At 35.5% G+C, this 71,394-nt stretch overlaps 4 protein-coding genes across 9 annotated transcripts; 3 read left to right on the top strand and 1 right to left on the bottom strand.

The window, feature by feature from the left end:
• The first annotated feature begins 16,259 nt into the window (after nucleotides 1-16,259).
• Nucleotides 16,260-20,029, top strand: LOC110624581 (synaptotagmin-3). Of its 3 annotated transcripts, XM_021769779.2 has the most exons (12): nucleotides 16,260-16,605; nucleotides 17,404-17,502; nucleotides 17,644-17,694; nucleotides 17,771-17,894; nucleotides 17,977-18,095; nucleotides 18,204-18,305; nucleotides 18,394-18,468; nucleotides 18,577-18,653; nucleotides 18,750-18,999; nucleotides 19,091-19,444; nucleotides 19,532-19,660; nucleotides 19,737-20,029. In XM_021769779.2, exons 1-12 carry the CDS (start codon nucleotides 16,495-16,497, stop codon nucleotides 19,863-19,865), a joined length of 1,620 nt encoding a protein of 539 aa, XP_021625471.1. In that variant the 5' UTR covers nucleotides 16,260-16,494; the 3' UTR covers nucleotides 19,866-20,029. The 3 variants fall into 3 exon arrangements, with proteins under 3 accessions (XP_021625471.1, XP_043816721.1, XP_043816722.1); XM_043960786.1 differs by lacking the exons at nucleotides 16,260-16,605; nucleotides 17,404-17,502; nucleotides 17,644-17,694 and having other exon boundaries at nucleotides 17,874-17,894; nucleotides 18,394-18,479; nucleotides 19,737-20,026; XM_043960787.1 differs by lacking the exons at nucleotides 16,260-16,605; nucleotides 17,404-17,502; nucleotides 17,644-17,694; nucleotides 17,771-17,894; nucleotides 17,977-18,095 and having other exon boundaries at nucleotides 18,128-18,305; nucleotides 18,394-18,479; nucleotides 19,737-20,027.
• Nucleotides 20,030-26,296: 6,267 nt separating this feature from the next.
• On the top strand, nucleotides 26,297-31,634 carry LOC110624727 (E3 ubiquitin-protein ligase WAV3). 2 transcript variants are annotated; one of them, XM_021769996.2, is made up of 2 exons: nucleotides 26,297-26,993; nucleotides 29,336-31,634. In XM_021769996.2, the coding sequence occupies exons 1-2, from the start codon at nucleotides 26,781-26,783 to the stop codon at nucleotides 31,277-31,279; spliced, it is 2,157 nt and encodes a 718-aa protein (XP_021625688.1). In that variant the 5' UTR covers nucleotides 26,297-26,780; the 3' UTR covers nucleotides 31,280-31,634. The 2 variants fall into 2 exon arrangements, with proteins under 2 accessions (XP_021625688.1, XP_043816872.1); XM_043960937.1 differs by lacking the exon at nucleotides 26,297-26,993 and adding an exon at nucleotides 27,014-28,932.
• Nucleotides 31,635-34,113: 2,479 nt separating this feature from the next.
• On the bottom strand, nucleotides 34,114-51,335 carry LOC110624728. Of its 3 annotated transcripts, none has more exons than XM_043960938.1 (4): nucleotides 50,913-51,335; nucleotides 49,482-49,715; nucleotides 34,523-34,649; nucleotides 34,114-34,436 (listed from the first exon to the last, which is right to left on the bottom strand). In XM_043960938.1, the coding sequence occupies exons 2-4, from the start codon at nucleotides 49,670-49,672 to the stop codon at nucleotides 34,359-34,361; spliced, it is 396 nt and encodes a 131-aa protein (XP_043816873.1). In that variant the 5' UTR covers nucleotides 49,673-49,715; nucleotides 50,913-51,335; the 3' UTR covers nucleotides 34,114-34,358. The 3 variants fall into 3 exon arrangements, with proteins under 3 accessions (XP_043816873.1, XP_021625689.1, XP_043816874.1); XM_021769997.2 differs by having other exon boundaries at nucleotides 49,482-49,676; nucleotides 50,913-51,334; XM_043960939.1 differs by lacking the exon at nucleotides 50,913-51,335 and having other exon boundaries at nucleotides 49,486-49,619.
• An 8,314-nt stretch (nucleotides 51,336-59,649) lies between these two features.
• On the top strand, nucleotides 59,650-66,837 carry LOC110625199 (protein ENHANCED DISEASE RESISTANCE 2). The gene is made up of 21 exons (XM_021770775.2): nucleotides 59,650-59,828; nucleotides 60,915-60,989; nucleotides 61,100-61,153; nucleotides 61,236-61,301; nucleotides 61,386-61,447; nucleotides 62,114-62,238; nucleotides 62,309-62,355; nucleotides 62,435-62,535; nucleotides 63,219-63,314; nucleotides 63,389-63,453; nucleotides 63,558-63,629; nucleotides 64,029-64,175; nucleotides 64,285-64,589; nucleotides 64,714-64,780; nucleotides 64,875-65,050; nucleotides 65,182-65,283; nucleotides 65,392-65,442; nucleotides 65,643-65,786; nucleotides 65,905-66,000; nucleotides 66,247-66,348; nucleotides 66,454-66,837. Exons 1-21 carry the CDS (start codon nucleotides 59,676-59,678, stop codon nucleotides 66,538-66,540), a joined length of 2,193 nt encoding a protein of 730 aa, XP_021626467.1. The 5' UTR covers nucleotides 59,650-59,675; the 3' UTR covers nucleotides 66,541-66,837.
• The last annotated feature ends 4,557 nt before the right edge of the window (nucleotides 66,838-71,394 follow it).

Below are 71,394 nucleotides of genomic sequence, written 5' to 3'. Positions count from 1 at the left end.
CGGGAATACAATCAGGGAGATGCTTTTGATGGTAAGTTAGTTTTTTCTCTCTTTTGGTCTTCTTTATTTCTTTCTTTTGATGGTTGTCCTCTCTTATTAGGTGACGGGTCTTTTTATGGAGGTGGACGCTCGCGACCACTCCCTCCGGGAGTCCATGGATCGCCGGATTGAAGAGGCGCGCCTGGAGGAGAATATATCTGCCACCAATGATGCCAGAGGAAATCTTCTAGCTGCCCGGGAACATTCCCAGTCCCTCTAGGTGGAGTTGCACTCTGCGTTGAAGGCCCTTAAAAGAGCTGAAGGCAGAGCGGCTGAGGCAGCAGAGCACACTAAATCCCTGGAAGCAGAGTTGTCTCGTACTCGCAGGGTTCTCCAGGAGTCTGATGAGAGGACAGCTGAGGTGGAAGTTCGTTGTGTGGAGGTTTTAAAGCAGCTGTCCTCTATGACAGCAGCTCTTCAGGAAAGAGATGAGGCTGTAAGTCGAAGGGATGAAGTCCAGTGCCAATATGAAGCCTTAAAGGCTGATTCTGAAGGACTTCAAGTTCGCCTGAATGAGGTGAATGCTCAGAAGGAGAGGGCCTTAGCTCGGGTGGAAGTCCTTGAGCAGGAGCTGAGCAGGAGCTCTGAACGTATCAGAGTCCTGGCTTCATCGGCGGAGGGGTCCCAACTTCGCCATCAACAGCTTAACCATGAAGTCAGGACTTTGGAACGTAAATGTTCAGCCCTGCTCGAGGTGGTGAAACATGCTGAAGGCAAGGTCCTGCTAGAACGCGAGAGGTGTCTAGCAGAATATCAGGAGTAGGAGGAGCTGAAAAGAAAGATTGAGCAGGCCTATGAAGCTCACCTTCAGGACTACAAGGATTCTCCTGAGTTGAAGGCATTTGTAGCTGAGGCCTGTGAAACACATCTTGACGAATATCTAGCCTCTGCAGACATGAAAGCTACTGTTCTTCGGAAAGCCTTCCGCATGTATGTAACTGGTTACAATCGCGGTATAAGAGAGGCTAGGCATGCTCCTGATACTCCTCTGGCAAAGCTTCGTATGGCTGAAGTGGACTCTGATGGTGAGCCGGTGTTGTATGGAGAAGATGATTTTCCTATGCCTAGAGGGGACTGTCGTGTTGGAGGTCCGTCTGCTGTATCTTCTGAAGAAGAATCCGAGTCGGATGGGGAGGATCTGGGAGCCCTTGAGCCTGAAGGAGGCGACCCCAAATCTGGAGGGGAGGACCTCAATCCAGGGTTGGAGATTGCCCCTGTTGTTGATACTAAGACATCTGACCCAAAGGGTGCCGGGCTTCCTCCAGAGACAGTTGTAAATAAACATAATGTAGGTGAGGATGTTCTTACTGATGTAAGTCTCTTAAGGACTATCTTTCCTTCAACCTCGTCCGATAAGTAGATTGTAACAGCCCTGTATTCTTAATGAAATTTTAATTTCTGTTTACTTGAGCTGTTTTTCGCTTTATAATTTATCTCTCCTTCTCGTAACTGTAATGCTTACATTGTATATTTTTATTCATAAGCTTTTTCTGAACTAGATTAGCCTTTAGTCATGAGCCCGATTCTTAGCCAACTGTCTGAACTTATAAGTCAGATCACATACCTTCTAATGGTGATTAGCAGGGCTGCCTTTTTGCTTTTAGTTCTATCTTGCCAGGAAATGAAGCTGAGGTCCTTTCTTCCCAAATTGCCCCCTTTACCTCCTCAACCTTTCATTACATGAGTGTTGAGGGGGTAAACGATTGTTTTCTGTTTCCTTGGTTATGAGCTCGGATGTCTATGTATGGCGAACTGACTCGAGTTTTTGAGCTAAGAGCTCGGCTCTTCACTCTTTACGTAGGCTTTTACACCTATGGCTTGTGATGCTTCGTATATCCCTGGGTATCTTCCAGGTTATTTGCTGTCTAGACCTCGTTGTAAGCTGAGCTTAGCGTCAGCGATCACTTTTTAAGTACCTTTTGGCCATAGTGCTCCGAACTCCTTCGGGAGGTCGGAGTTTGGCCTTGCTTTGATGCCTTTGGACGCATCTTTTTGTGAGGTCGGAACTGTATTTTTATGAATTGTCCCTGCATATGAGATGGGGATTTTTTGCTTAGAGATGGTCTTAAGGCCTTTTCCAGCTGTTTTTTACTTTGTTTTCTCGGGAGTTCTTAGGGGATCCCGGTCTTCTTTGTGTTTCCGGGACGACCTCAGGGCCTCGCCGGCTGTTTTTGCTCCAGGAGATCTTACGGGATCCTGGCCGTTTTTGTATTTCCAGGACGACCTCGGGGCCTCGCCGGCTGTTTTTGCTCCAGGAGATCTTATGGGATCCTAGTCATTTTTGTATTTCCGGAATGACCTCGGGGCCTCGCCGGTTGCTTTTGCTCCAGGAGATCTTATGGGATCCTGGTCATTTTTGTATTTCCGGGATGACCTCGGGGCCTCGCCGGTTGCTTTTGCTCCAGGAGATCTTATGGGATCCTGGTCATTTTTGTATTTCCGGGATGACCTCGGGGCCTCGCCGGTTGCTTTTATTCCAGGAGATCTTATGGGATCCTGGTCATTTTTGTATTTCCGGGATGACCTCGGGGCCTCGCCGGTTGCTTTTGTTCCAGGAGATCTTATGGGATCCTGGTCATTTTTGTATTTTCGGGATGACCTCGGGGCCTCGCCGGTTGTTCTTGCTCCAGGAGATCTTACGGGATCCTGGTCATTTTTGTATTTCCGGGATGACCTCGGGGCCTCGCCGGTTGCTTTTGTTCCAGGAGATCTTACGGGATCCTGGTCATTTTTGTATTTCCGGGATGACCTCGGGGCCTCGCCGGTTGCTTTTGTTCCAGGAGATCTTATGGGATCCTGGTCATTTTTGTATTTCCGGGATGACCTCGGGGCCTCGCCGGTTGCTTTTGTTCCAGGAGATCTTATGGGATCCTGGTCATTTTTGTATTTCCGGGATGACCTCGGGGCCTCGCTGGTTGTTCTTGCTCCAGGAGATCTTACGGGATCCTGGTCATTTTTGTATTTCCGGGATGACCTCGGGGCCTCGCCGGTTGCTTTTGTTCCAGGAGATCTTACGGGATCCTGGTCATTTTTGTAACTCCGGGATGACCTCGGGGCCTCGCCGGTTGTTTTTATTCCAGGAGATCTTACGGGATCCTGGTCATTTTTGTTCCGGGGTGACCTCGGGGCCCCGCCGGTTGTTTGTGCTCTCAATTTGGTTTGCGGTGTCAGGAAATCTAGGGGATCCTGTACACCTACCTTTCTTTTTCATGGAGGAATATTATTCATGATAATAAAGATAATCTCATTGTGTAAATAACTTGTTTCTTCCATATTTATCAGAATACAATGTTTTTCTTTACAACTATATCAAGGGAAATACCTCTTGAGGTGTTGAATATTCCAAGCGTGGGGCTCCTGGTTCCCTTGCATATCTTCAATCCGGTATACTCCTGGCCGGACTACTTTTGTTATCTTGAATGGGCCCTCCCAGGTCGGTGCTAGCTTACCAGCTGCAGCCCTTTTTCCTGTGGCTTCCAGGTTTCTTAAAGCCAGGTCTCCCACTTTCAAGCTTCTTTCTCTGACCTTTTGGTTGTAGTATCGTGCTGCCCGTTGTTGATAGGCGGCAGTTCGGATTTGAGCTTTTTCCCTGATTTCCTCAAGGGCATCCAGGTTGCTTCTTAGCTTGTCATCGTTAGTGCTCTCGCTAGCAAATTGGACTCGATGAGTAGGAATCTGCAATTCAACTGGGACTACGGCCTCTGTACCATAGGCAAGTGCAAAGGGCATTTCTTTAGTGGGTGCTCTAGGAGTGGTTCGGAGTGCCCACAGGATGCTGTTGAGTTCTTCTGCCCAATTTGTCTTTGCCCCATCTAGTCGCTTTTTTAATCCTTGTAGGATGGCTCTGTTGGTGACCTCTGTTTGGCCGTTAGTTTGAGGATGAACCACAGAGGAGAATTTATGCCAGATACCCATGTTCGTGGTGAAAGCTCTAAAGGTGCTGCAATCAAACTGTCTGCCATTATCTGAAATAAGCACTCTAGGTACACCAAATCTGCAAATGATATGCCCCCACACAAAATCTATCATCTTTCGAGCTGTGATTGTGGCTATTGCTTCTGCCTCTGGCCATTTTGAGAAGTATTCTACAGCCACCACTACGAATTTTCTCTACCCAGTGGTTTTGGGGAAGGGTCACAGGATGTCAATTCCCCATTGCGAGAAAGGCCATGGACTGGATATGCTAGCTTGAGGAGTGGCTGGAGTTTTGATGGCATTAGCAAATCTCTGGCATACGTCGCATCTTCGGACGAACTCTTCTACTTCTTTTTTAACAGTGGGCCAATAATACCCTTGCCTGAATACTTTATTAGCTAATGTCCCTCCTCCCTCGTGGGCTCCACACAAGCCTCTGTGTATTTCTTCCATCACCTTCGTAGCCTCTTCCGGATTCACGCATCGGAGCCATGGACTGGACTTTCCTTTTCTGTATAAGGTCCCCCTTATCGCTTGGTAGTTAGCGGCACGAGCTGCTATCTTTTTGGCTTCATCTTTATCCTCAGGGAGTTTACCTTTTTCCAGGTACTCTAAGTAAGGGGTCATCCAAGTCGGGTTCTGTTCCACCTGCAATATCGTGTTAGTTTTATTAAAAGCAGGTGTATGGACCTGTTGTATGTACACTTCATCAGGAAGCTGTTCCAGTTCTTCTTTGGATAATCGGCTAAGCAGATCTGCTTCCTCATTTTCCTCTCGGGGTATTCTTTGAAACCTGATGGTTACTCCTCGACTTGTGAGCTCGGCTTCTAAAGTTTTTACTTTAGCCAGGTAACTTTGCATAAGGGGATCTCTAGCCTGATACATCCCTGTTACTTGGTTGATCACCAGCTGAGAGTCGCTGTTTACCTCGAGATCGGTTACTCCCACTTCTAGTGCCACCAACATCCCATTTATCAGGGCTTCATATTCTACCACATTATTCGAGGCTTTGAACTCTAGACGTAGGGCGTAACACACCTTAAAATCCTCTGGCCCCTTAAGCATTATTCCGGCACCACTGCCCTCAGTGCTTGATGCTCCGTCTACATACAACTTCCAGTTAAATTCTGGATGAGGCTCCCCCTCACGTTCCCGTCCTGCTATCCCTGAGGATGATCCTCCCTGCTCCTCGTTGAATGAGCATTCTGCTATGAAGTCAGCCAAAGCTTGAGATTTTATAGCTGTCCTGGGTCGATATTCTAGACAGTAAGGGCTGATCTCTACGGACCAAGCCAACATCCGACCTGAAGTTTCCGGCCTGCGTAGAATCTTCTTTAAGGGTTGGTCTGTTATCACAACTCCTTGGTGGCCTTCCAAGTAAACTTTGAATTTTCGGACTGCTAGCAATAGGGCGTAAGCCATTTTTTCAATGTTCGAATATCTGACCTCGGTATCTCTGAGTACCTTGCTGACGTAAAAAATGGGTTTCTGTTCCCCTTCTTCCACCCTTACTAACACTACGCTGACTGCTTGTTCTGAGGCTGCCAAGTATATCAAGAGTTCTTCTCCTTTCATAGGACTACTGAGGACGTGGGGCGAGCTGAGATATCTTTTAAGCTCTGCGAAGGCCTTCTGGCAGTCTTCTGTCCATTCAAAGTTTGGCACCTTCCTCAATTTTTTGAAAAATGGTAAGCATTTTTCTGCTGACCTTGACATGAATCTGTTGAGTGCTACTACTCTTCCGGTTAGTCTTTGGACGTCCCTTACATAGGTCGGCTCTGGCATTTTCAATATGGCTTCTACCTTCTCCGGGTTAGGCTCGATGCCTTTTCCGCTCACCATGAATCCCAAGAATTTTCCTCCTCTAATAAAGAAAGCACACTTTGCTGGGTTCAACTTCATTCTGTACTGGTTTAATACCCCGAATACCTCCCTCAAGTCTGCTATGTGCTGCTGGAAATTTGGGCTTTTGACCACCATATCATCTACATAAACTTCTACATTCCTGCCAATCTGATTTTTGAAGATTTTATTCATCAATCTTTGGTACGTTGCCCCAGCATTCCTCAATCCGAATGGCATAGCTCTGTAGCAATAAGTCCCATCTTTAGTTATAAACGAGGTCTTTTCCTCATCCGACCTTTCCATTGGGATTTGATGATAACCAGACATAGCATCCAAAGAAGACATATAATCAAAACCGGCCGTAGAGTCGACCATTTTATTAATATCAGGAAGTGGATAACAATCTTTAGGGCAGGCCTTATTTAGGTCAGTAAAATCTATGCACATCCTATATTTGCCATTGGCTTTTTTGACTAATACAGGATTTGCTAACCACTGTGGGTACATAACTTCCCTAATAAAGCCTGCCTCCTCAAGTTTCTGCACCTCTTCCTTGGTGGCCTGCTGCTTCTCTCTTCCTACTACTCTCTTCTTCTGTTTTACTGGCTTGGCTTCGGGGAGTACATTCAGCTTGTGTGTCATTACCGTAGGGTCAATTCTAGGCATGTCGGAGGGCTTCCAGGCGAAACTAGACGCATGACCTCGGATCAGGGCCATGACTTCAGCTTTTTGTTCTTTAGTGAGGCCGGCGTTGAGACTAAAGACCTTTTCTACCTCTGCTTCTGATAAAGGGAAAATCTCCAGCTCCCCCACCGGTTCTGTCCTGACCTCTGTTTTCTCATCCCGAACCTCTAGAACTTTCGAGTCAAGAGCTTCTCCAGTGGAGCTTGGTTCTGCTACTGTGGCTAAGTATACTACTCTTGCCTCTTCCTGGCTACCCCGGACTATTCCCACTCCTTCTTCTGTTGGAAATTTAAGCGCCAAATACCTGATACTGGTGACAGCTTCGAAATTGAACAGCGCAGGCCTCCCCAAGATCACATTATAGCTTAACGGAAGTTTGACCACTAAAAATACCTCATGGTGAGTACGAGTTCTGGGTGCTTCACCTAAGGTGAGAGTCAGCTTCACCTTCCCTTCCACGAGCACCGCTACTCCTCCGATCCCCTTGATTGGTGCTTGGTCTCGGACCAACTGTTCTTCCAGAATTCCCATCTGCTGAAAAACCTGGTATGGTAGCAAGTTGACTTTACTCCCGTCATCCACTAAGACCTTCTTTACCCGATAATTGTGAATGACGGCTTCAATGACGAGCGCGTCATCATGGGGCATCTGAATACCATGAGCATCTTCTGAAGAGAAGGTGATTGTCATGGGAGAGTGGTCAACGATCTGCATGACCTCGGTGCTGCTGGTCTCTCCCTCCCGATTTCTCTTCTTCCCTCGGCGGCCCATCCGTCCTCCCGTTCCTCCAACAATCATGTTGATGGTCCCACTGGATCCATCATTCACTGGTCCCGTTCCTGTTCTCCTCGGCGCCTGAACCGCCGGACTGGGTTGAGGCCTTTGTCCCTCTGATTTCTTTATAAAGTTCTTGAGGTGCCCCCTCTTTATTAACCTCTCGATCTCTGCTATCAACTGGAAGCAGTTGTTGGTATCGTGGCCATGCGTCCGATGATACTGACAATATTTGTCAGGATTCCACTGGTCTGCTTCCGACTTCATAGGTTTGGGCCACTGGAGGAATTCCTTATCTTGGACAGCCATGAGCACCTCGGCTCTGGACGCATTTAGTGGAGTTGGCTTCTCAGGGACCCAAGGGGGAGGCAATCTTGATTCAGGGACCCGTGGAGGGGGAGGCCTTTGATCCCTTCGCTCCCAGGCCTGCTTGTACGGCTCGGGTCTCTTGCTGTGTTTCTTTTCATGTTTCTCCGGCCTCCTTTCTTCTGAGGCTTTTTCTTTTCCTGTCATCCTTTTGGCAAATCGGCTTGTTACTAAGGCGTCGTCCTGCCTTATATACTTCTTCGCTCTCTGCATCAGCTCGGCCAGGGAGGTCGGAGGCTTCCTGCTTAAGGAACCGAAGAACTCGGCAGAGGTCGTTCCCTTTTGCATCTCTTCTACCGCCCTTCCTTCATCGAGATCGGGAATCTGCAGGGCCTCTGTATTGAAACGAGCGACATACTCTCTGAGTGATTCACCCTCTCTCTGCCTTACTGTCTCCAAGTAGCTCGTCTTCCTCTCTGCCGGCACCCCGGCTATAAATCGACTGATGAAGCGAATGGCTAGGTCTCCGAAACTCCTGATACTTCCGGCCTCAAGGCTGTTGAACCACGCCCGCGCTGGTCCCGAGAGCGTCGTTGGAAATACTTTACACATTAAGGTATCCGACAAAGTTTGCAACTCCATGAAGGTCTTATAGTTCATGACGTGCTCCCTCGGGTTACCAGTTCCATCATAAGCCGCCATTGATGGCATCATAAACTTCTTAGGGACAGTCTCTTGCTGCACCCACTTTGAGAAAGGGGAAGAAGTAGGCAAAGAGGTTTGGCTTTGGTCTTTCTTACCTAGCTCGGCGAGGAGCTGTTCTCTCAATTTCTTCAACTTTTGGTCCACCTTCTCGTCTTCTGGGCTAAGTTTTTTCTCCAGGTGGTACTCCTCCTCCTCTGCTTCAGTTCCCGTCCACCCAGTTATTTCGGCGGAATAGTTATCCACCTCCTCATTTTCTATCATCTCTCTCGCCCTCCTCGCATGGATTCGGGCCTCCGGTCCTTCTTCTTCGCCGGCTTTTCTTCCTCTTTCTTCAGTATCGCGGCTGCTGGTTCCAAGTGGGGGGCATTTTTTCTCTTTCCCATGCAGGACCACTCACACCACGCCATGAGCGTGTGTTCAGGAAAAGGAAAGCCAGTCAACCATCCACTTCTCAGCATCCTGCACCTCAAGAAGCAACAACAGAAGTGAGAGTCAATGAACCAGCACAAAGAGCACCTCCAGAAGCACCACAGCAGGACCAGAATCAAGTCCATGAAGACGTAGCCCCTAACCAGTCAATACAGGCTCGTCTTGACAGAATTGAGACCAGAATGAACAATGTGGAGCACTTGCTTCAAATACTGGTGAATCACTTCCTGCCCACAGAACAGCAAATACAGTGATTTGGCTGGGTGACTTGCCCAAATCACTGGGGCGATTTGCCCAAATCACCCACATCCCAGGCAGTCCCTTTCCTTCTCCTTATTAATTCTCTTCATATTCATGTTTTAACATTGGGGGCAATGTTTGGGATAGGTGTGGGGGTGTTTAGGGAACATTTCTTTTTTTCACCATGCTTACATGTTTAGTTTTCTTCTACATCCTTTTTGTTTATTTTTGCTTAGGTCTTACCTCTTTCACACACCAGAAATTTTTTCTTCTCTACCACACATATGCACACACACACAGAACTTTGTTTTTCTAGCCTATTTCTTTACTCAGCATAGATGACTAAGTCAAAAGAGTTCCTTACCTCATGACCCCATTAAATTATCCAACCCTTTAAACCTAAATTGAACCATGCACAATGTGTAGCCTTTACTTAGGAAGTTCTTTTTCTTGAATTGAGTCCTTGAACCTGCTGTGGCCAATAGGAAAGGAAAATAAAATACATGCAATAAAAAGTTAGTGTAATTCTCTTAAGTTGATTTGCCCAAATTGTTATAAAAAAGGAAAAAGAAAAAGAAAAACTCAGCAAATCAAAAAGCACAAAAAGCACAACCTGTTCCTATGATCTAAGACTATGAACTGTGCCTAAAAGCCACTTGGAGAAGTGACTGACTGAGTAACCGGGGGTGTATCACCCATGTACACAATCGCGTAAAAAGGTCAGTGACTTTTTCAAGCAAATAAAGTTTCGATGGTCTAAGATTATGAACAGAGCTAGTAGCCACTTGGACAAGTGACCAACTGAGTAACCGGGGGTGTATCACCCATATGCACCATCGCGTAAAAAGGTTGGTGACTTTTTCAGGCAAGGATAAAAGGTGCTGGTAATTAAAAATGCTTAAAATAGGGCAAGTCACTCTTAAGGGATTGCATTAATCCTAATATAAATTAATAAGCATGATCAAATAAAAAACTTTCCCTTGGCCATGGTGAGCGATAGGAAACAAGGAAAGAAGGGGACAACCTTAGTACATGCATCCTACACTGTAGTGTTTCAATTTAGGAGTCTAGGGGAGGCTGATTAAGTGGTACTTAGGATCAAAAGAAAAAGGGGCTTGATTGACTAAAGTTGTTTGTTGCTTGAGGACAAGCAAAAAGCTAGGTGTGGGGGTATTTGATCAAGCATAATTTAGCCACATTTTTATCATATCTCTTACTGTTTATTTACACATTTTTCTAGCTTATTTTGTGTTTTTGTTATGTTTTTACAGAAAAGGAAGAAATTAAAAAGTTGGAGAAAAAGTGAAGAAAAAGCTGGAAAAGTGATTGGGTCAAAGTGACTTGCCCAAGTCACTCGCAGGAACTGGCCAAGTCATTCGCAGAGTCAAAGGCAAAAACTGGACTGAATCCCAGAGAGTGATTAGGGCAGATTGGGCAAGTGACTTGCCCAAGTCACTCGCAGGATTTGCCCAAGTCACTTTAATAGCAGAAAATACAGAAGAGGCGGGAAAAGAGCAGAAATTAGAAATTCAAAGAAAAGAAGTCCAAGTCCACTTCAAACACCACAAGATCAGTCCCAAGAGCCACGCCCTTCACTTAGAGAGTTCCATTCTCAATCAAATACAAAATCCAAAGAGGAATCAAAGACTACAAAGAAGACCAAATCAAATTGAGATTCCAAAACCCTAATCAAATTGGAATTGGGATTCTCCAGCTATATAAGGGCAACATCCAAACCAGCATAGAATCATCATCTTTCAGCATCTGCCATCATCGAAAATTCTCCAGCAACACAGCAGAAACTTTCTTTCTTTCTTTTCTTCTTTATTTTGTGTATTTTGGTCACCATGAGTGGCTAAATTCATTATTTTCTAGTTGAAGTTGAGAATATTCAGATTTGTGATGAATTGGGAGGTTTAATACTCCATTGTTGAACTCTTGTTTGTTTCAATATTTATGCAATCTGACCTTTTCTTTAAATATTACTTTCCTTTTAGAATCAATAAGGGCCCATTGCTTTTAAATTGCTTAGTAATATTGTTTGAATGATTTAGGTCCGTAATTGCTTAGATTGTTCAAATACACATTTAATCAGGTTGTATGATCTAAACTTGACCACGCGGTTGGCAAGGATAGAATTGGGTTTCTCTAAGTCTTAATGCAATCAACAGTTGTTCGATGCTACAATGCCCCAAGGACGTTCCTTGGCAACTTGTTGATTAGTGTTTGATTAGCGAACGTTTCCTAATCAAACTAGAACTAAGGAGAAATTTGGATTGTGAGAAGCGTCTTCCACAACCAAAACTAATTTATTGAAGTCAAATAGGAGTCTTTAATAAATCAATGATCAATTCTGAACAAACTGAATTAGACTCATACTTCAGCTAGAATCTCTTTCTCATTGGAATTCCTTTTCAATTAAATTATTGTTCTCTTTTACTTTTAGATTTTAACTCATCAAAACAAACCCCCCATCTTTTACTTATTTGTTATTACTTGCCTTAGTCATTATTAGGAAGATACTTGGTGTCAATTCCCTGTGGTTCGACCCTATTGCCACTATCTACAAATTTATTTGTTGATTGATAATAGGTTATTTTTGACGGCTTCGACAACCGCCTATCAAGGTGGTACTCCTCCTCCTCTGCTTCAGTTCCCGTCCACCCAGTTATTTCGGCAGAATAGTTATCCACCTCCTCATTTTCTATCATCTCTCTCGCCCTCCTCGCATGGATTCGGGCCTCCGGTCCTTCTTCTTCGCCGGCTTTTCTTCCTCTTTCTTCAGTATCGCGGCTGCTGGTTTGAAGACGGTCAGGTGCAGGTCGGGGGTCATTGGTCTGAGGTTCCTCTACAACCGGGAGTGTATTTACTGGGGTGTTGAGGCCTCTCTGTTGCATTATCTGCCCCAACCAGTGGGCGGTATTCTGTAACTGGAAAGCCATGTTTTGAAGATCCTGGTTAGACAAGGTAACGGCGGGAGTATTCCCTGCCAAACTTGGCGAGGGATTAAGAGGAACAGGTGTTTGGTTGTTTAATGTCGTAGGACTAGAAAAGGAGAATTGTTGCCCCTCTTGGGCAGAGCCTAGGTCATTTGGGACGTTAAGGTTACTTTCTTGGTGATTAGCCATCGTGGATCTCAGTGGGTTTCTTTAAGAGTGAAAACTCCGGTGATGAAAAGATCTCCGTCGTTTCCCACAGACGGCGCCAATTGATGATCTGAGATCCAATAGAATAGGGTTTTACAAGGGTTTTGGTATTGAAGAATAAAGCTTGGTCCATCTCTCTAGAGGGGTATCCCTTTTATCCTTTCTGTCTGCTTGCTGATGACGTACTACGGCTCTACTATGATTGGGCCACGCGTCTCTGCCATACAGATATGGGCGTACGAGGATATCAGGCGCCTGCTCCATGCGTAACGGCCTCTGATTCTCCCCCGTGCGTACGCTCGAGCGGATCTGCCAGGCTGTATGACGAGTCTCGTTCTGGATCCTGGGCTGGGCCGAGAGCTGGGCTGGACGCGGAACCCAGGAGGAGAAGGAATCCGTGGGGAGGTTATACGGGCTGGGCTGATCTCGATTAGGAAAAATCTGGTGGAGTCCGGCCTCAGGGGTCTGATGATCCGGGCCTGTTTTACTTGAGAGAGCATGCGGTCTTCCTTTCATGGGCTATGACCTTAATCTAGGCCCAGGATTGGGGGTAGGGAAATCCAGCGGTCATCAAGAGATAATATATGTTTTAATGATCAAAATATTTCTCTAAGTGATTAATTTTATTTTATAATAAAAAAATTATTTTTATTTATTATTTTAATTTTTGAATATCTGTGAACTTGTTAGTTTTATCTATTATTGTTATTTTTTTATTTATCATAGTAACAAATCATTTTAATTTTTAAAATCTGTAAGTATGAAATTAAACATTAAAAATTCTAATTTTTCTTCAAATTAGTTTTTATATTTTGTAGGTATAAAATTACAGATTTAAAAATTAAATTTTAATTTTAATATTCATGGATCATAATTAGAATTTGTCTAAATTTTTATGAGTATAAGAATTTTTATACTTAATAGAATATCAATTTTTATATTTAAAAATTAAAATTGTTTACTAACAAATAAGAAAAGTAATGGAAACTTTTTCAAAATTATTAAACTAACATAAATTAGCTTTTGTAAGAAGAACTGGTTATCAACATTAAGAACCGTAAGTTCACCGATCTTTTACAATAATAGTAGCATTTCAATTTTTTTATTGCTAAAATAATGAATAAAAGTTACTATTTATTATTGGTATTGCTAAAATAAAGTTATGATCCGACTGAAATTATGATTTGGCTGAAATAAAATGTGAGGTAATTGACGTTTACAACATTCAATCCGATACTCAAGTTAATAAACTGAAAAATGGAGTGAGAATAAAAAAAATTTTAAAATTTAAAAGTAATTGTGTAGAAATTATATATTTTTGACTTTGTGATTATTAATTTTTTATTAATAAAGTTAATTATAGCATTTTTTAAAAGTGTGCCGATTCTATAATTATCAGCGTAATGGAAATCTGTTAAATTATGTCAGCTAACGATAATTTTATATTATTATTGGATTAATAGCAAAATTACTCTAGAATATACAAAGAAAAGAATAGAAAAAATAATATTTAAATTTCTTCCAACAATAAATTAAAAGATAAAATATAAGCAGAAGAGAAGAAGAAGAAGAGATTGAGAGTAGTTATTTTTAGAGAGGAAACAGGAATTTATTATACCGTAGAAGACATGATTCAAAAAAGACATCTCTTTGAAAAGGCACTGGCAGTATTTAAAAATTAAAATAAAATGAAAATTTAGGTTTTTAATATCAACGGCCACCTTTAAAGGTCAAAGGCAAAGCTAGCAGATTGGTCGCTCTAATAAACAAATGAATTTACGGTATTTTATTGATAAATGGTCAATAATTTTATTATTAATATCCATAAATTATCAATAATTTATTTTAATAATTATTTTTTTAATAATTTAATAAATTATTTATGTAATAAATTTTAATTTATTATTATTAAAAATTTTATTATTGTTGTTCCATTATTTTTTTTATCGATGAAAATTTTCAATTTTGTTCAACTTAAAAAAAATTAATTGGAAAGAAATAAAATTGATACATGTCCAAATCATTTATTCCAAATAAAGCATAGTGATTCTCCATTTGAGAGAATTGTCTTCCAATTGCCACACATTTTATTACAAAAGCTATTTATCAATTAAGACTTTATTTAATCTTATTTTTAGAGTGTACCAGAATAAATTAATTTATTTATAAAAATATATTAAGAATTTTTTGTATAAATTATTAATACTGACAATTATTTTTGAAAATCAAAATAGTATTACATATATATTTATATATATATTTGCCACTAATTATTATTATGGACAGATATATAGAATAAAGTAATTTTACTTTTAAAATATATACAATTAAAAATAAATTTTAAATAATATTTTAAGTTTTTGTATAACAATCTTAGAGAAACGGCGATTCTTTAAGAAAATAATACATTATACAATTTAATTAACATATTATTATATTTTTTTAATATTGATGCGAGTAGTATTATGTGGTGATTAATTAAAAAATATAAGACGGTAGGGATATATGGTAGTCATTCCAACGCTCAAATCAATAAATTTAAAAATAAGACTAATATAAAATTTGAGAATATTAATATAAAATAATTACATATTTTTATTTTTAAAATAATTTTTTTTATATCGTAATAAAATAATTAGATGATAATATAGTCGGTTAATTGATAGAAGATCTTATCGAACTAATTGGACGAACGGAAATTATGTGATTATAGACATATAAGAAATCTGCTAAATTCTGTCGGGTAATGATAACTTTATAAGAAAATTTAACCTATTCAGAGTAGAGTAGAACGGGCCTTGATGTTAAATTTAGGAGAGAGTATAAATCAGTTTGAACCGAAAAATCGAATTGAACTGATCAATTTTGGTTTAATAGTTTGGTAAATCAAAATATTCGATTCGGTTAGTATTTTTCAGTTTATTCAGTTTTCGATTCGATTTAAACGTGTTAAACAAATGATAAAACGAATAACCGATTTTAGATATATTTTTATTATATAAAATACTGATTTTATACATATTTTTAAATTTTATATGAATTTATATGAATTTTTTTTAAGTATTATCATTATATGTTTAGATAATATTTATTGGTAAATTTATAAGAAATATTTATTAAATTATTCTACTGAAATTAAAAGTAAAAAGTTAAAAGAAATTACAGATTTCAATTTGAAATAATCGAATCGAATCAAACTGATTTTTATCGATTCGATTCGATTTGATTATATTTTCATAATTAATTTTTTTAATTTTTAATTTTTTTACAATTTAATTTTTAATTTTTTCGATTTAATTCAATTCAAAACTGAACCGATTAATTATACAGTCCTAATTAAATTGGGTGTTAAAATATTTCGATTTTCTTTAAATAAAACTGTATTATTCACTTATTAAATTTTCATCCGGTAATTTTTATTTTATAATAACAGTACACAACTCATCTTAAATGAGATTTTATGTAATATTAAATATATATTTTTTATTAATAAATAGAAAAAAAGAAATTAAAATTATTATTAAAATACCCAGCAGCATAGGTTCCCCTAGGATCTTGCCATCTAATGGTCAGGTGTGAAGGCTAATAATTTAATATACACAAAAAATAAATAATTATAATTACTTTGTCAAAGCAAATTAAAGAATTCTTGAAAGCTGTCTTTAATTGCATTATACTCATCCAAATATTATTCCCATTATTTATAATAATACCACAAAACTAAAAAAATAATAATTTATAACATTCTTTAAATAAATAAAAAAGTAGAAAAAATAGTATTTTACTGTTTTTTAATAAAAATAAAGTTTAACTAACTCTTATTTTCACTAGAGGAAATATTGAATAGTGAAATTTGAAATTTTATACTTATATTTTCTTCAATAACACAATCATTTTTTTTTTTTGAATACCACTAGAGGGAATATTTTATTTGAAAAATATTTTTTTTAAATAATTTATTTTTTCTTATTTAATTTTAATTTTAAAAATAAAAATATATTAATAATTTTATATGTAAAAATTTTAATAACAATCTTAAAACCTGGATTTTAAATTTTAATTATAATTAAATCATATAGCTTGTGAGTATAGAAAAGTATTTTTATTATAATTAATTATTAGAGAACACATTGAGCACGTAACCTTGCTCTTGAATTTGATTTAGTTTTGTAATAAAGAGGAAGCTGTCTCGTTAAGCACTACCTGGCTTCTGTTTTGGCAGGTTTCTTAGGCTGGTTCCTTCTATGCTCCTTGTTTTCTTGTCTATTCGATACGTTTCCTTGCAAAATATTAGATTTTCTAGCCTTCCCTTTTATTCTTTTTCTTGCTTCTTCTCCATTGGAACTCTGCCAGTTGTAAAGATGATCTCTTTTTAAGTACACGCGATGCTCTTGATTTTCTTCATAAGGAAATGGGATCGTTGAGCACTTTCTTGGGAATTATTGGTTTTGGATTTGGACTTCCTATTGGAGTTTTACTTGGGTTCTTTCTCTTTGTTTATTCTCATCCTAAAGATGTTAAGGTACTCAAATATCTCAACATATTTTCTTAGTTTTCCATGTCTTTCTGTCTTCTGTACTACTTTCTTGGAATCCAATCATCTGGTTTTCGTTTGATGATGTTATGTTGTAAATAACTAGAGTAGAGATTGGGGTTTTAATGGGTTGTTTAATCTGATTGGTGGATTAACTGGAATGCACTGAAATGATCTAATGGCCCTTTTCTTTGTCATGAATTGTTTTCCCTTCACCTTCTGAATTTAATTGAAATGAACTGTTGCATTAGCGTTTTATTATTCCTCTTCAAAATGATCAAGGAGGAATAAGATTAAGTTTTTTATTTTTAACAATTTGAACCACATTTCAATGGATGGTTTTCATATTTATGGTGCAGAAGAGTTGTTTGATTGAATGACCATTTGAAGGAGCATTCATCTCTTTGAATGGGAAAATCTATTCACTGCATGTTTGGAGTCACTTATACAAATAATGTCCCAGAGGACTCATTTTTTAGAGCTTCAATTTCATGATAAAAATGGACTGCAATTGAACAATGTGAAACTCCAGCTTGACCAATTCCAAAAATGCTCTGTAAAAGAATTAAAGATTTGTTCATTAGAAAGGATGAATAAGGAAACTCTTTTAATCATGCTTTTTGCATCATCATTTGGGGAAGTACAATCCTTTTACTATTTACTTCAGCTGATTGCATATTCAAAAATAAGCAGGTTGAACTTACAGTAATGACTGTTCATTGAACTTCATCATCTTTATTTTCTGGTTGGCTGTTTTCATTTTGAGTGTGGACTGTCTAATATTAGGATCCAGTGGTTAGACCTCTTCATGAATTGGACTCGAGCACCTTGCAAGATATCCTGCCTGCGATTCCATTGTGGGTGAAATGCCCGGATTATGAACGAGTAAGCTTAGTGTATTTGGCTTGTACATTGTCACTAACAAATATATTTAGTTTAGTTGTAGTTGTCTTGTGTGATTTCTGTTGTTGCTTTACAGTAAAAATTTAGTTAATTTTGATGATTGGTATTTGTCTGAATTTGCAGGTCGACTGGTTAAACAAGTTTCTTTTGAATATGTGGCCTTACCTTGACAGGGTAATTTGATCACTTGAATAGTCTTGATGCTGATGCATTTTTAATCATAGTGTTCATTAATCCTTATCTTGCACAGGCAATTTGTGCTACAATAAAAAGTACGACAAAGCCTATATTTGCAGAGTACGTTGGGAAGTATATGATAGAAGCAATTGAATTTGAGCATCTTACTCTTGGAACTCTTCCTCCTACCATTCATGGTAAGTCCTTCATGTAATTTTTTTTTGTTTTTAATTTTATTTTTAATTTTATTTTAATTTGGACAATATTGTAATTTTTCAGGTGTCAAAGTATATGAGACTAATGAGAAGGATTTAGTCATGGAACCAGCAATTAGGTGGGCTGGCAATCCCAATATAATTTTGGTGTTAAAACTAATGTCTTTACAAGTCAAAGTTCAGGTCAGAATGAGTCCAAAGACATAAACTTTGATGAAACAATGGTCTTGTTTGTTAGTTTCTACTAAGAAGAAGCATATCCTCTAAAAGATTGATGAAGCTTTTCTGCAGCTAGTTGATCTGCAAATATTTGCAGCACCGCGGATTGCATTGAAGCCTCTACTACCTACATTTCCATGTTTCGCAAACATTGTCGTCTCCTTGATGGAGAGGGTAAGCACTAAGTAGTATCTTGATTTTTGCCAATTAAAAGCAAATTGCTAAATGTTTTTGTAAATGGTGATTCTTCACTTATCTGCAGCCACATGTAGATTTCGGACTAAACATTCTGGGTGGCGATGTAATGTCTATACCTGGCCTGTACCGATTTGTTCAGGTGCTACACTGGTAATACTTATATGAATAGGTTCAGGCTATGTTTTCTTTGTCTGAAAATGGATATTAAATCTATAATTTATTAACTAACTATTCTAGATACTTGCAGGAGATTATCAGAAAACAAGTAGCAAGCCTTTATCTTTGGCCCCAGTCTCTTGATATACCTATCCTTGACTTATCAACGTAAGCATATATTGGATGAATCATAGCAAGATTCTTTTATTTAGAAAGAATCTGCGCAATCTAATTGATATTATTTTGTTTTATTTTTTCATTTAGTGTGGCTGTAAAGAAGCCTGTGGGGATACTGCATGTGAAGGTTGTGCGGGCAATGAAACTCTTGAAGGCTGATTTCTTGGGAACATCTGATCCATATGTTAAACTCAGCCTGAATGGAGAGAAGCTGCCGGCAAAGAAAACCACAATCAAGAAGAATAATTTGAATCCTGTGTGGAATGAGAACTTCAAGCTTATAGTCAAGGATCCTCAGTCTCAAGTTCTTCAACTACAAGTGTTTGATTGGGACAAGGTTTCATTTTAAAATCTAAATATTAATTGCTTTTTTCATTTTTCACATTTAAATTGCAATGAGAGTTTAAACTACAGAACTTGTTTTGCAGGTTGGTGGACATGACAGATTAGGAATGCAGTTAATTCCTCTAAAAATCCTGACACCCCATGATACAAAAGAATTTACTCTTGATTTGCTCAAACACACAAATATTTCAGATCCTCAAGACAAGAAGCAAAGAGGGCAAATTGTGGTAGAGTTAACTTTTGTGCCTTTTAAAGAAGATAGTGCCAAATTCAATGACCCTTTGAATGGTGGAGATGAAAAGTCCTTTGAAGATGAGAGATTGAGTGGAGCAGGCTTACTTTCAGTTATAATTCAAGGAGCTGAGGATGTAGAAGGGAAGCATCACAATAATCCATATGCCTTAGTCCTTTTCAGGGGAGAAAAGAAGAAAACAAAGGTGAAATTGGTTGGCATTCATACATATTACCACCTTGATCTTTTGATTCTACTGTTCATTCTTATACCAGTTATCACTCTTTCACAGATGATCAGAAAAACTCGTGATCCACGATGGAACGAGGAATTCCAGTTTACACTAGATCAGCCTCCTTTACATGAGAAGATCCATATTGATGTTATGAGCAAGCGGACACGGTTTAGTTTCCGGGCAAAGGTACTGCAAAAACATGATCATGTTTTTCTTCTGATATACATAATTGTTTTCACAATGATCATCCTGTATAATGTAGGAAACATTGGGCCATGTGGAAATAAATCTTGATGATGTTGTGCATAACGGACGTATCAACGAAAAATACCATCTAATCGATTCGAAGAATGGAGTGATACATGTTGAGATAAGGTGGGATACAGTTTGAGAAATGGAGTGAAACTATTTTCAGATCATACAATAGCTACAGAGTTTTATTACAGGACCAAGAGAAAACACAACAATGTATGTCTTTCTTTCTTGCTTGCTTACTGCAATTATGCCAAATGTTGTCCAAACTTCAAACACTTATCTATATCCTTTTAAATATCTATTTTTTTAGGTAATTTTTTATCAAAAAACTTAATTTTTTATTCCAATGCCTGAAAATACTTTTTTTTTTTAAATAATAAAAAATTATGCAGATTTAAAAATCATGAAAAATTTTACTATAAAAAATCAATTAAAAGAGGCCCCAACTCTTTGGGCCAAAATGATTTGATCCAACATAATGAGTAAACTGCTGCAAGTTGGAGCAGCCCTAAAGCCAGCTTATGAAATTTGTATTTTGTTCCAAAATACAAAAGGACTAATAAGTAATATTATTTTTATAAAACTGAGATATCAATTAATGAATTTTTTCATATAATATAAAATAGATAGTAAAAATATTTAAAAATTAAAATTAATAGAAAGACTTATTAATAGTTTTTTAAATTTTTTTTAAAATTAAATAATTAATTAATAAAATTTTTATACTATAAAAATTAAATAATAAATTTTAAAAAATAATAATAAAAAGAAAACCCACCATGTTTAGATAACATAAAAAGTGTTGAGATTAGATATGATAAGATAGAAGTCAAAATTTAATAAGATAATGCTATCTTTTTAGTTGTCTAATAATATCATCACTTGAAGTTTCTACCAATTAATACAACTCACAATGGCAACCCCACTAACTAGTATTTAGAAGCAAATTGGTTTTTTTCTTTTTTTATTTTTTAAATAACAAAATTGAAGAAACCCTAATTGGAGGAGTCAATTTGTGCGAAAACTTTTAACTCAATTATAACATAGAAACAAGCATGGGATTGGGCAAGTGTAATAATAGAAATGATGTTCAATTTTTAAGACAAGATGTGGACCCCACAGAATGCATGGGATTAGGTTTGACTTGCTGATCATCAACAGTTGTATTTCAATTCTCATGTGACATCATGATTAAGGATAGCCACCTTGTTGTAGTGGATTTCTGCATGGCTGTACTAATCTTCTTTTTTATTATTTTTTTATTATTATCTTTTGAAGGAAATGATGAAGAAAACTGACTTGTAATAATGCTCTAACTATTTTATTATTTTTATATTAGTTAAATGCTTATGCAATTTATAATTTATTATTAATTATAATAATTATAAATTATAGATTTAATTAATTAATTAAAGATGATATAAGCTTATACATCCAAGAAAAAGGGAATATCAATGTGGTGTGGTGAGAAAACCTAGTTGATATGATATAATATTAAGGATTTGAGTGGTTACAAACTATGTGAACTTTCTTTAATATTTTTTGATAATTTTTTTTAATTAAAAATTAAAGATCGAACGAAATATCTAAGATCCACTTAAATGTATTTATTATCGGATTAAATTTATAAAATATTTTTTAATAATTGTTATTATTTTAAATATTATAAAAAATAGATAATAATAATCAAAATCTTAGTGGAGGACATGTTAGATGTATTCTTTATATAATAATATGTAATTTATTTTTAAAATTGTGAAATTAATTAATAAATTTTTGAATAATTAAAAAAAAAAGGGGAAGTTTTAGGTTTGTATAGGTGGTTGACTTGCCCTAGAAAGTCTGGCAAATATAGAGGAGAGAGTAAAGGGAATCCAATCCTTTCACACAGAAAGGGTTTTGATGAGGATTGTTTGAATGATAAGGCATATCTCCACTACTACTGAAATGCAAAGGAGAGAGAGAGATGTGTGGGTCTCAAAAGGATGGAGTGGTTGTTTGTTTTGTGGGGGAGAGAGGGATAAAACTTTTTAGCATTGTAAAAGGATTTCCCTTTTGATGAAAGGTTTGTCTTTTTGAGACTAACAAAGCTAAGTGGGAATACCATAATCTCCACTACTCTTGGCTTTCTATATTTATATATATACTTTCTTTTTCTTTTTTTATTAGAAAAATTATTTATCGTTTGAAGGAAATTAAATACAATAATTATAGATGAAGAAAATAATTATATTTAGCTAATTATTATAATAGCTATCGATTACTATAATAATTAGTAATTACTATAATTATTAATATTTTCAAATAAGATTTTAATTATTTTATACTATTAAAAATAAAAATATTAAATATTTTTAGTTTTTAAAAGTATAAATATTACATATTTAGATTGTATTGGTTATCATTGTGATTTTTTATTTTTTATTTTATAAAAAAAATATAAAATTTATTTGTTTGACAGTATTGCGTTTGCATTTTTACCGCTCATTAGAAATGATTTTTGAAATTAAAAAATTAAAAACTAAAAATTATATATATTTTTTATTATATATTCTATCAAATCATTATTTTTCTTTATAATTTTTATTAAATTATTATTAAAAATTTTAAAATTTTATCTCACCAATCAAATTTATATTAAATATATATTTATTTAATTAATTTATAAAATATATTTTATATTATTATTATAAAATAAATTTACTATGTAGAAAATTTCATTAATTGAATTTTTAATTTTAAAAAATAAATTAAGATATAAAAAATTCAGTAATTAATTTTTCAATTTTATAAAAATAATTACTAATTATTAATTAATTCTTCTATGTAAAAGGTATTTTAATTTTTTTTATAAAAAAATATTACCATTTAATTTTTATAATATAAAAAACTCATTAATTAATTTTTTTTATTTTAAAAAAATATTAAAACCTCCTTAAAATATTAAAAATATATTAATTAATTCTTTCATCAGTTTTAACTATTAAATATTTTGCACTCATAAATTTAATTTGGTGATAAATACATTTAAATAAATAAAAAATTTTAAATTTTATTCTCTCAATCTTCAATTCTCATTTAAAAAGACTATTAAATATTTTACTATTTATTCTCATTTAAAAAAAATTATTAAATATTTTATTATTTAGTGTATGTAATAAAAGAAAACTCATTAGTTAATTTTCTAATTTTATAAAAATATATATTAATTAATTTTTTTATATTAATAATATTTAAAAATTTTTTATAACACTTAACAACTAAAATTGATGGAAAGATTAATCAATAGATTTTTAAAATTTTTAAAAGGTTTTAATGTATTTTTAAAAATTAATAAATTTTTTTATATTACAAACATTAAAAGATTCATTGGAGGAACTAAATTTAAAATTTAAAAATTAAAAATTTATGGAGGAACTAATCCCTAAATTTTTTAAAATTAAATTTATATTAAATTTATGGAGGAACTAAATTTAAAAATTAAAAATTCATATTAAAAGTAAAATTTAAAAATTAATAAATTTATGGAAAAACTCATCTGTAAATTTTTTAAAATTTTATCAATATTTTAATATATTTTTTAAAATTAAAAAACTCATCAATAAATTTTAGTACATTAGAGATCAAATAATAATTTATTTATTATAATATTATATATTATATAAATATAATTATTGTTAATTTTTACATATAACTATTTATAAAAGTATTTATATTTTTATTTTATATTAAATATCATATTTTAAAAAAAATATTTTATTTTTTATTTTTATATAAAAATTAATGCCCCATTCATAAATATGCCTATACTATTCCAACAGTAAAGGAATATCATTGACTACTGTTAGCTACTTTTATTGACCTTAAAATAATTTTTTATTCATATTCTATTGGTCCATTTCCAACAATTATATTCTACAATAATCCTTCCCAAACTCGTTGTTATTACTTTTCGCAAGGGGAGAGCATATTTTGGTCTAAATCGAAAAATTGAATCGAACCGATTGATTTTAATTTTTCAATTCAGTTTTTTAGAATAATTGGTTTGATTCGATTAATATATTTAAAATTTTTCAATTTTCAGTTCGATTCAATTTAAACATGTTAAATAACCGATCAAATCGGAAAACCGATTTAGTGGCTAGGCTCGAATCCAAGCCCAAGCCCAAGCCCTCCCTTTGGCCTCTCGTATCCAACCCAGCACCCCAACCCCTCTATCCCTTTCGCCCCAAGCCTAACCCAGCAGATTTCGATTTGAACCGAACCGAATTGATTTTTATCGGTTCGATTATATTTTCATAATCGGTTTTTTTTATTTTTAAAATTATAACATTTCGATTTTCGATTTTATCTGTTCGGTTCGATTCGAAACCGAACCAACCGATTGCACAACCCTACTTTTCGCCATATTCGATAATATTAAATTATTTTAATAGTAATTAATTATAAATTATAAAAATAATTTTATAATTAATTTTAAAAATTTTTAAATATAATATTTTAATTTTATTAAAATACTAAATTATAGACACTTTTGAATGATTTACAATTGTGGAATATCAATCCTTAATATTCTTTTCACATTGAAAATTGTTTAACTAAGAAAACAAATTGTAGATTCAAACTCTTTTGTCTTCCATATTATCAGCTTCTAGATTATCAATCTGACAAAATATTTTTTATATGATAATTTATTTATTTAATTACCATAAAATAAAATTTAAACTAATTAATTAAATTTAAAATTTTCTATTTATTTATTTTAAAATATTTTTTAAAAAATATTATTTATAAATATGAGAGGTTTCAAATTTTACTCTCCTAATCTCCGATCTCCACCTCAAAAAAAAAAATCATTTGTATTCCTTATACGGCACTCATTGGACGTTTCCAAATTGATGTACTCCAAACTTTGACAAAATCTCCCAAATTGGATGAATACTTGTAAGCTAATTTTGGTCAGTTTACAAAATCAATTAGGACTAATTCTACTCATTTTATATTAGTATTTGAAAAGTAAATTAAATCATTTAATTTTTGTTTAAGACTAAGGCATTTGAAATTACATTATTTTTTTTTTTTTGAATCAATGAAATTACATTATTATATTGTTGAGTACATGGGAAGACCAAATAAGTATGGCTGTTGTTCTTTTCCTTTATTCCGTAATTATCGTTATTAAAAAAATATATTTTTTCATTTTAGTAGTAAATTGCTGTCAAACTATTATTTTAATTATAAACTCACATTAACAAATAAAAATTAAATAATTATATTTTTATAAAAATTAAATATTAAAAATTAACAATAAATGACTCAAGATAGACATTAATGACTCATGTATGGAATGGAGCTACCTATCTCTGAACATTCCTAAGTATTGTTTTTTTGACCTTTGAATGCCTATTTGCCTCATCTACCATCACTTTGTTCATACACCAAATATTGATAATATAATATATATATATGTATCTTTTAAATTTCTTTAATATAATTATAAATATTATTATATTCGCATCGAGTCGATTCATAAATAATAACGTATTTTTAGCGAATATTTATTTCATTTATTACGAGATAAAATATAATTTTTCAATATATTAATAAGAAAAGTCCATGTCCATAGCAACACTTATAATATTCTCTTTTAAGCAACGGTCAGATTTGGCTTTTAACTGTTCAAGTCACCAAGAATCAAGATTGGGGAGGCACAACCATTTGGATTTTTTTTTGTTAAGCTTGCATTTTCATTTTTTTTTTTAAATTCATTCAAATATTTATTTATTTTCATTATATTACATTAGAGTTTAAATTGATTTTTATTCAAAATTAAAATTTTTATAAATATTAAAATTTTAACTTTTAATTTATTTAATTTAATTTGATTTAAAAAAAAGAGTGTAATTGTAATAATTTGAAAGAATGGATTTTTTAAGTAATTTTGTCAGTAAATAATGCATGAAATATTTTGCACTTTAAATTTTATCCAATTACTGTTTGCAAATTGCAACTGAGGTGAAAAGAAGAAGGCTTCGGTAAAAAATAAAAAATGGAAAAAAGAAAAAAGCAACGTCAAACCTGTTGACATTGGACCAAGCGTGATGATGTGCACGTGTGGCACACTTATCATCTCATGTGCCAAAATAAAATAAAATAATTAATTTTTATTTTAAAAAATAAAAAAATAAAAAACATCATTAGAAAAATCCCACCCGTTTGACTCGTGTCCTACAAATATCATTCTTCATAATGGGAGCTGAGCTGCATGCAAACTCCCTCATCCATCTTACTAATTTTTTTATTTATTGGTCAAATAAAAGAAATTGAAAATAGCAATTATTTTTTATTATAAACATTTTAAATTTTTATTATCTAAATAAAATTAATAAAAAATTAAAGATAATGATTTAATAGAATTAACCTTTTTTATTAATTAATGTGTAATTTTATAAAAAAAATTTCAAATTGAACGCATAAATAAAGATAAATTATTTAAAAATTCTATTATTTAAAAAAACTAATAAAAAAATATAAAGGTTTCTACTTTGAAATTAAAATCCTCTATCTACTCTTTACAAGAATCCACCTTTCCCTCTCCTTGGCTCTCTCTCTCTCTCTTCAATGGCGGCCAACAACACCGCCCTCAATACTACTTCTGCTCTCAAGTCTCAACCCACCCTCTCTCTGCGACTCGGTCCCTTTCTTTGACATTTTTTAGCCTCTCAAAAACCCACATTTCTCTATGAAATACTGCCTCACAGCAATCCCCTCTTAAAAAAAGGAGGAAACTATTGCCTCTTGTCTCTCTCCCTCTCGGTTTTCGTGTTCATCTCAACTTTTGTTAAAACCCCATTATCTCTCCCCTTTCAAGAAAGAAGATACCAGAAAACCAAGAAAACAAAGAAAGCACCTCGGCTCAAACCGCTTTGAGATCTGCTTTTGTTTCGTTCTTGCTTTTGGTTTTCTTTTAGCTGTTAAATTTTACTTCTTGGATTCTTACTCTGATTCTTGAATCTTTGTAAGATATTCAAACAGTTCAAGTTCAATCAAAATGGGAAGTAAATGGAGAAAAGCAAAGTTAGCTTTAGGTTTAAATCTTTGTTCTTATGTACCAAGAACTCTAGAGGACTCGCCACCAGCTTCAAGTGAGAGACTCTCTGATGCTGCTTTGCTTTCACCTACAAACTGGGACTCAAGGCCAATGACGCCTACACCATCTTCACATGGTCTGAGGTTGTCCAAGAGTGGAAGCAAATCATCAAAGGTTTGTGCTTTTCTCCTCATTTTACACCTATTCTTAGTTGAATATACTTCTATTTTTGGTGTTCTGCTTCTGCTTTTTCATGGGTTTTGTTATTTCTGAGTTGAGATTAAGGTAAAGAAAGGGAAATGGATTCTCGGATGTTGGGGTTTTCATGTTCTGCCTCTTCTGGTTCATGGGTGTTGATAGTTTTGATGTTGGGATTTATGATAGTTCGATTTTCTCAGTTTTGTGTTAATCTTGGATGAATAGCTGGTTTAGAATCTTGGTTTGCTCAGCCACTAGATTTTATTTTTCTCTTTTTTTTTTTGGGTCCGGCGGGTGGTGGGGCTAATAAAGTAATTGAAGTTCTGTAAGTTTCATTTTCATCTGATTCAAAGAGTAAAAGAATTGGATTCAGCTGAATTGAATTAAATGTTATATTCTTACTTATTGATTATGTTATTACTAGAGCTTGTATGTAATTTTGGGTGATGGCATTCTAGTTTCCTGTTGGCTGTTGGGCCTTTAATTGCTGAGGAAGAGGAGAAGAGAGGGTAAAGGTAGCCAACTTATTGTATTTCTATCATTTGAGAGGGCAGGTTTTTCCTTTTCTTGATTACTGAGCAAGGAAATCTAATTTTAATTTACTTTTCCTATTCCAACATCTTTTTCAGCGAACAAAAGGTGCTTAAAATTTATAGAATTTATCTTCTTTGTATTTTTCTCTGACATGGACAGTTGAAAGAGCAAAGAAATTTCCTTTTTCCCCGCTGTAACCACTTTATTTCATCCTTGGCCAGAGATTTGCTAGGAAGTTGAATGATCTTGTATCCACTTAGGGTTCTTGTTGATTTTAGTTTTCAAATTATTATATAGAATCTATTATTACTCTTAACTCTGAATATTCCTTCATAATTTTGCTTCAAAATCATGTTTAGGCAGAGAGAAGAAGAAGAAAATAATAAAAACAAGGAATTTTAGAATTGAATGGTTCAAAATGTTCTTTAATTTAATATTTTATTGGCAGTTTTGGCAGTTTCTGAGTAATACTTGAATTATTTAACTGCTTGTATGATGTCGTTTTGCTTCCCACTCTTTGACCTGGTGGGGCAAATAAACCATTTTCAATTGCCTTAACAGTAAAATAAAACTACTAGTTTCCTCTTTCCCTTGGAGGGAAGAAAAGCAGCTTCTGTGGTGGCTTGAGCTGTTTTTGAGTGTTTGATTGCACGCCTTTTAGGTGTGGAACTTCATCAAAGAAGTAAAGAAAATAAAGGAAACATCATAAAGCAGTACATCATTTCTCTTTCTTTGATATATGGCTTTTGCATTTTTCACCCTATTTGCATTGAGATGTCTCTCTCATCTGTATCACAAGATAATTGTTTGATAACTTTTCAAAGTCATTCCTTTATTTTTAACTTCACATTATCTGCTGTGCCCCACATGTTGGATACCTAACATTTACTTCTTTCAAGCTTAACACTGATCCCTTATCCCGGTCTGGTGGCCTGGCCCAGACCCGCCAAGTTGAAATAATACTATGAGACAACTAGTTTATTGTCATCTTTTGGAGGGAGACCGAGAGAGGGCGGGAGGGGTGAGGAGTTGTAAGAAGGATGCATGCTAATTTTGTAAACCATTGAGAATTGCCTACAAAATTTTACTGCACTGCCTTAGTTGGCCCAGGACGTACACTGATATGTGTTTTGTGATGCTCGTAATTTATGCTAGATGCTGCTGTAGAAATATAATAATCTGATTAAAAGTATGTGGTGGGTTGAAGAGTAAGTAAGCCTATACTGCTTTGTTTCTAGATTATAATATGAGAAATAGTTTTCTCCAAATTATGCTCACTCGAGCAGCCATTCACCAATTTATATGCAAACTATTGGAGATTCATAAAAAACTAACTGCTCAATCTGAGATCCTATCCACTAATCCAGTGTGTTAAATGTTGGTAAGTGTTTGTTGGTCTGCCATGTGGTTGTAAGCTTTTCCTTAGGCCTGTAGATTTAATTTTTCATGCTTTCAGATCAAGTGCTTCTCTAGTTTCGATTATCCTGTGATTGGCGTTTGCAATACTGTTGAGATAAAATACTGAATTTGATTAACAGTTAGTATCTGATGTTCTCTGGATTTACTGTATGTGATTTTATTCTTTTACAAAATGAACGTTTTCTATGAGTTTTTTTGGTGAACCATGCAGGAGATCTGCATGCTCATGTTGGTTTTCTATGTGATTTACTGTATGATATTTTATCAATTATGCTATTAATCCTGAATATACTGTGAGAACATATGACATTCTAACTTTTATCTGGTATTAATTCCTTGTTGTCTTTTTTGTTTTGCACATTCAGCAAACCTGCTCAATATGCCTGACCAAGATGAAACAAGGAGGTGGCCATGCTATTTTTACTGCAGAGTGCTCACATTCCTTCCATTTCCACTGCATCACTTCAAATGTGAAACATGGAAACCAAATTTGTCCAGTTTGCCGAGCAAAATGGAAGGAAATCCCCTTGCAGGCTCCCAGTTTGGACCCTGTTCCTGGCAGAGCACCCATCAATGCAGTAGGTTGGCCTCATAATGATGCTTTGATGACTGTAGTCCGCAGGTTGCCTCCTCCTCGTCGAGATATGAATCGAAGGCACATTGTCCCATTACTTCAGGCCCCTGAGCCAAGTGTATATGATGATGATGAATCATTAGATCTCCAACCTGTGTTCGCTGATAGAAATTCTACTGATAATAAAAATGCTGCAGATCACAATTTTGCTAGAACTATAGAAATCAAGACGTACCCAGAAGTTTCAGCTGCATCCAAATCCAAGTCGTATGATAACTTCACTGTCTTGGTCAATCTCAAAGCTGCTGCTACAATTGTAAGACAAGATCCAATAAGAAACCCTGCTAACTTGCCTCAACTATCGCAAACACCTCGTGCCCCAGTTGACCTAGTCACAGTGCTTGACATCAGTGGTAGCATGGCAGGTACGAAGTTAGCATTGCTAAAACGAGCCATGGGTTTCGTAATACAGAACCTTGGCTCCAATGACAGGCTCTCAGTTGTTGCCTTTTCTTCCACTGCCCGCCGCCTCTTCCCTCTCCGTAAAATGTCTGATACAGGCAGGCAGCAGGCACTTCAAGCTGTGAATTCTTTGGTTGCAAATGGTGGAACTAACATTGCTGAAGGCCTGAGAAAGGGAGCAAAGGTAATGGAAGACCGAAAGGAAAAGAATCCTGTAGCAAGTATAATACTGCTATCAGATGGGCAGGATACTTATACTGTCAGTGGTGCTGGTGGTAACCAACATCAGCGAAATTACCAGTTGCTCCTCCCTTTGTCTATTCATGGTGGTGACACTGCAGGCTTCCAGATTCCAGTGCATGCTTTTGGCTTTGGTGCAGACCATGATGCTTCATCAATGCATTCAATTTCAGAAATTTCTGGGGGCACCTTTTCTTTCATTGAGACTGAAGCTGTAATCCAGGATGCATTTGCACAATGCATTGGAGGACTTCTAAGTGTCGTAGTGCAGGAACTGCAGGTGGGAGTGGAATGTGTGCACCCAAGTATTCACCTTGGATCACTGAAAGCAGGAAGTTACCCAAGTCGGGTGATGGCTGATGCACGCACAGGGTTTATTGATGTCGGAGATTTGTATGCTGATGAAGAGAGGGATTTCCTGGTTTCAGTCAATGTTCCAGCTGTCTCTCCTGGAAATCAAACATCACTCATAAAGGTGAGATGTGTTTTCAAAGATCCTTTAACTAAAGAAATGACAACATTAGAAACTGAAGAAGTTATGCTTGAGAGACCTGAAATGTGTGAGGAAGCAGCAGTGTCAATTGAAGTCGATAGGCAACGCAACAGACTTCAAGCAGCTGAGGCAATGTCACAGGCAAGAACTGCAGCTGAGCAGGGAGATCTGCCTGGTGCAGTTTCTATCCTAGAAAATTGCAGAAGGGTGTTGTCAGAAACTATATCAGCTAAATCCCATGATCGATTATGCATTGCATTAGATGCAGAGCTTAAGGAGATGCAAGAGAGGATGGCAAGTAGGCATGTTTATGAGGCATCTGGTAGAGCTTATATTCTTTCAGGACTGAGCTCACATTCATGGCAAAGAGCAACAGCAAGAGGAGACTCAACTGATGGTTCAAGTCTTGTTCAGGCCTATCAAACCCCATCAATGACTGAGATGCTTACTCGATCTCAGGCTATGTTACTTGGTAGTCCATCAGCTCAGAGGCTTGTCCAACCATTATGGTCATTTGGATCACAGCCAAATCCAAGGTGACTTTGTATGATCTTGCTTCTTTGAGCACGCTTCCCTCTCTCTTCTTTCTTTTGTTTCAAATGTTATTTGGGGTAAAGAAGAGAGATAAGAAGAAGGTATTTTTATAGTGATTTTGGTTGTTTCACGTGTGTAAATGAATAAAATTCGGGAAAAGGGGAAGGGATATATTTGGAGGTAAAAAAAGAAACACTAGGTAGTAGATTCAAGACTTTCCATTTGTTTGTGTTGCTGGGGGTGATGTACATAAGGAGAAATGGTATTTCTCTGGGAGAAATGGGTATAAGTTTGTAATTGTGGAAATGGTTGGGATCAAGTTTTTTCCTAATATAGTTTTACCTCTCTCAATTCTTTTGCAGAATTATGCTATTTTAAGTTTCACTTTACAGTCTGATAATGTTGCCAATCTAGTAATTCATGAGAGAATTCAGTTTAAGAATGTGGAATATGAGATGACTTTATTTGCATCAAATTTTGATATTTGTTTGCTCAGGTTCTGAGTTCTGAAGTTCTCAGAGAATTCTTCTTCCAAAGAACTATTTGTAGTAGAATCCAAAGCATAAATAACTAACTGCTTTTAGCTAGTGGATGAAAATAAACTGACTTGGCAGAAGCTATTTGATCGACTCAAGAAAACTTTAATCTTTCTGGTCTTTGAATCAGTTGGGAGAAAGCGTCAATTGTTGATATTGCTGAATTAATCACTTGCATCCAGATCCTCACTATGGATAGAATTTAATGAAAAACCTGACCTATTTAGCTTTGATCTCCAGCATTAAACATATGCAATAAGAGCATCCAAATGGTTATGGATGAACTCTGGCCTTGCCAGTGATTAGCCCTTTCTTTGACATTTAATTGTTTGCAACTTACAGGTCTTCTACATTTTCACACTCCACTATTTTAATTCACAATGATCAGTTTAAGGTAATTTATTTTTATTTTATTCATATGATTTTTCTGCAAATGCTCTGAAATTATGTTATTATGGTTGGGAACAAGTATTCAGAAGATGCTGCTGGATGGATTTGTTTTCTCATGATGCTTCATGCCTAAATTATGTTTTTCTACGTGCACCCAAACCCAAGAAAGGACCTTGTGGCTATTTCCAAGAGGAAATGGCCACCTCTAAGGTATCTTGGTTTCTGCCAATCACCTTAGTTTTGTGAAATCAAATATTTGTTTGTATTTGTGTTCTTTGTTTTCTCATACAAGGTTTCCAATTTTAGATTCTTTTTTATATCTATTTTTATCTTTTTCTAAACTTAAGGTATAGTGACAGAATGAGAAAATAGCATGCAATTATAAACTTAAGCTTATGCTTTTTAGTTGATATCCTCTGGTATGATTAGAGGGGATATCATTTGTTACGCTATTACTCCATTTGTCTTCAATGCCTTTTCTATTCAGATGCTGTTTTACTGCCTATTCTTGAACATCATCAACATTTTTTTCATCTGCCTTTGCCGCTCTGGTTTACATTTTCACTAGCATACTGCTACCAGAATTATGAACCGTCCGTTTGATTCTATAGCTATCTGGGTATATCCTTCTATTTTTCTTGAATTTAAGTTTTGGCATCATAAGGAGGTTATGCATCACACAATAGTCATGGATTGGTCTCCATGAGAGGAAGAAGAAAAGTAGAACCACAATCTGAAACGCCAACGAATTGGGAAGTCTAGTTTCCTATTGGCCCTTGGATCTTTAATTGCTGAGGAAGAGGGAAATAGAGGGTTGAAGGTTTCTCGTTTTCTTGGTTACTGCATAATGAAATGTATCCTTTCTTAGATTTAAATTCATTTCTCTTATTCCTACATCTTTTCAGCAAACAAAAGGAGATAAAGATTTATAGAAACATTTATCTTATTTGTATTTTTCTGAGACATGGTAAGTTGAAAGAGCATAGAAAGATTTGGTAGGAAGGAACTTGAATGGTCTTGTAGCAACTTGGGTTGTTTATCTTAGTTTTGCAGATAATTTTGTTTTTATTTTGGTTGAAAAAAAAAAGAAGGAACTGTAGAATTGAATTTTTTTTTTTTTTTCCAAAGGATGGTTAATATATGTTGTTCTTTATCCTAATAATTTATTGGCAGTTTCTGAGTAGTACTTGACCTTGTGGGGTTAATAAATATGGCCCTCTCTGAACCGAGCCGTTTTTAATTGTCTTAACAGTAAAAGAAAGCTACTGGGAAGAAAAGCAGTTTGATTGCAAGCTTTCTAAAGTGTGAAAGCTCATCAAAGAAGTAAGAGAAAAAGAATGAAAACATCATAAAGCAGCGTATGATTTCCCTTTTCTTTGGTATATTAGCTTTTGCAGTAGAATTTTGTCATAACATTCTCTAATCAACGTTATCGGTGTGGCCCATGTGTTGGATGCCACATATTTACTTCAAGCTTAATACTAATTCTGATCCTTTGTCCTTGTCTGGTAGTCTGCCCCAGACCTTCAAAGCTATCAAGAAACACAGCTTACTATTGGTCTGGAAAAAAAAAGAAAAAAGAACAGCCTACTCTGTTCTGTCAGACCAAGTTGAAAAACACTACACGTTTACGGGTTGAATTTTGCTGCTATTCGACTTGATCAAATTTTAATAAGGCTAGTTTAATGGGTTCAAATTTTATAAATAATATTTATGCTGGGTTGGAATTTTGTATATCAAGAATGTGTTGAGTGAATCCATTTGAAATAAATTTAAATATTAAATTTATTAAACCAGTTCGGATTTATTGACATCTTTTGGAGGGAGACAGGCGGGAGGGGTTTGATGTTGTAACAAAACTGCATGCTAATTTTGCAAGTTGGAAATTCACTACAAAAGTATACTCTGAAAATATACTTGTAAATTGTGATGCTCTTCATTTATGATAGATACTGGTGGAAATCAAACATGGGTGGGTGGTTATGCTGTGCTCGCATGTAAAACTAAGACAAAACAGTTCACTAACAGTTGTGTTTTGAATGTAATTACAACTTATTATTAACTACATCAAGTTAGCACAAAACTGGACGGTATTATTACATCTATGGTGAAGCTAGAAATGAGCCAGAGACAGCCGAGACTTGACTTGATTCCAGAGACTAGCCAGACTTGTCTTCATTTGGTTTTGGAATTCTTTTGTACTCGTAGTTGTTTATGTCCACTTTCTGTTGCAAAGCCTGTAATAACAACACATCAATGAAAATTAGCTACAACGCCCTCGAGTGTACTGATTAGAGGTATATGCTAAATTTAATCACGACACCTTTAACTCCTCTTCCAATGTAGTCTTCTTGGGATTGTATGCTTCTACAGGCCCTGTTCTGGATAATGCTTTTCTCGTCTCAATTATCTCCCATTCTTGATCATCCTTCACCTTTGCAATATCCTTGCTGCACACAAAACCCAACTTCATTTTAGAATAGGAGAAACAAAATGAGAATAAGATGGTGACAATGACCATGAAGAAGCTTTTGCATGTTCTGATATTGCTTTTTGAAAATGTAAGAACACGGGGAAGAAGAAGAAGAAAACCTCCTGCTGTTTTGTGGCAACAGGAAAATTGATATTGTTGCGTTCATTTACCAAATCAGGTTCCAAATTTGGATAAAAAAATTATACATTTCTCAAATCTTATCTATAACCACTTCAGTATTTGAAGAACATGCCGCAGAGAAACTAATATCCATATCATAAGCATAGATGAATTTTTTGTACACTCCAACTACATGCCTAATTACCTATGTAGGTAAGCCACCTTCCTAAAACTATAAAACTCTTTTCTCTACAATCCATGGAATTAAAATCCAGGCATTCGAATCAATATATTTGGAACAATTTTTCTTGTTTGATAGACAACCCAACTCCATAGAATAAAGCCACATTTATCGAAAAAAGGGCTCATAAATCCCTCATAAAATTAAAATGAGGATCTCACATGAAACCATTCCATAGTTAAGACTTCAAGTTCACCATTTCGAGAGATTTCCAAAGAACTATTGATTTGTTACAATCCATGGATTCTCAATCTCACCCCATTTCAAATAACAAATGGTGAATTTTTCTTAAGATCCATGGATGTTTTCAATGTCCTATTTACGTACCTAACATAAGTTTTTAACAATTGAAGTGGACCTGTGATTTGGGTCATATCAACAAGTGAAGGAGGCCATTACAAATCAACCATTATGATGCAGAACACACAATAAAATAGAAGTTCAGTTCATCCTCTGTCAAACAACTGCATTTCTATAGCCATCTCTCGTTACAAAAGAAAAAAAAAATTATGATGAAAAGAAAAGTGGCAATAAAATTATCTACAGACAATATGACTTGAATTACCATACAAATATGGGTAGATTGTATGCAGTACAAGTCAATTTACTTGAACTCTTGAACTATATCATTACATTGACTAAATTGCCAAACGAAATGAAGATATACTAATACTATAGTGTCTGATAACATATTAGCTCGTGGTATGATAACATTTCCATTGACTATCACAGGGCTGCCAAAATCTCAAGGTACAGACTACATTTTTGTGGTGAATGATACATTCTCTAAGGATGCTCATTCATCACATTGTGTCATCCTTTTGCTGCAAAAACTATTGTTGAAGCAATTACTATGCATCATGGAGTTCATATATCAATTGTAAGTGATCAAGACCTTTTTTTTTCAATCATTTTTGGACAATTATTCCACTCAATGGGTGCTTTATATGAGCTCTCCTTACTAATCCCAATCTAATGGTCAGATAAAGGTACTTAATAGAAGCATAAAACAATATTTGAGATGCACTGCTTCAAAGTAACCCAACTCCTATTTGGGCCAAACACTGGTACAACACTTCAAGGGAGTGGCAACTCTCCTTTTCAAGTGGTCTATGACTGGCCAACCCTACACACAGATTTCTTCCCAGTGAGACGAGTGTATTCATTCGAACATAAGGTTTGCAAAGACGATACTCTTAAGACAATTGAGGTATAATTTGTACCAAGCTCAATCTTAAATGGCCTTCAAGCCAACAAGCACATAAGAAATCTAAAATTTAACACAAGTTATCGCCAGAGCACGGTAGCTTCAAAGGTTATCCCAAGTTGGCTCCTCGTTTTTACAAGCCATTCCTCATTGTGGAGAAACTTAGCAATGTCACTAATCATTGCAGCTTCCTCCCACTTTCAAGATCCACCAAGTTTTTCCAATGTCCCACCTTCACAGGGTACTACTGGGAGATCATCCTTCACTCCTTGTGCTCCCTCGAAAGAAATTGATGATCTTTTACATTGTTCAGGAGGATATTCTGTAAAGAAATATCACTAGGGATATAGAAGAGCTTGATCAAGTCTTAGTTCAACAGTTGGGTAAACCCGTTGAAGAGGCAACTTGGTAGATGTCATTGATTTCTGGGGTCAATTTCCTAAGTTCAGCCTTGAAAACAAGGCTGCTGTCCCACAGGCTGGCAATGACAGAACAATGGATTGTCGCCTGTTAGGGAGGGAAGTGATGATAAAGGGGACTGTGCAGCCTGTGGAAGATAAGATATAAGAAGGCAGTGATGCATGTACAGAGGATGATATTCTTTAGCTTTGTAATCGCAGATCCAGCTTTGAAATTCAGGGGAAGAATATTAGCCAGTTCTGTATTTTCAGAAGGGGAATTGATCAAGCATAATTTAGCCACATTTTTATTATCTTCTTTATTGCTTATTTACACATTTTTCAGTTTAATTTATGGTTTTTATCTTGTTTTTACAGAAAAGGAAGAATTTGGAAAATGGAAGAAAAAGTGCAGAAAATTTACAAAAGGATGGTTTGCCCAGTGATTTGCCCAAAAATCTGCTCCAATCACTGCCCAGATCAAGCTAAAGCAAATACCCAGAAGCAACAGACAGCAGTGATATGGGCAGGTGATTTGACCAAAACAATCGAAGATCACTGGCCAAAGCACTCGCAAAGGCATAGAGGACTGACTCACAGAGAAGCGATTTGCCTAGTGATTTGCCCAATCACTTGAAGAAACTGGTCAAATTGCTGGGCAAATCACTTTGACAGCAGAAAATTACAGCAGAGCGGGAAAATGGACAGCAAACAGAAATCCGAATTTTCAGAAGTCCAAATCCAATCCAATCACTTCCAACACTAATCCAAGAGCCACGAAAGAACTTCTCATCCAAGAAAATCCAATTGCAATCAAATTCAACATCAAAAGAGGAGTCCAACATCAAATCAAAAAGGGATTTCAAAACCCTAGACAATTCTTCAGCTATAAAAGGGGAGTCTCAAAACCAGCAAGGGGACTATCTTCTGATCAGGAACTCAGCACCTTCTCCCTCGCCAGAAACTCTTCAGCTGTTCTTTCTTTTCGTTCTTTTCATCTCTTTTGTGTATTTTAGTCACCATGAGTGGCTAAATTCATTATTTTCTAGTTGAAGTTGAGAATATTCAGATTTGTTATGAATTGGGAGGTTTAATACTCCATTGTTGAACTCTTATTTGTTTCAATATTTATGCAATCTGATCTTTTCTACAAGTATTACTTTGCTTTTAGAATCAATAAGGGCCCATTGCTTTTAAATTGCTTGAGTAATATTGTTTGAATGGTTTAGGTCCGTAATTGCTTGGATTATTCAAATACACATTCAATCAGGTTGCATAATCTAAACTTGACCACGCGGTTGGCAAGGATAGAATTGGGTTTCTCTAAGTCTTAATGCAATCAACAGTTGTTCGATGCTATAATGCCCCAAGGACGTTCCTTGGCAACTTGTTGATTAGTGTTTGATTAGCGAACGTTTCCTAATCAAACTAGAACTAAGGAGGAATTTGGATTGTGAGAAGCGTCTTCCACAACCAAAACTAATTTATTGAAATCAAAAAGGAGTCTTCAAATAATCAATGACCAATTCTGAACAAACTGAATTAGACTCATACTTCAACTAGAAGCCTTTCTCTTATTGATTTACTCATCTTTAAATTACTGCTTTCTTTTACTATTTAGTGTTAATCCATCAACTCAAAAACCCCCCTCTTTTATTTATTTGTTATTTATTTTACCTTGGTCATTATTAGGAAGGTCTTTAGTGTCAATTCCCTGTGGTTCGACCCTATTGCCACTATCTGCAAATTTATTTGTTGATCGTTTAATAGGTTTATTTTTGACGGCTTCGACAACCGCCTATCAAAAATTGGCGCCGTTGCCGGGGATTTGATTTAAACTAACGTATTTTCCCTTTATGACCAGGTCTGGCCGTAAAGACACTCTTCTTTACGACCCGGAGATTGAAAAGACTGCCAAGAGCTTAAGGAAGCAAGCAAATTTGAGGAACCAAGCCTCAAGACCATCTTCATCAGCAACTCCACCTCACAGACCACCTACTGCCCCTGCTGAAGAAATTTCTGCACCAGCAGAAACTTCCATCACCGCACCTGCTACAGCAGAATTTTTACCAGAAACTGAATTCCTGGTCATGGCAGAAAATCCAGCAATGGCGGCACCGCCTGCTGCACATGTAGAAGCTGAAAATCAAGCAAGAAACATGCCCATCCAAGCACCTCAGCCACGGGAGAGAACTCTTGGAGAGTTAGCTGAACCAGCAGGAGATCTAGCACCCTTATGCATTGCATATCCCCCATTGACAGCACCTTTTGAGCTAAAAACAGGTCTGATCCATCTCCTTCCCAAATTCAGAGGCCTTGAAAATGAAGATCCTCACAAGCATTTGAAGGCATTCCACGTTGTGTGCTCAACCTTGAGACCCCAAGGTATTCCAGAAGAGGATATCAAACTTAGAGCCTTCCCTTTTTCCCTTAACGACTATGCCAAAGAATGGCTATTCTACTTACCACCCGGAACCATCACATCATGGACTGATATGGTGAGAGCATTCTTGAAAAAATTCTTCCCTACCTCAAAAGCCATTGGCATCCGTCGAGAGATAAGTGGCATAAGGCAAAAGCACTCTGAAGGCTTGTATGAGTATTGGGAGAGGTTCAAAAAGCTATGCACAAGCTGCCCTCAACATGATATTTCTGACCAATCTCTCATTGAGTACTTCTATGGAGGTCTACTACCCTCAGAAAGAAAGTTTATTGATGCAGCCTGTGGAGGATCAACTGAGAGAAAATCACCTCGAGAGATGAGGGACTTAATTTCCACCATGGCCGCAGCTTCTCAGCAATTTGGAGATCAAGAGCTGCCAACAAGGAATGTAAATGAGGTGAGTAATTCCACTTTATCATCCCAACTTTCTGAACTCACCAATGCTGTCCGTAGCCTTGTTGTGAGTCAAGCTCAACAAGTCCAGCAGATTCAGCAGCCCAAGACGTGTGGAATATGTGCCAACAACCACCCAACTGATCTATGTCCTTCCCTTCAAGAGGAGGACCAGCAAGTCAATGCTGTTGGAGGCTTTAATGGGCAAAGAAGGTATGATTCCTATGCAAATACTTATAATCCAGGCTGGAGGGACCATCCAAATTTCAGTTATGCAAGGGGACAGCAATATCCAAGCTACCAGCAAAGGAACCAAGCTCATGCTGCACCTCAAAATTCTAATGCATCCCTTGAAGAGATTGTGAAAAATTTGGCAAATACTGTGCAGAATCTTGAGAAACAAATGGGGCAAATGGCTTCATCCTTAAACAAAATTGAATCACAAGGAAAGCTACCTTCCCAAACTGAGATAAATCCAAGGCAAAATGCTAGTGCCATCACATTGAGGAGTGGAAAGGAGTTGCAAGACAATAGGGCTGAAAAAGTGCAAAAACAGGGCATGGAAGAAATTCTGCCAGAAAGTGATCAGGGCAGTGATTTGCCCAGTTTGCTTGTAGAAACTGACCCGATCGCTGGGCAAACTAAGCTATCCAGCAGTGATTTGCCCAATTCTCCAGAGAAGGCAGACAGTGATTTGCCCAAATCAACAGACCAGGCAGAATCCAGCCAAAGGCAGAAACAGCAACCTATGGAGAAATTCAAGGTACCTCCTCCCTTCCCAAAGAGATTTGCAAGGTCCCAAAAGGAGAAAGAGGAAAAAGAGATATTTGAGACACTCCGCAAAGTGGAAATCAACATTCCCCTACTTGATGCTGTAAAACAAATTCCAAGGTATGCCAAGTTTCTCAAAGAGCTATGCACCAACCGAAGGAAACTTGCTGAACGTGAAAAGGTAAGTGTGGGGGAGTGTGTTTCAGCTGTCATCCAAAGGAAACTACTAGTCAAATGCAAAGATAGAGGAATGTTTGCGGTTTCATGCAAAATAGGCAATGTGGGAATAAAGAAGGCCATGTGTGACCTTGGAGCTTCAATAAATGTCATGCCTCTGTCTATTTTTAACTTGTTAAATGCAGGTACACTCAAGGGCACCATCATTATGATCCAATTGGCTGACCGATCCATTGTCTACCCTAAAGGAGTGCTGGAAGATGTGTTGGTGCAAGTGGACCAATTAGTCTTTCCAGCAGATTTTTATGTTATTGACATGGAGGAAGACAAGAGCAACACCACCTCTGATATCCTACTTGGGAGACCATTCTTGAGCACAGCAAGAACTAAAATTGATGTGCATGATGGCACATTGACTATGGAGTTTGAAGGGGAAGTTATCAAATTTAATGTTTATGATGCCATGAAATTCCCCAATGATGTTTCTCATGTTTATGGACTTGATGTTATTGATAATTTAAGTCAAGAAGTTTTTTATTTTGATCAAGAAAACTTACTTTATGAAGGTCTTTGCAGGAAAGGAAAAGTGGACAGCAACATCTCTGAAGAAGACAAAATAGCAGACTGTTGTAACTTGCTGGATGTGGGTGATTTGCCCAGTGATTTGCCCAGAACACCAGAAAATCTGCTCAAATCACCGCTCAAATCGGACAGCAGGCAGACAGAAAACCAGCAGACAGAAAAGGCACCAGAACTAAAACCCTTGCCTAACCACCTCAAATATGCCTACTTGGGAGCTGGAAATACACTTCCAGTAATCATCTCCAACCAGCTCAGCCAAGAAGAAGAGGAAAAGCTCCTGGATGTGTTGAGGAGACACAAGAAGGCAATTGGGTGGACATTGGAGGACATAAAGGGTATCTCACCCTCAACATGCATGCATCGGATACTTATGGAGGATGAGTGCAAACCTGTTCGTGAGGCACAAAGAAGGCTGAATCCACCTATGATGGAGGTTGTAAAGAAGGAGATTGTGAAGCTCCTAGACATTGGGGTAATCTACCCCATTTCTGACAGTAAATGGGTGAGTCCCATCCATGTGGTACCTAAGAAGACCGGGATTACCATTGTCCCTAATTCTGAAGGAGAGCTAGTACCCACTCGTGTACAAAATGGGTGGAGAGTTTGCATGGACTACAGGAAGCTCAACACAGCCACAAGAAAGGACCACTTTCCCTTGCCCTTCATGGACCAAATGCTTGAGAGACTTGCTGGAAAAAGCCATTACTACCTCCTTGATGGATATTCTGGATTTTATCAAATCCCCGTTGCACCAGAAGACCAAGAGAAGACCACTTTCACATGCCCATTTGGCACATTCGCATTTAGGAGGATGCCCTTCGGTCTTTGCAATGCACCAGCCACTTTCCAAAGGTGCATGATGAGCATTTTTTCTGACTATGTGGAGAGGATCATTGAAGTCTTCATGGATGACTTTACGGTGTATGGCAACTCATTCCATGAATGCCTAGCCAACTTGGAGAAGATACTTCAAAGGTGTTTGGAGACAAACTTGGTTCTCAACTATGAGAAGTGCCACTTCATGGTCAGCCATGGCTTAATCTTAGGCCATATTGTTTCAGCAAAAGGGATTGAGGTGGACAAAGCCAAAATCGACACCATCAAAAATCTGCCCTACCCAACCAGCATTAGGGAGATTCGATCATTCCTTGGACATGCTGGTTTTTACAGGAGGTTTATCAAGGATTTTTCTAAAATAACTCAGCCTCTTTGCAGATCGTTACAGCAGGATGTACCATTCAACTTTGATGACAGCTGCAAATCAGCCTTTGATTTGATCAAATCACTCCTAATTTCTGCCCCAGTCATCCAGCCACCTGATTGGACCCTTCCATTTGAGATCATGTGTGATGCCAGCAACTTTGCTATAGGTGCAGTATTGGGACAGCGCATAGGTAACTCTCCTCATGTCATTCACTATGCCTCACGCACCCTAGATGTTGCACAATGCAATTATTCCACCACGGAAAAAGAGTTGCTGGCTGTTGTGTTTGCATTAGAGAAGTTTAGACCCTACCTACTTGGTACAAAGGTGATTATATACTCAGATCATGCTGCACTAAGGTATTTAATCAAGAAAAAAGAGTCCAAACCTAGGCTGGTGAGATGGATATTGCTGTTACAAGAGTTTGACTTGGAGATCCGTGACAAGAAAGGCAAGGAGAACCTTGTGGCTGATCACCTTAGCAGAATTCTGACCGAGATGGAGACATGCCCCATCAATGAGACCTTCCCTGATAAGCACCTCTTTGCTGTCCAAGAAGAGGAACCATGGTATGCTGATATTGTTAACTTCCTTGCCATAGGCGATTTGCCCACTGATTTGCCCAAACACATAAGAGACAAGATCAAGAAAGAGGCAAGGTATTATGTGTGGGATGAGCCTTACCTATGGAAGCATTGTGCAGACCAAGTCATAAGGAGATGCATCCCAAACCATGAGATCACATCTGTCCTAACTTTCTGCCACTCTTACAGCTGTGGAGGTCACTTTGGGCCACGCAAGACAGCCTTGAAAGTCCTTGAAAGTGGATTATTTTGGCCTAACATATTTAGAGATGCTTATTTATTTTGTAGGTCATGTGCAAGATGCCAACAAACGGGAAACCTTGGCAAAAGAAGTGAAATGCCACAAGCACCCATTATGGTGTGTGAAATCTTTGACATATGGGGCATTGACTTCATGGGACCATTCCCACCTTCCTTTGGCAACACCTACATACTACTTGCTGTGGATTATGTGTCCAAGTGGATTGAGGCCAAAGCAACAAGAGCTGATGATGCAAAAACAGTGGGTGATTTTGTAAAATCTCACATTTTCTCAAGATTTGGACTGCCCAAGGCCATAATCAGTGACCGAGGCACCCATTTTTGCAACAAGGTAGTAGAAACTCTCCTCAAGAAGCACCATGTCATCCATAGAACCTCTACTGCCTATCACCCTCAAACAAATGGGCTGGCTGAAGTGTCAAATAGGGAGATCAAGTCCATCTTGGAGAAAACGGTCTGCCCAAATCGCAAGGACTGGAGTACACGCCTCAATGATGCCTTATGGGCATATAGGACAGCATATAAAACCCCAATTGGGATGTCTCCATATAGGCTGATTTATGGGAAAGCCTGCCATCTACCGGTGGAACTTGAACATAAAGCCTATTGGGCTGTGAAGAGCTGTAATCTTGATGAAAAAGAGGCTGGAGTTCACAGAAAATTACAGATTCAAGAGCTTGAGGAAATTAGGCGTGATGCATATGAAGCCTCATGGGATTATAAAGCAAGGACCAAAGCCTTCCATGACAAGCACATCTCCAGAAAACACTTCCAGGTTGGTGATAAGGTTTTGCTCTTTGATTCCAGGTTCAAATTATTCCCTGGAAAGCTTCGGTCTAGGTGGATTGGACCATTCTTAGTTGAACATATCTATCCACACGGAGCTGTTGACATTAGGAGCTCACAAACTAGCAAAGTTTTTAAAGTTAATGGGCATCGTTTGAAGAGATTCTATGAAGGTTTTACTGTCCATGTTGTGGAGGAGGTTCCCTTGGATCCCCCTTCCCAAGACTGCTGAGCAAGACATTGAAGTCTAGCCCAAGACAGAAAACAGGGCGCTACTGGGAGGCAGCCCAGAGGCAGTGATTTGCCCAGTGATTTGCCCAATACTTGCCCAAATCGCCGGGCAAATCGACTGAATGTACCATAATCACAAGTGATCGGGGCAGTGATTTGCCCAATTGCCCAGATAATTTGACCAAGATCACCGGTCCAATCGCAAAATCAAGCACATCATCAGAAAAGGGCGTGAACAGTACCAGCCCAGCAACTGCAAAGGAGAAGCGGTCTGGCCAAGTGATTTGCCCACTGCTTACCCAAATCACTGGGCAAATCACCCTGTCACAAATCCAGAGGGCCAGCATTTAATGATCAGGGCAGATCACATTCCCTAATCACTTTAAGTAGTCTTTTCTTTTATTTTTAATTTTTACGCTAAACTACTGTTTTTATCTCTTCTTCTTCTTCAAGCTTTCTTCTCTCCGACAACCACTCACCCACCGGCAAACTCAGGACCACCATGGTAAGAATCAAGATGAGGGCCACCGGCGGACCATTCATGTGGAAGAAATTAGGGTTACCCAGACCACCCAGCCCCTCTGACAGTGACGATGAAGCGTGGGACACACCACCAACTACCACCACCAACACCGAGACACCACCGGCCACAAGTACAGAAACAGGACGCACCGACTCACCGGCCGTCCAGATATATCGCCGGCAAACGAAACGGCAAAGAACGCCGCCATCCACAATAGCCCCGACGGCAGACCCTGAGGGCAAAAAGTTACCCGAAGCCACCACTCCCACCGGCCACAGCCAGAAACGGCCAAGAACTCAGTCGCCACCGAGGTCAGAGCCAGAGTCGGAACCTACCATCGCCAAAGAAACTGATGCGCCCACGGATCTGCCATGTGATGTGCCCACCGATTCCACCACTGATGTGCCCATGCACACGACTACTGATGCGCCCAGCAATGTGCAAAGCACTATGCAAAGCACTATGCCAAGCGCTATGCCAAGCGCTGATATGCCCACTGATATGACCAAGGATCTGCCAAGTGCTGCGCCCAGCAATGTGCCACACGCTGTGCCCAACGATGTGCCTACTGATTTCACCAGCGCTGTGCCCAGTGATACGCCCACGGACTTACCAAGCGATACGCCTGGCGATGTGCCCAGCGACGCACTAAGCGATGTGCCCAGCGACGCACTAAGCGATATGCCCAGCAATTTGCCCAGCGATTTGCCCAGGCCAGCATACCCAGATCACATCGTCCAAGCACTGACATTCAACAAAATTTCTGAGCGCACCAGGTTGCTTAAAATTTCATCTCTGCCATACCACCCAGGTAAGTATATCCACCATGCCACCCTTGGAGCACTGAGACTCCATTCCCAGGTACGTTCTCTGATCTCTGCTATTGGCTGGGACACTTTTTTCCTCCTGCGCATGCCTTCCTTCCTTGAACTCACACAGGAGTTTTTCACCACATTCTATTTTGATAAAAATGCCATGCATAACCTACACACACCTGGCACAATTGGATTTAGGTTATTAGGGAAGCGATTTCGCTTATCCCTGCAGGAATTCGGCATAGCCATAGGCTGTGAATGCCCTCAGTCCACCTGGGACTTCCCTGCTGAGTTTGATCCAAGCTCTGTGTACTTGGAATTAAGTGACAATCCACCAGACTCTTACTCTCCTACTAGGTCCAAGGACCTATACCTCAGTAACCCAAGTCTGAAATACCTTCACAGATTCCTGGCCTACACATTTTCTGGGAGGAAGGATGCTTCCAACATCCTGACCAGAATTGAATAGTATATCCTTTGGTGCATGCACAGGGGCAGAAAAATTCATCTTGGATATTGGGTTGCCACCCAACTATCCAGCATCATACAATATAATAGGCCCTTGATTTTTGGTCCTTTGATCACTGCCATTGCAGTGAATCTCAAACTATTGCACCCCGCACATACTGACCTCTCCCCCACCCCCAAAACAACCCCCTTGGACCTACGCACATTGGATGATATGGGGTTGCTTTGCAAGGTGGGGGATGTTTTTTCCATTGCACCTGCAGGTCCAGTAACGCCACGCCATGAGCGTGTTTTCAGAAGGAAGAAAGTCACCATAAGCACCAGCACACAGCAGCCAGCCTCCACAGCAGAACCAGTAAATGGGACAACCCAGGCAATAGGCCAGGGACCAGCAAATGAGCCACCACCAGCAGCCCCTCAGCAGGATGCTCCTCAGCCACACGAAGACGAAGCCCCCAACCAGACAGTAGAGGCTCGTCTCAGTAGGATTGAGGACCAAATGCAGAGGATGGAGCACTTGTTGAACCTGCTGGTGGACCACTTTCTGCCCCAGCATCGCCACAGATAGCGATTTGCCCAGTGATTTGCCCAGTGCCTGCCCAAGTCACTGGTCAAATCACCCCCAGGCCAGGAAATATCTTTCCTTTTCCCTCTTAATTCTTTCATATATATATGCTTACACATTGAGGACAATGTCTAGAATAGGTGTGGGGGTGTTTAGAGAATATTTTGCACAGATTTCACCATATTTAGTTTTCTTTTACATTCTTTTTGTTGCTTTTTGCATTATTTTTACCCCTTTTTGCACACACCAGAATTTTTTTTCTTTTCTCTTCACACTTTCTGCACATACACACAGAATTTTGTCTTAGCTTTTGCTCTACTCAAACATAGATAACGAAGTTAAAAGAGTTCCTTATCTCATGACCCCATTGATTGGCCACCCCTCTAAGCCTTAGTTGAATCACTCACAGTATGCTACCTTCACTTAGGAAGTTCTTTACTTGAATTGAACCCTTAAACTTGTTGTGGTAAAGGGAAATAAAAATAAAAATACATGCAAATAAAAAGCTAGTGTAACTCCCTATGAGCTGATTTGCCCAAACTATCATGACAAACCAGCACAAAGCACAAATCACAAACTTGTTCCAATGGTCTAAGACTATGAACTGAGCCTAATAGCCACTTGGAGAAGTAACTGACTGAGTAACCGGGGGTGTATCACCCATGTACACAATCGCGTAAAAAGGTCAGTAACTTTTTCAAGCAAATAAGTTTCGATGGTCTAGACTATGAACAGAGCTAGTAGCCACTTGAACAAGTGACTAACTGAGTAACCGGGGGTGTATCACCCATGTACACAATCGCGTAAAAAGGTTAATGACTTTTTCAGGCAAGGATAAGAATAAGTACTGCTGAAAATAAAAATATAAATTAAATAAAAAGGAGAAAAAGAGAAGGTGGCAAGTCACTCCTAGGGGTTACATTAAACCTAACATAAAAGAAGAAGCATGATTGAGATAGAAACCTTTCTCTTGACCATAGGAGGTGAAAGGAAACAAGGAAAGGAGAGGATGACCTTGGTGAATGTACTCTATACTGTGATACTTCAGCTTAGGAGTCTAGGGGGGGCTGATTAAGTGGTACTTAGGCTCTAAGGAAAAAGGGGCTTGATTAGCTAAGTTATTTGTTGCTTGAGGACAAGCAAAAAGCTAGGTGTGGGGGTATTTGATCAAGCATAATTTAGCCACATTTTTATTATCTTCTTTATTGCTTATTTACACATTTTTCAGTTTAATTTATGGTTTTTATCTTGTTTTTACAGAAAAGGAAGAATTTGGAAAATGGAAGAAAAAGTGCAGAAAATTTACAAAAGGATGGTTTGCCCAGTGATTTGCCCAAAAATCTGCTCCAATCACTGCCCAGATCAAGCTAAAGCAAATACCCAGAAGCAACAGACAGCAGTGATATGGGCAGGTGATTTGACCAAAACAATCGAAGATCACTGGCCAAAGCACTCGCAAAGGCATAGAGGACTGACTCACAGAGAAGCGATTTGCCCAGTGATTTGCCCAATCACTTGAAGAAACTGGTCAAATTGCTGGGCAAATCACTTTGACAGCAGAAAATTACAGCAGAGCGGGAAAATGGACAGCAAACAGAAATCCGAATTTTCAGAAGTCCAAATCCAATCCAATCACTTCCAACACTAATCCAAGAGCCACGAAAGAACTTCTCATCCAAGGAAATCCAATTGCAATCAAATTCAACATCAAAAGAGGAGTCCAACATCAAATCAAAAAGGGATTTCAAAACCCTAGACAATTCTTCAGCTATAAAAGGGGAGTCTCAAAACCAGCAAGGGGACTATCTTCTGATCAGGAACTCAGCACCTTCTCCCTCGCCAGAAACTCTTCAGCTGTTCTTTCTTTTCGTTCTTTTCATCTCTTTTGTGTATTTTAGTCACCATGAGTGGCTAAATTCATTATTTTCTAGTTGAAGTTGAGAATATTCAGATTTGTTATGAATTGGGAGGTTTAATACTCCATTGTTGAACTCTTATTTGTTTCAATATTTATGCAATCTGATCTTTTCTACAAGTATTACTTTGCTTTTAGAATCAATAAGGGCCCATTGCTTTTAAATTGCTTGAGTAATATTGTTTGAATGGTTTAGGTCCGTAATTGCTTGGATTATTCAAATACACATTCAATCAGGTTGCATAATTTAAACTTGACCACGCGGTTGGCAAGGATAGAATTGGGTTTCTCTAAGTCTTAATGCAATCAACAGTTGTTCGATGCTATAATGCCCCAAGGACGTTCCTTGGCAACTTGTTGATTAGTGTTTGATTAGCGAACGTTTCCTAATCAAACTAGAACTAAGGAGGAATTTGGATTGTGAGAAGCGTCTTCCACAACCAAAACTAATTTATTGAAATCAAAAAGGAGTCTTCAAATAATCAATGACCAATTCTGAACAAACTGAATTAGACTCATACTTCAACTAGAAGCCTTTCTCTTATTGATTTACTCATCTTTAAATTACTGCTTTCTTTTACTATTTAGTGTTAATCCATCAACTCAAAAACCCCCCTCTTTTATTTATTTGTTATTTATTTTACCTTGGTCATTATTAGGAAGGTCTTTAGTGTCAATTCCCTGTGGTTCGACCCTATTGCCACTATCTGCAAATTTATTTGTTGATCGTTTAATAGGTTTATTTTTGACGGCTTCGACAACCGCCTATCAGGAATTTTCTCTGTATTATCTTTTATTTTGTTTGTTATTGCTTTGTAATCAATGACTGCTTGAGTTTGGGAATCACTTCAATATAATAGAGCAATTTATCCATCCTCTCAAATCTGTATTCATTGTTTCATTTAACCAAAATACAAAATAGATTTTGTTTACTCTATCAATATCATTTAGAAATTAGACACCTAAAAAGAGAAGTGAGAGAAGAAAACGGGTGGGGATAGGGTGAGGATGAGCTTGATGGCATTGTTTCACATAATACTTAAAATCTAAGAAAGTTTATGATTATATCATATGGTTCAAAATTGTAATTTTTTTTTTCATTTTTTTGGATAAGAAGAAACTGACCTGCCTTGCAACAGATGGCCAAGGCCTATTGCCCCAAAGACAGTGAGTGAGATCATTGGAAGCCCATATCTGACAAATGGATGCTTTCTTCCCCATCTTTTGAATGACGAAGTTGAACTTTGAAGCTTAGCAGTGGCAGTAGCAACCTTATTTTTTGGAGGCTGACCCATTTCTGTCTCGATAGTTGTCATCTTCCTAAACCATGAGAAAGTCGTCAATGGAGCATAAGAACTCCTGTAACATACCATTCAAGATAATCGGCAACAAACAGTATTTATTTCCCATATACACATGTAATCATCACAAACAAACAACAAATGCAAACCTTAACGATAAATATTTGCCTCCCACAAACCTCACCAATAACTAGGGGTAAGCATTCGGTCGGTTCGTTTAAGCATTCGGTCGGTTCGGTTTTAAATCGAACCAAACCGGTCAAACCGAATAAACTGAACTTTTTAAAATATAAAACCGAACTAAAACCGATTTTAATAAAAATCAAATCGAATTAATTCTGTTCAGTTTGGTTCAATTCAGTTATTTTTCAAAAATCAATAACATAGTTAAGGGTGTAATTGAACCAAGTCGAGCCGAACTTTGTAAAGTTCAGGCTCATTTATTAAAAAATTTTAGAAGCTCAAGCTCTAATATTTGGCTTGAGCTCGGCTCGTGGATTAAATATTATAATCGAGCTCGACTTGTGAAAAACTCGTTTTATATAATAACAAGTCTAATTCGAGCTTTAACTCGAAAAGCTAAAACTCGATTAAGAAACTCGTTAACAAAACTCGAGCTCGAGCTCGAATTAATAATTACAAATTATTTTCAAAACTTTCATCAATTGTCAATTCATAAACACATTAAAAAAAGATTACGAAATACAATTCATAACAAAAATAATACAAATAATACAAACTAAACAACATAATACAAATAACACACAAAGTTTAATATCAAATGAATAAAGTTTGAAACAAGTTATATGATTTAATCATCTTCATGTTGAGAAATGATGGAAACAATAAAATAATTAATTATCCAAAAACCAAAGTGAAATTACTCCAAGTCCATTTTACAATAACATATCATATATGTTTAACAATGTGAACTTTGCACAGCAAGTTGCTATCAAATGTATCTCTTCTGCAAGTTAACTACTTAAGTATTGATAAAAAGAATGAATATTCATATGTTAGATACTTTTAACACTCGACCTATTTGTGATCAGGAAACGGAATGGAATACACACCTCCATTGTCAAAGAAAACCATAAATGACTCCATTTTTTGGAGCGACAAGCTAAGTAGTCTAATCAACATTATGATGCCTATAAACTTGAATGTCATAATAAATTCATAATGCTTCCAACATTACCAATCAAAATTCTACCCAGAAATATTTTATTCAGATTTCAAAAAAAAAAATGCTTACCGTTGAACTGCAGAGGAGCGGTGGGTGGCAAACGACCAGTCGATGCAGAGGTTCGGGCGTGCGGCGGGCCGGCCGCGGTCACAGTCTCGATACAGAAGCGGGCTGCAACGAGCGGTCGATGCAGAGGTGCGGCGTGCGGCGGCTCAAGAGCACAAGGTGCAGCGGTGCGGCGGTTCCAGTCGCGCGATGCAGAGGTGGGCTGCAAACGAGCGGTGGTCGGTCGATGCAGAGGTGCGGCGTGCGGCGGCTCACGGGCACGAGATGCAGTGATGCGGCGGCTCGCAGGCTCGCGATGCGGCGGTGGTGCTGGCGCGACGTGCTGCTGCTCAGGCGGTCGAGGGGTCCTGTCTCCTCTGGTTGAAATACGATGTCTGATAGCTGCTGCAGCGTGATGGGCTTGGGATACAAATGTCCGATGCAATTTGCTCGGGCTTAGGTTATTATTAGCAACACCAAAATTACGTAGTTTTGGTTAAAAATAATTTTATGCTTATATAATTTAATTAATAAATTATAAAAATATGTTTTTATATAATTAGAGAATTTTTAAAACTACATAGTTTAATTTTAAAGTTTAATCAATAAATTTTAAGAGAATAATCATATAAATAAATTAACAATAATTAATTATTTATTTATAATAATATTTTAGTTTAAAAATATTTTTATAATTATATTTTAATTTTATACTCACAATTCAATTTATCATATAATATTATTTAAATAATATACTTAATTATAAATAATTATATAAAAAAATTTTATAATTATACTTTAATTCTAAAAATATCTAATTTTCACAATTTAATTTATTATGTAATATTACTAATGATATTAAAGAACTTATTATAATAGTTTATATTAATTATTTGTGATTTGTAATTTTAATTACAGTTATCTTTATTTTAATTATTTAATAGTATTAATTTTTTAAAATAATTTATTGAATATTTACACACAAATATTAGTTTAATTTTATATTTTATATTATTTATTTATATTTTAATATTTTTTATAAACATATATACCATATAAAATTAAATTATAATTATAAAATTTTTTATAAATATAATAAACATTATATACCTAATTATTGTTAATATACATTTATAATTATTATCATCTTTAAGTGCTTAGTTGTCAAAAATTAAAATTTTCATTTAATTAAAGTTTTCATTTCATTTTCTTTATGACTTAGTTTTAATTTTATAATAAAAAAATTAAATTAATATTATAATTATATAATAAATAATTTTAATATATTACTTAATTAGCTTGTTAATGAATATATTCTTAATTTTACTTAATAAACCTATTTAATGAACTATTTCACGAGCTTACTTAACGTGCCAGCTCATAAGTCTAATTAACGAGCTGATTCTGCTTGCAAGTCTATTTATAGAGTCTATTCATTACAAAGCTTAATGAGCTAAATACTATTTAATCAAACTCTGCTTTTTTAGGTGACGAGTTTCAAAATTGAATTCGAGCCCGGTTTGTTTAACAAACAAGTTGAGCTTGATTGAGTTATTATGGAGCCAAGCCGAGTCTCTAACAACTTATGAATAACTTGATTCGTTTATACTCCCAAGTATAGCACAAAAAGACATTGTTTTCCTCAATTCTCAATCTCAAATAAAAAATTTAGTCTCCAAACTCAAAGTTTTGGAGATTAACATCACACAAATCTTATCAACAAACATGTAAATTTTAATAATTATCAAATCTCATTATAAATTGTATTAATCTCCAAATTTTTTTAAGAGATCGCTCATATAGATTTATCAGGACCTGTCCCTGCGGTTGATCCAAAGTTGCATGAAATCTGGACCTATTCTAATAAGGTATGTAGGCATACAATTATCAATACACTTTCTAACGATCTCTTTGATAACTACTGTTCCTACAAGGAAGCCAAGGAAATATGTGATTCAATGAAATATGAGATTCAATGAATCTGAAATATACTGCTGAGGATGTTGGCTACAAGAGCAAATCTTGTACAAGAAAATGCGCACAAATCAAATAATAGGTACGAAAATAAGAAATCGGATTACAAACTTAAGTTTAATAGTACCATCTTTAAAAAGAAAGGATATTATCTTGTATGTGGTAAGCCGGGTCATGATGCACCCCAGTACAGGAAAAGAGCGATAAATGACAATTCTCCTAAACCAAAAGTGAATTTAGTTGAAGGAGATGACATTATTGCTGCGGTCATTTCTCAAACTTTTTTTGTAGCTAATGTGCTAGAATAGATAATAGATTTTGGTGCTATTAGATATATCTGTACAAACAGAAATGCGTTTACCTCCTACTTTACAGAAGGAGAAGAACATGCATATTTTGATGATTCTAGAACTGCAAATGTCCTTAGTAAAGAGAAAGTTCTTCTCAAACTCACATCTGATAAGACCTTGGCACTTAATGAGATACTTCATGTACCTAACATGAGAGCTAATTTAATTTCTGTAGCTCTATTGGGAAAGGATGGGATTAAGGTATCCTTTGGGTCAGACAAAATTATACTGACTAAAAATGATATTTTTATTGGAAAATATTATTGTAATCAGAGACTCTTTGTTCTCAATATTTCTGAAATAACAAATGGAAATGCATCTTCTTGTGCTTTCTTGCTTGATTCTTTTGATTTATGGCATGCTAGATTAGGACATGTTAGTGCTTCTTATATTAAAAAAAAAACAATATCTTAGTATAATATCTGACACTGGTAATACATGTTTAAATAAATGTGAGATTTGTTTAAAATCTAAGTCAATAAAAAAATCATGTTTAACTACATATAGAGAATCTAAATTGCTTAGTCTAATACACACATACTTAGGGGATTTAAAACAAACTATGACTAGAGGTGGTAAAAAATATTATGTAACTTTTATTGATGACTATTCTAGATATACTAAAGTATATTTGCTTAGAAATAAAGATGAAGCATTTGATATATTTCAATTGTATAAAGCTGGAGTAGAAAATCAATTAAATAGGAAAATAAAAAAAAATAGATCAGATAGAGGTGGAGAATATATCTTATTTAATGGCTTTTGTGAAAAAGAAGGAATAATTCATGAATTTATTCCACCCTATTCACCTGAATCTAATGGAGTAGCAGAAAGAAAAAATGAAATATTAAAAGAAATGATGAATGCTTTATTAATAAGTTATTTCTCACCTAATAACTTTTGGGGGAAGCTTTACTATTGCTTGTCATCTACAAAATAGGATACTTGGAAAGGTTATACACCTAACTTAAAATATTTAAAAGTGTGGGGGTGTCTTGCTAAAATAATTCTTCCTGATCCTAAAAAATGAAAAATAGGTTCAAAAACTTCTGATTGCATGCTTATAAGTTATGCTGAAACTTATAAACTCAAGTTTATGAGTTTGCTTTAGCTTCTATACATAAACTTGTTTTAGCATCCTGAGTCAAAATTTCTTCTATTAGAGTATTAATTGTTTTAGCTTCTATACATAAACTTGTTATTCATCAAATGGATGTTAAAACAGTTTTAAATGGAGACTTGAAAGAATAAATTTATATGGTTCAACCTAATGGTTGTATTATCTGATAAGCCTTTCAATCTTTGTAGAATCGACAATATATGGTTTTGTCCCTACTGCTTGACTTGTTCGAGTTAAGTTTAGTAGACCATCTAATTTTCTTTTCATTTTTCCTATCCACATGAGTATATGAGTTATTCAATGGAGTATAATTTATATATTTACCTCAGTCATCCTTGCCCCAAGACACCAAGTAACTTCTCCTTTCATTTTTGTGGCTTCGCCTTTCTAACTTTTGGGTCTTATTTAGGCTTGCCTTTTCGTCTTCTCTCAAAGCATGCACTTCTTCATCCATACATATGTATTTATAGGCTTTGTCCATTAGCTGCTGATAGGTGACCGACAGGTTTTTTATAAGAGAATTCATGAACTTTATATTTCTAGCTCCTTTCTTAAGTGCTTCGCAAGCTATTTTATGATTCAGATCTTCCACATATATAGCTTCAAAATTGAATTATGAAATAAAACTTCTCAAAAACTCCCTCTCACCCTATCGAATCTTCTAGAGGTCCAAGGAGAGTTTCTTTGATATGCATGTAATAAATTTAGATTTGAAAGGTACATTAATCTGGGTACAGTTCCTCATCGAATCTAGATTCAAGTTTGGTACCATTTCTAGGCTAGACCTGTTAGAGTAGATGAAAAGACTAAACATAGAACAAAATCATAGACGTCTTGTAAATGCATCTTTATTCTAAGGATGGCTAAATGGCTTCTTAAATTTGAGGTACCATTGTACTTGTCCAGGCTTGGCAACTTAAACTTCGAGGAAAATGTCTCCACCGGAATTTCATCAGACAAGGGCGAGGCATCCCCTAACTCGAAATCATCTTTCTACTCTTTTTGAAACCCCTAGACAATACTTATCAATTTCCAATTTATGCTTCTTGGAGCTTCATCTGAGAACTTCTCCTCTTTTACCTTGCCCTTTCTTTTGGAGTTTGCATTTCTAGGCCTTGTAATTTGGTGGGCTACTTCTCCCTAGTCCTGAGCATTCCCTGAGAGAGCTTGTCTCTTGTCTTGGCAATTCTTAGGAAGCCTCTTCCCACGCTTTATATCGCTCAAGGGTGGCCTGCAACCTTCAAATGTACTGCACCATTTATTTGTTGTTTAAGGTATTAAGGTCCATCTCAATTGACACGGGAGGAGTGTTCTGTCCACTTTTCAGGGTGGTAAAAATAATAGCTTCCCTGTTTGTAGGGAACTTAGTAATTTCTCATGAGCCATCAACCATTAGAAATAAGGAGTTTAAGCAAAATATAAAGGAAAAAGAATGTTCAACAAGCCAGATTTTCCAAATGAGTAAGAGAAGTCTTTGGATCCTGGCAATTGAACCAAACGTCTAAAATACTCTGTATATGAGTTGACAATCTGTAAGAATGTAGTTTGAGGTGGCCGGTGCCTATGAGACAACCAATCTAACACTCAAGTCAATATATGTTTAAATAGGGCGAGTTATCTAATAAATGTAAATAACTTAATTGAGTTTTAAGAATTGCGTACCTTAAATTCTGTGTCTTTGTTGTCTTTGTAAGGAAAGTTAGTTAGTTGTTTTCCTAAAAATTTAAAATCTACTTGTTAGTGGATAAAGAATCTCACATTCGTAGGGATCTTGACAGTTTGCATCGTAATAAAAGAAACGGGCCCACCTAACATGAGATGAGTCTTACAGTTTCAGATTACTGAAAATGAGTATCATGAGTGGATGGTCCAATGAGAAACCACCCACGAATACCGAATCATACTTCAATTTTAAATAATTTAAATTAAAATTTTAAGATTTATTATAATTTTAATTATGAACTATAATCAATTTTAACTCAAATTTTATATTTCCCGCCCATCATCCTACATGACTTTTTTTATTATTTAAATAATTATATTTTGGTGTATTGCGTATGAATTCACATTAATATACTAATATTTTTTAATTTATTGTAGAAAATAATTTAAATATTTTTATAAATTCATGTTTATATCTTGATTTTTTAATTTTGTATAATAAAAATATAGTTATTAAACGTGAATTTATGAAAATATTTATATTATTTAATTTAATGAATTAAAAAAATTGAGATATAAATGTTTTTCTAGTATAAATCCATAACAAAATATAAAAATCAAAATATTAATAATAACAAAGTTGTACTATATAATATATTACCTTTTATTTTTATTTTTATTATTTAAAAAAAGATAAACATATATTAATTATTAAATATTAATTACTCTGTTTCTTAATTTTATTATTAAATTTATATTAATTACTCTATTTCTTAATTTTAGTTATTATATTTTGAAAAAACTCAACAATTATAAATTTAAAACTGAAAGAACAACTAATAAATTTTATTATTTAGTTTTTATATTAAAATAAATATTTTCAAAATAAATTTTATTATTTAGCATTTTTCTTGGGAAAACTCTATATTAGATTTCAAGTAACAATATTTAGATATTGTTTGGTAACTTATAAAAATTAATTTATAGATGCTCGGTGCTTAGAAGTTATTTGAAACTTTAAAGTAATTATGTGTTTAATTTAAATACTTATAAGTAATTGAAAAATAATTAATATATTTTATAATAAATATTGTATAAATACATTTTATTATTAAAATTACTAAAAGTGATATGAAATAATAGAATAAATTATATTTTAATTTTTGAGTTATAATGTAAATAACGGATCAGTTTCTATATTTTTAAAATCGAACACTTAAAATCTTTTATAATCAATCCGTCCAGATTGGAGGTCATTCCATTTATAATTCTAAAAATCAATCGGTCAAAAAGAAAATAAACATTTAAAATATCCAAAATATTCTAAAAACACTTCAATCCTCATCGGTATAAGTGATATATTTTATATTATGTAAATTACACCTTAATTTTTAAATTTTAGTATAATTAACAGATCAGTTTTTATATTTTTAAAATTGAATCTTTAACTCCCTTTGTATTCAATTCGTTTAAAATTACAGTTTTTTCATCCATCAGAGACATTATACCTATTTAAGACATTATACCTATTTAAAAGTTATTTTGTACTATTTAAAAATAGCTGATATTATAAGTATTTTTTAAAAGTTTTATAATTATCAAATATTAAAGTATTTTAATGAATAAAAATGGAAGGATAAAAAGTATTAAAAATTATTTGAATGAGATAATCTGAACAAAAGTTAATAGGAATTTAAGTGTTATTTTAAATAAAAAATAAATGATCAAATGTTTAAATTTTAATAGATAAAAAGAAATGGATGGAATGCTAATGTTTTAATATTTTTAATTTATAAAGGAAATAATAAATATATTTCTACTGTTTTAATTGCAAAAAATAAATGAAAATATTAGAGTTTAGGTAAAGCGATTATAGAGGGATTAAGTGCATAATTTTAAAAATATATTAACTTGTCTATTAATTATACTAAAACTTAAAAAATAAAATATAATTTATCTATTTAAAAAGGTAATAAAGATATTATTAATTTAATGTAATTAATAAATCGATTCATATATCTTTAAAATCAAATACTTAAATCTTAATCTGTTAAATTAAAAATCATTTTATCTTTAATTTCATTAGTAAATGAATAAAAAAATATTTTAAATATCTAAAATACTCTAATAAACACTTAAATAATTTTCAATATAGATTAATAGTTTTATATTATATATACTATGCTTTGATTTTAAATTTTAATATAATTGACGGATCAATTTTTATATTCTTAAATTTTTTTATATTTAACCAGTTTAAAATTATAATTCTTTTATCTATTATAAATATTAGTTAAAATAGTATATAGTAAAATTTCTTCTGAAACTATAATTTTTTTAAAATATTTTTTATAAAAATTTATAATCTATTTAAAAATTATTCGATATTATTTTAAAAAATAAAAGTTAGTAAGCTCTTTTTAGAAATTTTAGTATTTTTTTAAATTATTTTTTTAATTCGATAATAAATCTGTCTTAAAATTATTTACACTCACTTACCTTTACACAGTTAGCTATAAAATTATTTATTTTTAAAATAAAAATTAAAGTAATAAATCTTTTAGCTTTTTATCGTTGAAAGAAAATATCGGGCTATTTGAGAGTGTTGGAGCGGATATAATGAATGGAAATTGAAATTAAAGAATAAAAAATATTAAAATTTAGTCAGTTGAGATATTATATTTAAATATTTTTTTAAATAAAAAATAAATTATTTAAATATTTAAATTATAATAAATGATCATATATTAATTATAGATAAATTTAAATTTATATTTTTAAAAATATAGAACTCGATTTATTAATTATATTAAAATTTAAAAATTTAAATATAGTTTATCCAATAATAAAAATATTTTAATTAAACAATAAAAAATAAATTATTTTTTTAAATAATAATTTTATTGAAGGACATTTTCCACTATTGAAAACCTTTAAAAATAATTACTTCCTCAAATAAAGTAATTACTTTAAAAGATCATACTTTACTTTCCCTCTGTAAACTTTCTCCTAAACATAGCTCTAGTTTTTTTTTTTTTTTTTTTTTTTTTCCATAAAAACAAGTTTTAGGAGAGAGGTGAATAAAAAATAAATTTAATTAAGTCTTTATAATTTTACCCAAAAATCAAATAAGATCAATTTAATTTTTTTTATTAAATAAATTTCTAAACTTTATTTTTAAAATTAAATAAGTTGAAGCTAAAAATATATATAAATAAATTTGGTGTCAAGGGTATTATAGTAATTTAATGTTTGATAAGCATGTCCCCTCAAAATTTAGTTATTTTTTAAAAAAAGTAATTTAGCTTTTTTTTTTTTTTTTAAAACAGAAAAACAAACAAACAAACAGAATAAGAAACAAGAAAATTTGAAGAGGTGAATTCTCTGTTTTAACATGCGTGACTGCAAATTTTGATTCTCTGATTCCCTTTGTCAGGGAAGAGAATCAGAGGATCAACATAATATGATTATATAATATTTATGTATATGCAGTCACGTAATAGCCATATAATAACATTCAGAGCATTAACATTAAATTTAGCCATCTTTCTTTGCTTATTGCATCAAAAACTTTCAGGAAAATAATAAAAAAAATTCAGCATGCAGCAGCTTTGATTTTTTTTTTTTTTTTTTTTTTGCTTTTTTAATTACAAGAAACCAAAGAAAAATATATTTGCTGAAATGGGTATGCGACCTAACAATGGCAGAATGGAAGGATGGTTGTATACTATTAGGTCCAATAGATTTGGCTTACAGTTTTCTCGCAAGAGGTATTTTATTCTTGAAGAAAACTACCTCAAATTCTACAAAACGATACCCACTTCACAAAACGAGGTAAAATTTTCCTTTTCTTGTTTGTTTTCTATTCATTTTCACGCTTTCTTGTTCTATAGTTTTGTTTTTGTTCTTATGTATATTGGATAATGGCCTTTTCTGTTTGGTTTTGTTTCGTCTTTCTGTTTGCTTTCGTATCTATTTATGTCTTTAGTTTTTTTATTCCCCTTTTTCCTTTTCTTTTTCTGGTTTGGATGAAAATAAACTGAGTTGGCCAGAAGCTATTGGATTGACCCGTGAAAATTATAAATTTTCTGGTTTCTGAATCTGGTTTCTTTGTTTTATATTTTCCTCTCCCAGGTAAAATCTGTTCCTTTGTTTAGCCATTAAGAATTTGCAATGGTCTTGGAGCTCTGTGCATGTGAATATTTGATTAATAATCTTTATTTTATTTGAATTGTGTGCTGCTGCATTAATGGGTTCTTATCCATCTGAATATTTTTATCCCATCTCTTGGTGTATCATTTATTATTATCCTTCTCAAATGGTATTGAAAGATTTCAAGGAACCTAACCATTTTACCTCGATTCTCAGATAATTTTGTCCTTATGAGAAAAGGGAAAATGAAGGCAAACACCTTTTGTTTTTTTTTAAATTGTACATTTTGGTGAGGATTTAAATGAGGTGCCTGTATTGCTGTCATAAAGTTCCCTACTCACCTCCTCATTCCGTATGATTATATATGTGTCTTGTTGAATGAATGGTGAAAAAGGATCCCTACAGCCAATCTCCACTAATTTTTGGATAAAGGTTTAGTTGTTGTTACTTCTACATTACTCGCACTTGCATCCAGATTTGCATCGTCAACAGAAACTAATGAAAAACCATAACCTTTTAGCTTTGATCCCCAGCATTAAACATATGCATATGATTAGTAAAATAGAGCATCCAAATGGTGTAATGACCTACATAAGCATCCAAGATGGTTCACCATGAAGTAAAAACCAATAAACGCTTCCCTATATTTGAGTGTGTCTAAATTGAAGTTGTTGAGTGATGAAGATTGCAGATATTTACATTGTTGGACGACCTCAAAACATTTTCCTGTCTCTGACACTGATTGCTCGCATTCTTTTTCACTTTCAGGAGCCGGTTAGAAGTGCAATAATTGACTCCTGCATTCGCATTACAGATAATGGAAGAGAAAGCATCAATAGAAAAGTACTCCTTCTGATTTAACCATTACTTTTACTTTAATAGTGATGGATCAACTCTCTGGCCTTGGCAGGGATTAGCCTTTTCTTTCATATCTAATTGTTTGCAATTTGCAGGTCTTCTTCATTTTCACACTGTACAGTACTTTAAATTACAATGATCAGCTTAAGGTATGGTAAACTCCTAGTAATTTAATGGTATTTGATTCATATGATTTTTCCATAAATAAGCTCTGAAATTATACTATTATAGTTGGGAGCAAGTAGCTCAGAAGATGCTGCAGGATGGATTCGTTCCTTGCAGAATGCTGTGTTGAAGGTGCCAAAATGTTAACTCCGAGAGTAATTCAATTTGTTATTTTTGGTTTTCTAATGATGCTCCATGCCTAATATACTTTTGTAGGAGTGCCCAAATCCCGGAAAGGACTTTGTGGCTAGTTCTAATAGGAAATGGCCTCCTCTAAGGTATGTTGGTTTCTGCCAATTACCCAAGTTTTGTGTAATCAAATATTTCTTTGTGTTTGATTTCTTTATTTGCTCATATAGGGTTTCCAATTTTACGTTCTTCTTTATATCTGTTTTTATCTTTTTTTTAAATTTACGTATATTGATAGAATCAGAAAATAGCATGCAATTATAGTTAGAAAGGTTTGTTCTCATGCTTTTGAGTTGATATCTTATAGTATGGTACCTAGAGAGAATATGTTTCTACATTTGCCTTCAAGACCGTCCTATTCAGATGCTGTTTTACTGCTTTTTCTTGAACATCTCAATATTACTTTAGCTTTATGAGGATTAAAATTTAACTCTTTGAACACAATACATTGTTATTCCCTCGAGTTTTTTTTCAATTGCCTCTGTCACTCTGCTCTACATTTTTACTTGCATAATGCCCTCAATGATGAATCATATGATAGATGCCTAAAGCTATCTGGGAATCATAATGCTTTCTGAACTGAGTGACTCCTAATTTGAAATCATGGTTGACCTGTATTCTTTTGTGTTTGGATATGTTACAAGTAATTGGAAAACACTTGAACACATTCATTTGCCATTTAAGCGTTCTCGTACGTTCTTCTTCTCTGGTGACAAGTTTTTTTCTTTTTCCTTTATGCAATTTTGTTTCAATAGACTAAGCGTCTCAAAGAGAGTGGACTGCAAGGGATTAGTAGATTTTTACTCAAGTATGCATACTGAGGCGACGACTTCAGATGTTATTGCACCCTCTCCATGGAAAATATTTGGATGCCAGAACGGTAAAGAGTTCAGCTCATTTATTTATCTTGCTTTCAAAGGCTATATGTTGCAAAATGTTTTGCTTTGCAGGACTGCGTCTTTTCAAAGAGGCAAAAGATTGGGATTCTCAAGAGAGGGTAAGTTGCATTTCATTGTGGAACTCGTTGATATTTTATAGTTAAACTAATCTTTTTTCCCTGATATTTCCCCCTTAAGCATTGGGATGAACATCCAGCAATTATGGCAGTTGGTGTGGTTGATGGGACTTCAGAGGCCATTTTCCGGACTCTTATGTCACTTGGTCCATTAAGATCAGAGTAAGATCGTTGGAATACTTCTATTTTCCTGAATTTAAATTTTGGTATCGTAAAGGAGTTAACATTACAAAAGAGTCATGGATTTGTATCCATGGAAGAAGAAAAGAAGAACCACAATCTGCAACTGCAACATTTAAGGGAAGAGATTTCCCTTCCTCCTTAATCACTCACATGATGCAAATGCCTAATTACCTATTTATTGAAGTATTAGGCACCATTTGTACAACTTCTTGATTTTTCCTTTACTTCTCTGTAAACTTTGATTCAGATATAAAGAAGTTATCCTAAGTATAAAGAAATTATCATGACAAGGATTGGTAACTTTATGAATTTCAACAAAGAATTGATTTTGCTTTTCATAGAGAACTGTCATAGAGTAGAGATTGAGAGTAAATTGTATGTATTATTCTCTAAATAAAGGTGTATATATACAAATTACAAGATCTAGATATGGAAACTAATCAATTTGCCTACAAATCATCTATAAATCAACTAGTCCTATAATCTATATAGGTTGTGTCTACACTCTAACAAGAACCTTAGTTGTTATATTAAACTAACAAGTCCTGGGCCTGGCTTTTGTATTTGGCTTGGAACAGAAAAATCATTCAAAATATTTACCAATAATGTTTTCAGAGCATGTCTATTTCATTCCAAAAACTGAAATACCAAGTTTCTTGCAGATGGGACTTTTGTTCTTACCGGGGTAGCACTGTTGAGCACCTTGATGGTCATACAGATATTATTCACAAGCAGTTGTACAGGGATTTGTTACCCAGGTCATAATAAAACCTTGTTGGAAAAATAAATTCACTCCTACAATATGTTGTTAATAACTCTTCATATTCTGCAGGGGAATGAAAAGAAGAGATCTTTTGTTGCGACGTTATTGGAGAAGAGAAGATGATGGGACATATGGTAGTATTATTATTATTACTTTTACACAAAATGTATACTATCTAATGAAGCTTTTCAGTGCCTAATCATTTGATTCTGATGGTTTAAATCTCATTAATTCACAGTGATCCTATACCATTCTGTGATTCACAAGAAGTGTCCACCACAGAAAGGCTATGTTCGAGCATGCCTTAAAAGTAATGTATGCTTTGCACTTAGAATTTAAATAATTCATTTGCTTCTTAATGCTGCCAATTGAATGCAAGTAATGGCAGAAATAGGAATTACCCTCTTTTCATTCTTGGAAATTATTGTGAATTTTGACTATGTAAGTTTCTTAGCATGTTTTGTACAAATTTGTTTGGTTTACCTTCATCGATCAACGAAACAAGTGTCAACAAATTTATAAGGTCAAACAGTTTTTATCCAGTCTGTTTTCTGGACTCTTTTTGTTGTTTGCAATTTAGTTATTTAATGTTCTCTTTATAGGTCTCTTGCCAGGGATTGGCAGTGCAAGTTGTGTCCAACATTTATCTTCCATATTATCACATTTAATATTTGGTTCCTTTTGCACCAACAATCATAAAAAATTGCAGGTGGAGGATATGTAATAACTCCTATAAGCCAAGGAAGGCGATCAATTGTGAAACATATGCTTGCAGTCAATTGGAGATCTTGGAAATTGTATATACTCCCGTCATGTGAAAAATCCATAACCATACGTATGCTTGAAAGAGTTGCAGGTACCATTTAATCAAACATTTCATTTCTGGTTCTTTACAGCTTTGCTTATTGAACATGTTGTTACATGTTCTTCATTTAAATCCTCACTACAGCCGGTACAACTTGCAGCGTTAAGGGAGCTATTCCAAGCCAAAGAAGGAAATTATACTGCCCTTTCACCTAGAGAATTGACAGGACAAGTTGTGCTTCCCCAGACTGAAAAAGCAGATGTGGAAGTAAAAGCTAAAGGTGAAGGAAAGATTGAGGAGGAACCTAATTTGGTGGAAAATGAAGCAGAAACACTTAGTGCAAGTTTAACTGCCCTGAACAGTGCCTCGGATGAATTCTATGATGTCCCTGATACCAACGAAATGATGGATTTTGACCTGGAAAATGAATGGTCTTCAGAAATGAGCCCAGAGACGCATACAGCAGTACACATTAATTCCCATTAATTTAACCTCCTGCTTTCTAAAGATAGTTGATTATCAATTATTAAACCAGATTATAATTGATGCAATCCTTCACAGATGTAATGTTGTTTACCCTGTCATGCAGAGTATGCTTCCACCGAGATTATCATCTGCTGCAGGCAAAGTGAAAAAGAAGTTGCATGACTTTGCAGGTTAGTACTCTACAGTAGCCATATTTCACATCTTTAATTTGATGAATGGATGGTTTCTGAAGAAGAAATTTTTGGAAACTTCTTTCTGTCGCAGTTCAAAAGAAGGGTTATATGGACTTACAGGAATCGACCAAGGAAGATGGTGTAATGTGCTCCTATGGAGCTACTCTTCAAAAAGATCCAAACTATACTTTACCTTGCAGTTGGGCTGCTGCTGATCCTTCTACGTTTCTGATACGTGGAAAAAATTACTTGAAGGACAATGAAAAGGTATTCATCCAATACTTGCTTTTGCAAAATGCAATTAAGAAATTGTAAATGTCAAATACTAGTGCAAGGTAAAGAGGGTAATTCCTATTTATCTCTCAACATCTTAATCTAAATCCATTTTTCTTCTTCAGGTCAAGGCAAAGGGGACTTTGATGCAAATTGTTGGAGCAGACTGGTTGAGATCGAACCGACCAGAAAGTGATCTTGGTAGCCGTCCTGATAGTATTGTTCAGGTTTAATTCCTGATATTGAAAGTTCCTTATTGATAAGCATATCAACATAGCAACCATGTACTGAAATGAAATTCTCCAATACCTTAACTTATTATTGGAATGATGCAGAGTTATGCAGTGCAAGATCGACCGGAATTCTTCTTTATTGTGAATATACAGGTGAGCTTGATGTTAAACAAATCGTCTTAATCTTTACATTACTTGTTAACATCATCTACAATCAAATTATGTACTTGTATGCAAATAGACTTTACCTCATTAGTACTGGAGTTGCCTCCAGTCCATCGAGTTCAAACCCCTGTCGGAACCAATTGTACCAAAAGATTATATATTCATGCATTATGCTCATCATGACTCAGGTTCCTGGTTCAACCATGTACACCCTGGCATTATACTACATGCTAAAAACTCCTCTGGAGGAAACACCTTTGCTACAAAAATTTGTTAATGGTGATGATGCCTATAGGAATTCAAGATTTAAGCTGATACCTTATATTTCCAAGGTCAGTAACAGCTTAAATTCTACACACCAAAGTTTCTGCCATTTGCATTCCTATATCACTCAATGGTCATGCTTTTTTTCCCCTCACATTTAGCATTGAACGTGATGTGTTTTCTCAGGGATCATGGATTGTGAAGCAGAGTGTTGGCAAGAAAGCTTGCTTGGTGGGGCAAGCATTAGAAGTACATTATTTTCGGGGGAAAAACTACCTAGAGGTGGATTACCTTATTATAATCAGAGGAATGCTAGTTGTAGACATTTTCTCAAGTGACTATCAAACGCTCTCTATCCTATTAGTTGAAAAGTATTTATTATATTAATTATTATTTTCTCTCTTTAATTAATCACTATTTATTATACTCTTCAACTAATAGGATGGAGAGAAAATAACTGCAGCTAGCATTCCTCTTATAATTATTAGATTACAAAAGTTAAAAAAATTTTAAACGTCTGTTTTTCAGCTGGAAGTGGATGTTGGATCTTCCACAGTTGCCAGGGGGGTGGTCAGCCTTGTTCTTGGGTACCTGACCAATTTGGTGATAGAAATGGCATTTTTGATACAGGTTAAACTGAAAAGCTAGCCACGAAATGTTCTGCTCTGATATAAAATTTAGCTTGCAAATTAAAAAAAGAATGAAAATTATATAGTTTCTTGCTGCTTTGTGCAGGGTGAAACTGAAGAAGAGCTCCCAGAAATCCTTCTTGGGACCTGTCGACTGAATCATCTAGACGCAACAAAATCAGTGCTAGTATGACCATGATCTTCACCTACAAATTATTTTATATATGCTCGATCTCATATGAAAATAAGTTTCATAATCATTAGATGAAATATTTACATTTAGATTTTGTACAAATCTTGATATGTATAATTAGTTTAACGATTATGAAACTCATTCTCATATGAAATTGAGTTTATATCATATGCATTTTTTGTATTCTATTTTTCATGGGAATTTGAAATAAAGCAAGGCAGAGTGAAGAAGATGCATTAGGAACCTCGTGATTCTTTGGTAGGGTAATTCATTTGTAGAATACAGATTCTTTTTTTTCCCTAATTATTATTATTATTATTATTTCATTTATGGTGGTATAGATATATTTTAAATCTTGTTTTTTTACGGAAAATAACTTATTTTTTAAAATTATTTTTTATATAAAATATTTTTTATTATTAAAATCACTATTTTTATTTATTTTAAAATATCGTTGATTACATTTTTAAATTATATAAAATATACTTTAATTTAAATAAAATTGTGGGGTAACAAATATAATTATTATGTAACATGTGGTCTATAATGAAATATCCCTCTAAAGAGAAGCTAGATTTTAAATCGGCAAGCGATGTCATGTCCCCACGCTGTATCATCTTGGTGAGACACCCACGTGGCACGTGGCTTCCATTCAAATGACCATTATTTTTTTTAATTAAAAAAATATTATTATTTTATTTTCCAACTGAAAGATTTCCACTTTCCATGTTCTTATTATTTTAATCAATCATGTTTTTATTTATTTATTATTTTTTATAAAAAATATCTCACATCAAACCATCGCTTTCACTGTCTTCCTTCAGCGTTTAATCAATTATTATTCTTAATTTATAAAATCTCAGTTGGGTTCCGTTACTAATTTTTAATAAATATAATTAATTTAACCTTTAATTTTATAAAATATAATTATTAAAATTTTAAATTTTGCATATAATTTAATTTTAAAATTTAAAACACATATAATTCAAGTCGTGCCTTATAAACTAAAATTATATAATTCATCAAATTATACATTCAGCCTGATTTATAAAATTATTCTTCACATATTCAAATCAGGTAATTGAGATTTTATATTGTTTAATTTGAGTTGAAACTCTAATTAATAAAAATAAAAACTCTCTTCTCTTATTAATAAAATTTTAATTTACTGAAAAACTACTATAAAATTATTTAATTAAACATATTTAATGTTTCAAATCCAAGATGAGTTTAGAATTATCAGTTTTGGTAAATTTAGTCTTAATTTAATTATTATCTCTCCTCTTGTCTTTTTTAGTGTGTGTCTACCACCCTATATTTTAATTTAACTGTCTGATTTAACTATCACATTCGTACAAATAGTCTACTCGTAAATATGAGATTTTGATTCTCGTGGAATAGCTATTTAATTCCTTTTTACCCTTTTGAAACACTATCTCTATTGTTGTGGGTTTTGTTCTCATATGGATGTTGGTGATTGCTTGGGCCTAATTATCTTTGGGCTCCTCCAAGTCCTTTCCAGCCCACAGAACCAAATCTTAATTGGTCCACATTCCATTTTATGCGACATGTTATGGGCCTACGTTATATTAACCTAGGCGTTTTCGGTATGAATTTTTGTATGCCTAGCGGTTCAAGACTCATTAATCATTAAGTGCCCTTTTGCTTCCTTACTAATTATTTCGTGATTAGAAATAATTAGTGAGGAAGTAAATTTTTGACATTCCATTTAATTTTTCCAACTCGAGAAAGGAACTCTAATAGGTGTCATTTCTCTCGTCTTCTCCTAATTTTGAATTTCGCTTTTCACATGTTGTGTAACGACCCGAAAATCGGACCGCTACCGGCGCTAGGATCCGGGTCGACTTAAGGCCGCCGGGACCCGTAGCAAGCCAAACATACATCCTGTGAACCTGCTTAATCCCATACATGATCAACAACAAATATAAAAAAAATTAAAACTTTTCTTTCATTCATTTTCTCATACACCAAACTCAACCTGTGCATGCACTGAACATAGCCATAATCATAAACTTAACCCCTCTGTGGGATCTCATCAATGCCTCCAATGGGTGGCATAACATGTGTTGAGTTGGCTAAACATAGACATCAATAAACATTAAGATCATGTATCAAAAGGGATTACAATATCCATAGGGTCAAGCACAACTTCTAAACCTCAATCTCATAATCAATATATACATGACATAACTATTCATAACTTTTACATCATCTTACAATTTATCATATCCACTTTCTAACTATTACAATTACAAGACTTTACTCTTCTTGACTTCTCTGTCTAGCCCGTACCTGCAATCCTGGGGGATTAGGGAAAAGGGGTGAGCTACTAGAGCCCAGTGAGCAGAATAATAAAACATTTGAAACATATAATAACATGAAATGCATCACATCACAGCTAATCACATCAAGGATGAATTTGTCACCAATAGTCCTCTACATGTTCCAACTGTGCCAGGGGCGTAGAATGGGCCTCACTGGTCTTTCTCTTACATAATCATAACATAGCATGACATAACATTCCATAATGCCAGGGGCGTAGAATGGGCCTCACTAGTCTTTCTCTTACATAGTGCCAGGGGCGTAGAATGGGCCTCACTGGTCTTTCGTACCGTATCATCATCATATCATAACATACGAGGATTAAAGGATCATTCAACATTCATCCACATCATCAACATATTATGCAATGCAACATATTCGTGATTTCTAATGCAAACAACCTAAATATCTCATGGCATTCATGATGCGTGAATCATGCTAAAACGGGTTTATTATTTAAAAGCATAAGAGTTATTCTACTCACCTCTAGCTGAAGCTCTACTGACTCAAAAGCAGCTGAACTCACTGTTGGGGTCCTCGGTTCCTCGGGTCCGAATCTACACAGGTGGACTCAAATGAGGGACCAACCAAACATGAACATAACTCTAAACTACTCCCCAAAAACCCCCTGAAACATCATGAAACAATCATGCAAAACATGTAAAGGAAGGCTGGACAGGGCACTTTCGGCGGCAGGTTCGACGGCCGAAAGTCCCTCCAGAGCCGAAAGTCAGGCAGGTTCGGCGGCACCTTCGGCGGCCGAAACTCCCAGACAGAGGCGAAACTCATGCATGTTCGGTGGCACTTTCGGCGGCCGAAACTCCCAGACAGAGACGAAAGTCTCCTTTCGGGGGCAAGCTTCGGCAGCTGAAGGCTGCCTCCACAAGAGGGTTCGGCGGCCGAAAGTCCCTTCGGCTGCCGAACCTGGTTTCTCCCGAAGGGCAGAAACTTGGTTCTAACATGCACAAATGCCTCAAACTCATGCCATTATGCATTTAGCTCAACCAAAACATGCATACAAGCTCCTAGGGGTCTCAAACTACCTTAAACCCCAACTACAACACATCAAGCAACACAAATCCAACATACATTACTCAAAACATAACATAAACTCAAAAACCTAACTATAAGCTAAACATGCATTCTACCCCAAAGATCTTCATAAAACTAACTTTAAACATGCAATGAGCTTAAGATCGGCTCTTACCTCTTGAAGATCGAGAGAGAGACAACCTAAAACTCGGAGGTGGGAGAGAGTGGGTTCTTGAACCTCCAAGCTCCAAAACTTTGCTCAAAAGCTCAAATCTTCAAAACAAAGTTAAAACAGATGAAAATCTTGAAAGATCTAGAGGAAAAACATCAAAGATTGGTGAGGGACGGCGGAGAGCTCACCTTGGCCGAAAATGGGGAAAAAGCTCGCCCGTTTTCGACTAAGGGACCCTTTTATAGTGGCTAGTCAAGCCACGTTCGGGGGCCGAACGTGCCTCCGCATGCATGCCATGTTCGGCGGCCGAACTTGAGGTTCGGCGGCCGAACCTGGGCTTCCCTCACTCATGCCTTCGGGGGCCTAAAGCACACCCGAAATGCATGCATGTTCGGCGGCCGAACTTTGAGTTTCGGCGGCCGAACCTGAGCTTTCCTCCAAGGGTGTTTTTATTCAAAAACTCATTTCCTCATTACTTAAAACCATGAAAAACATTAAAACATTTTATGAAAACATGGCTTTACCCTTCTAGAAGTCTCCGACATCCGAGATTCCACCGGACGGTAGGAATTCCGATACCGGAGTCTAGCCGGGTATTACATGTTGCTTTCGTTTCTGTTTCGTCTATGCTATTATGCCTTTCCCTCCTCTGTAATCTCGACTCTCTAGTTAAAGGTAACTCATTGCTCTTCTCATAGCTCCTACTAAAATTTTGACAGTGGATGATTTGGTCTCTTCTGTCACTCTGTCTTTCTTTCTCCAACATCTTCTCTGCAACCTAATAGATATTGAAATCTTTAGGATTAGGGCACTCCTGAATAATGAGAGAATAGTTGTATCCGATCCATCCCTCAGGAGTTTGTTAGATACCCAACAGGGGCATAATTTGGTGTTTTTCTTCAAGCAAGACGAGTTTGAGTTAACTTTCCCTTTTACCCCTTTTTTATCAAGGTTTTCCAACACTACGAGGCAACTCCTAGAATGTTGACGCCCAACTCCATTTTATTCATGAGTTGTTTTGAGTCTATTTGTATGTGCTGGAGTTTTACTCCTTCTATCAACGTATTCTTTACCTTCTTTCGTTTGGTTAGATTTATACATGGATTTTATTATTTTGGTTTCCGAGCTAGGTTGTTCATTTTTACTAGCTATAAAGATTCGATCAAGGGTTGGGTATAACATTTTGTTGTCGTCGAGCTAAAAAAGAGTTCAAGGGTTGAATGGGTTGTCGATCTATCTTGGGAGAATATACCTCAAGGCTACAATGAGTTTCCTAGGTTGAATTTTATAGACCAAATCTGCCTTCT

The sequence above is a fragment of the Manihot esculenta genome, chromosome 10, assembly GCF_001659605.2.
Source record: "Manihot esculenta cultivar AM560-2 chromosome 10, M.esculenta_v8, whole genome shotgun sequence".
NCBI lineage: Eukaryota > Viridiplantae > Streptophyta > Magnoliopsida > Malpighiales > Euphorbiaceae > Manihot > Manihot esculenta.
The sequence above is the reverse complement of the archived record's forward strand: the minus strand, read 5'-3'. Positions and strand labels throughout refer to the sequence as shown.

Coding starts and splice junctions, on each gene's coding strand:
- LOC110624581 (XM_021769779.2), top strand. CDS start 16,495: ATGGGATCGTTGAGCACTTTCTTGGGAATTATTGGTTTTGGATTTGGA. Junction 18,096..18,203: donor CTTTACAAGTCAAAGTTCAG/GTCAGAATGAGT, acceptor GCTTTTCTGCAG/CTAGTTGATCTGCAAATATT. Junction 18,469..18,576: donor GCCTGTACCGATTTGTTCAG/GTGCTACACTGG, acceptor AGATACTTGCAG/GAGATTATCAGAAAACAAGT.
- LOC110624727 (XM_021769996.2), top strand. CDS start 26,781: ATGGGAAGTAAATGGAGAAAAGCAAAGTTAGCTTTAGGTTTAAATCTT. Junction 26,994..29,335: donor GTGGAAGCAAATCATCAAAG/GTTTGTGCTTTT, acceptor TTGCACATTCAG/CAAACCTGCTCAATATGCCT.
- LOC110624728 (XM_043960938.1), bottom strand. CDS start 49,672: ATGACAACTATCGAGACAGAAATGGGTCAGCCTCCAAAAAATAAGGTT. Junction 34,650..49,481: donor GGCCATCTGTTGCAAGGCAG/GTCAGTTTCTTC, acceptor TTTTGTGTGCAG/CAAGGATATTGCAAAGGTGA. Junction 34,437..34,522: donor CATTGGAAGAGGAGTTAAAG/GTGTCGTGATTA, acceptor TTGTTATTACAG/GCTTTGCAACAGAAAGTGGA.
- LOC110625199 (XM_021770775.2), top strand. CDS start 59,676: ATGGGTATGCGACCTAACAATGGCAGAATGGAAGGATGGTTGTATACT. Junction 60,990..61,099: donor GAGAAAGCATCAATAGAAAA/GTACTCCTTCTG, acceptor TGCAATTTGCAG/GTCTTCTTCATTTTCACACT. Junction 61,448..62,113: donor AGGAAATGGCCTCCTCTAAG/GTATGTTGGTTT, acceptor TTGTTTCAATAG/ACTAAGCGTCTCAAAGAGAG.